The following is a 72089-nucleotide window of genomic DNA, read 5'->3' as shown; positions in this document are numbered from 1 at the left end:
GGACCCCTTTAATAATGGCCATGCCAGTTTTTCCTAGCCAAAATTTAGCCTAGGTTTAGAGCGTTACTTAACCTACTTGACTTCAAGCTATTATGACATGGTTGATACCAATTGATTCCTTGACTGAGTACATATCATTAACCAAAAATATCAAAATAAATATTACCGGTGTGAAACTGGCCTCTGCTAAATAATATCCACCAAAAAAAGGTGTAAGATGCAGATGAACCTCAGTTGAGCTGGGCAGGAAGGAAGCCAGCTCTCAGTAAATCAGTCGACAGCATCACATCATGTCTCCTGCTGCTGTTTTTTGGCCAGCGCTGTGAGCTTGAGCTTGTGCCTCTGTTTGGGGCAGATCTTTTTTCTCCAAGCCAGCTGTTTTCTACATCCAGATGGAATTCAAATACAAAACTTTTGTTCCAAAAAGTTGTGAGAAAAAAAACAAACAGCATGCCACCACCATCTGGAGTAAAGTAGAAGTCACTCCTCTTGAGCAGGATCATCCACCTTGAATTAAGCCTTTCAAAACTATTCCCACCACTGCTGCAGCTCAAGTAAACGCTGAAGGGCTCTCGTTGAGGAGCGAGGGCGGGCAGCGGACCGACTGAGTGTAGCCCTTCATTAACCACTTGAGAAGTGGATATGCAGGGACCCGAGAGGGGAAGAAGTGTGCCCTGATTCATCTTCACAATAAAAAATACAGTGATATAACACTTCTTACTTACATAAACAAAGTTGTGTGTGCGTGTGCCTGCCTCTATTCATGACATTCAAACAGAAGGTTAAGTTCCCAGGGTGATTTTTTACTTCTTGCTTTCTGTGTTGGTACTGTTTTTTATTGCCCCACCAGAGAAGGCTGGTCCATAGAGGTAGAGTACATGGCTGGACAGTGTACGGTCAGTCTGTGAATTTGTGGTGAAATTGTTACACAAATAGTCAGTGGTCATTTGTATAATGTTAAATCCAGCGGTGCATGTCCACCAGGTCCTGAGCGGTTCTGGTTTTCTGCTCGCCGTTTCAACAAAAACGAAACAACATTAAACATTCTGTTATTCCGAACTAGAACTATACTAGAACTAGATCGCTGAGAAAGACCACCGCCAGACTTTTAACCAGGAGACCCGTGTTCGAGACAGTTATTGACCGGTGTTTCGTTTTGTAAGTTACATTAGTGACGTTTGTCTCGTGTTTATGTGTTATGAGTTATGTTACGTTGTTTCTGTAGGTGTTTTAACTTAGTTTACTAACTTATTTTAAACCCAACCATGACGTTTTCCCTAACCCTAACTCAGTGGTTTTCTTGCCTAAACCTAACTGCGGATATTTGCGTGGCGTACAAATGACATGCAAAAAGGCTAAAACGTGTACTCATGACACATGGAATTTAATGTTTTGGTATATATACGCCCACCTGTTAGACTGGGTTGATGAATTTAAGGGCATCATAAAGAATGTGGTGATGGAGGTATGTGTTTAACAGCTGTTTTTTTATGTTTTCTTGTGCCAATGCCAATGCTAGCTTATGGTATTTGCAAACAGAGAGTTTAAATATCTCTGGTATTGCTCATGAGTGAGGCAAAGATGTACCTGGAGATGGAAAGACGGAATACTGCAACGTCTCAGTGGTGCAGGCAACGTACTGGACTGTTGACTGGTGAAGAGGGAGCCGAGCCTGAAGGCGAAGTTCTCAATCTAACAGCTGATCTACATTCCAACCCTCACCTATGGCTATAGCTTCGGGTGATGACCATAACAACGAGATCACAGATTCCAGCTGCAGGCATGTTTCCAGGGTGTCTGGGCTCACATTAGAGACAGGAAACATGTGGAAGCAGGTTGGAGTACCGCTCATCCGTTGCTGTGAAAGGGGTCAGTTGAGGTGGATGTTTTCCGGGCACGATCAACTGGACAGAATACACGAAAAACAACTTTTTGATCAGGACCTTGTAATGTTTGTCACTTGGTATGACCAGGAAAATAGCTCTTTCCTTTCACTTTTGACTTGGTGAAAGCAGATGGCTAACCAAAGCATAAAATCCTTGTCATCCTTGACACCAAGAACAGGAAGTAAATGGGGGAGTTGTTCATGAAAAAGTCAGGTTCATGGGCAGTAAACAAAATATCAAGTGGGCAAAGGTGAAAGAAAAGCTTTTTGAGCCTCCGTGCCAGAGGAAAGTGCCTCTTAGCTGACACAAAACCCTGCGATGCACACAAATCCCAAGCCAAAATGTTAGAGGCAATTGCTTATTTGTCTTTTCTATCTTCGAGCTAAAACAGCAGCGATCACAGATGGAGCTGTCGAAAGCCAAGCTCCGTGCATGCTCCGTGTACTGAGAAACACTCGCAAAAAGCTGTCTTTGGAAAGTGAATACAGTAAACAGGCTTTTAGAGCGAGTGAGTTGACCCAGCAAAGAGGAGTCAGAGCAGAAACCCTCTGCCTGTGTGAATCACTCTTGTCCAGAACACAGCGTGACCAAGGCCGGAGAGACCAAGACTGACGGACAATATGAAGACTCTCGCTCTCTCTCTCTCTTCTTTTGATATGCTTTTAATTGCCATGGTCACTGTTTCCCTAGCAACCATTAACAGCAGATATGCTTCTTAAGAAAGTACCCTGACCTCCTGACCTCACATGTGCAAGCTAAAGACACTGTATTCACCTCATCCTGTATAAACCTCAGGGATCAATAGAGTACCTTAATTTGACTTGATGGAATGAAAGGAGCTGAGAGAAAACAATAGTATAGACCAGTGGTTCTCAAACTACGGTACACGTACCACTGGTGGTACACATGATCTCTCTAGTGGTACGCGGAGGAATCTCTGACTATCGATTCCGCTTATTGATGCTTCTCCACAGTTACGCTTGCACAATGACGCAAACTCACGCTGTATCATGTTTCAGTTTGTTTTGGACCGGAGCCACGGTGAAGAAAAAAAAGCGCTTAACAGCATGACGTTAATAAACCTGAGGGGATGCACCCTATTTTTCCCTGATATAGCGACACTGTTAACACTAAACCTGTGTTGAAATCAGCAGGATGAGAGCTAGTAACGTTAGCTGTTAGCATCTGGTGGGCAGCACAGTCCTGACTTGCTAAATACCGGAGATACACATGTTAACAGAGGTGCCATTGAGTTATTATTATGAGGCGTTCAAAGTCGGCTCAGGAAAAATTACTATTGGGCGAAGTTAAATTACAACGTTATCATGATGTGTTTAAATGTAATCTCGTAAAATGTAGTTTTGGTGAGAAACTTAAATAAATACAGTTGTTTGTAGGAGATGTTTTCACATCAATATAAAATAGATAATAAAATTATTAAGAGAGAATTATGACCTGTTTAACTTCCTAACACTAGCTCTAAGCAGCTGGCAAAGATATTTTTAATCAAAAGCAAATATTTATATAATCATAATCATTTGAATTGTGTGTTTTTATGCAAACAACCACGATAGATGATAATAAGAAAGTACAGTACAGTACTGTGTGCAGTACCCTCCCTGCCCTGAAAAATAGGCCTGCAGTGCATGTTTTTATATGTTGGCATGCTGGGGAATTCTCTGTTTTTGCCATTACTACCCAAAACAGTCAGTCCTGTACGGTTCAAAAACTCCTGCATATAATGTAATTTTCTTAATAATCTGCTGTTTGGAGTGATTTTCAGTATAATAGATGCTGAAAAATAACTGTGCAGTATGTTTTCTATAAATTAATCTAGTGATAAAATAGAGGTTACATCTGACAGAATTTGTTTGGCTCCCGGCAACAATCTGGGTTTCTCATGTGGCCCCCAGGAAAAATAATTGGTGGTACTTGGAGAGTCAAAATTTTCTGAGGTGGTACGTGATATAAAAAGTTTGAGAACCACTTGTATAGACAAACTAATAGAGAAGTCAACTCTATAGAATAATACTGTATTGCAGTATATTGTACAATACAATAGTAACCTTCCGCTCACGCCTTCCTTTCCATGACTGCGGTTAACGTGATCAGATCAGATCGCCTTTATATAATCAGAGGAAACCAATTGAGAGCAAAGCTGTCTTTCACAACCTTGCCCTGCAGATACAGAATCAAAAAAAATCTAAGTTATACAATAAAAGGGGTGAAATTCACATCAATATAAAAACATAAATACAACACAAACACAAGAAAAAACAAGTACATTCCAGAGGGATAAAGCAGACACATTAAGTAAAACAGGAACATTCATTTCATAAAACATCGTTCAATAGAAGCTTAAACTGTTCTAGGGTTCAAAATGTGTCTGACTTAAGGGAGTCCTGAAGCTTATTCTACCTGTGAGGAGCATAAAAGGAGAAAAATGTTTTTCCCAGTTCCGTATTGTTATATGTGGTATCCAAGATAATGCATTCTTGTGAACGATTATGGTATCCAATATTTCAAAGTCTTAAAAGCGATGATAAATAAAAGGGTAACTTGTTCAGGACGGCTTCGTAAATAAAACAGATACAGCATTGTTCCCTTCGAGTGGTAAGTGATGGCCGCCCTGCCTACTCATAGAGGATACATAACTATGTTTTCATTAGTGTATAGCACCTGAACGTAGGAACCATTTTTTTGTTTTTATTTGCTCAGAATGAGCCCTTCATATCTACGTAGGGAGCGGGTCCTCTTTACGGAGTCCGTCATGTTGCACCGTCATTTTTCTACATAGCATTTTTATATTACCTGAAGGCCACCACAGTTCTCCAACACGCTTCGATCGACCTTTCAGAGGTTGTAAGAGGCTCAATTTTAAAGCTAAGTGAAGATACTGCTATCATATGAAACTAAAAAACTTAAGGAATCCATCGGTACCAACCATGTCATACTAGCTTGTCGGAGGTTATATAATGCTCAAAACTTGCGCTAAATTTCAGCAAGGAAAAACTGGCATGGCCATTTTCAAAGGGGCCCCTTGACCTTTGACCTCAAGATATGTTCTATGGGTACCCACGAGTCTCCCCTTTACAGACATGCCCACTTTATGATAATCACAGGCAGTTTGGGGGCAAGTCATAGTCAAGTCAGCACACTGACACACTGACAGCTGTTGTTGCCTGTTGGGCTGCAGTTTGCCATGTTATGATTTGAGCATATTCTTTATGCTAAATGCAGTACCTGTGAGGGTTTCTGGACAATATCTGTCATTGTTTTGTGTTGTTCATTTATTTCCAATAATAAATATGAACATACATTTGCATAAAGCAAGCCTATCTGCCCACTCCCATGTTGATAAGAGTATTAAATATTTGACAAATCTCCCTTTAAGGTACATTTTAAAAATATAAATGATGTGCGATTAAATGCAAATTAATTCAATAGTTTAATCGATTGATAGCCCGGAGCACGTAAAACTAGACGTGACACACACAGGAAGTATATCAGAATAAAACAAGAAACACTAAACGCATGAAACAAGGAATATAACAGAAAACCCCAAAACCTAGAAACCAAAACTCTCTAGACAAAATTGGAGGCTACTACAAAGATGTAATGAAAGATATAAAGACTTAAAGGTACCATATTGTAAAAAGTGAGATTTTCATGTCTTTTATATTATAAAGTAGGTTTAAATGCTTTATAAATACTGTTAAACTATCAAAACACTCAATCCATGGAGAAATACACACAGCCATTATTCAGAAACTGTGCGTTTGAATCAAGCCGTTAGGATTTCTGTCCATTTGTGATGTCACAAATCTACAATATTTAGACCATTTCACATTTTTTAACGTAAACATACTAAATGAGTCCCAGTTTATTTCCTGTTGCAGTGGATGTGAACAACATCAACTGACAGGATGTAAACATGGACCCAAGCTGTTTCCTAGCAACGCAATTCTGTTGCCATTCCGTTGAAATGCACTAATACTACTACTAGTAGTAGTACTACTAGTGTTTTTGATAGAGGGTGAATACAGGTATATTCAGGCAGACAGTATGAGGAAAATAATGTGTTTTTTGAACATTAAAGCATGTAAACATGTTCTAGTAGAAACCCAAAATACAAACATGAACCTGAAAATGAGCATGATATGTCCCCTTTAAGTCCAACGGCCTCTGGGCACAGAGCCAGACCGTGACAAACTCCAATATGTCCACACTTTATTAGGAGGGAGTGGTTGCATGCGGGCACACTTCAATGTCAGAGATTTACAGACAGAATTACTTGATTTTCTCTGAAAGAAGGCCATTACCTACTACTGCCTGGATCAATTGATGCACAATAAAGTGAACATGGCACAATAGACTGCAGATAACTAATTGGATTTAGTGTTAGTGTTAAACTCTCATTAATTACTGTTTAATTGGCTCAACAGGGTCAACACTAGTTGCTTATTAGGACAAAAACATTCTTCTTCGAAAACTACAATATCTAATTTATCATAATTATTTGATGAGAGGGCCACAGTCAATACTAGATCACTGTAATTTGCCTGCTGTGGGCACCGACGATGCATCGCAAAATGTCAAAACTCTAAGCACACCAATAAGACAATAAACACAATTTGGAGATAAACGTTAATAATCACTGCCTCACTCAGTAACATAGCTTTCTATTGATTAGTGGACCTCAGCAGTAGCTTTAGAGCAGACTCTTCACATGAGCGTTAATAGAAAGGCTGGCGATGGACTGTGGTGGCCAGGCTTTGACAGATTCTCAGATGGATCTATCGCCGCGTACTGCAGGTCGTCCTCTCTTTGCCGGGTCATCTCGGTGGATGCCATCATCGCTAACACGTCGCTGACTTTCGTCCTCGGGGGAACGGTCGGAGAACAAATTCCCCGGACTGTTCATACATCAAAAGCAGTCAATAAGTGCTACCGATGCTACGGCTTCTCCTCCGCAGCAAAATGTCACTGACCTCATGTGTTACTGTTATCTGTCTCTCTCTCTCTCCAGCCTGCCAACTATGACCTGGGTCAATTATGTACTCTACTTCAGCTACATTTGACCTATTGATGGATTGAAGTAAAAGTTATTAGCTTAAAGTTGCACCACGGGCAAGAGTTTATATGGAACGTCATCATCGCCAGAGAACGCCATCACCCCTAACTGAGACCACACACAGTATTCATCCCGTCTATTCGAAGCTGGGTAAATTGCTGAGGCTAAATTAAATAAAAAATAATGGAAGGAAGAACAGTTTCTTCAGGCGAGTGCCTTTAAAGCTGGTGTTGAAACGTGTCCATAGTTTATAGTACAGGATTAGCAATTGTTTTATGCATCCACATAAATTTCCATTTGACTGCATGTCCAACAAAATACAATACTACACTCTCAAACATTCCACTATATCTGTACCTGTGCCTACGCTGAGTTGTGCTTCGTTCCTTTTTATCTCCCGGATCCGTATTTCTACAACCTTTTCTTGTGTGTTTGCTGCCTGTGGTTACGTACTGTACTGTACTGTTCTGTATAGTATGTTCTCTCTCCCAAGGCCTCCCTCTTTCAGATTTTATTGCCTTTCACTTCTTCCTTTACTATCTCCCTTCCACTATCCTTTCCACACAGAGAATCAGTGAGAGTGAAATGATAAATAATAGGTAGAAAACGTTGGTCTCTGTGTGCGTGTAGCAGGATTTATAGCCGTGGTACCTATAGAAAGTTGATTGACATCTAGTTCTAATATATGGCAGCATCCTGGGGGGAAGGAGGTTAAGAAAAAAAAAAAAGATGGTTCAGATGATTCTCTGTAGGAGAAACATGACCACGCTCATTACTGAACCCTGAGCCCCACTCATAGAATAATACATAATATATGAACTCTGCTTTAAGGTAAGGTTTCTTTCCCCTTCTATGATGTGTTTTTAGATCTTGACAGTATACCTTGCTATCTCAAAAAAGCTAAAATATTGACTGGTTTGTGTAATATTTATTAGGATACATCATTGAAATGTAGGCTTGCTAGCATATAAATCACATTTTAGTATGTAGCAATACTTGCTTGACATATACAGTACATTAATACATGCAAATCTAAGCTAATACATTGAAGCTTAAAATGCATGACTTCGTCTTGTTCCCTTGGCTTTTTTTTTTTAGCAATTTTAGCATTTCTCATAGAAAATCAAAGGGGTAATGCTAGCCTCAAGCATCCAGATGAGTGCGAATGGAAATAGCTGTATAAATCTCAACATGCTGCATGAATTAAAAAACCCATCTGAATTTTAAAAAGTCCCTGCGTGTGTTAAAGAGGGTTATTAGCATTCAGCGTAGCAGCTCAGGGTGCCGTGCTAACCAGGCTACCGAGACACGAGTAAAAAGCAAGATGATCAGAGCTGTCAAGCTAATTAGGCAGCCAAGGGGGGTGGTGGGGAGATAAACAGGCTCCACCATCCAGTATTTCAGGGGCTCACAAAAGAGGATTTAGATAAGGCCCAAGCTCTGACAGCCAATTGGCTTGATTGACTTGCATCGGAGAGTTCTCAAAGTGCCCAAAATGTGGTATACCAAGTTACTCTGGGCCAGAATCGCCAATATCGATATCAATACTTTTTAATATTAAAAGCAGCTTGCCGACTAGCCTTAACAAAATGTATAAAAGCCTCATCTTCAAACACAGAGAAAGGTTGAAGGTCCTTTACAATCATTTCTGCAAAGTTTCTTGTAATCTCCAGAGCTCTCGGGGAAATAAAGGTGAAATACCAAAATAATTAGGTCTATAACCAAAGCAGGGGTCAGCAACCTTTACTATCAAAAGAGACATTTTGGGCAAAAAAAAAAAATAAAATCTGTGTGGAGCTGCAAAACATTTGATCATTGTGATGAAGGTAACACAGTTTATAGTCTAAGTATAAAGAATATAAGTCTAATGCAGTGAGGGCCAAAGAGACAATGTACTACAGAGTATTAGGGCCACATTGAGGAAAAAAAAAATCAGAGGTTTCGAGAATAAAGTCATAATATTACGAGAAAAAAGTCATAACATTACAAGGATAAAGTCACAACTTTACGAGAGAAAAAGTCGTAATATTACGAGAATGAAGTCACAACTTTACGAGAAAAGAAATTCGTAAAATTACGAGAATGAAGTCACAACTTAACGAGAAAAAAAGTTGTAATATTACGAGAATAAATTCATAACTTAACGAGAAAAAAAGTTGTAATATTACGAGAATAAATTCATAACTTTACGAGAAAAAAAGTTGTAACATTACGAGAATAAAGTCATAACTTCAGGAGAAAAAAATAAAATAACACGTAAAATTACTACTTTATAATATTATGACTTTATTCTCATAATACTACGACTTTTTTTCTCTTAAACGTCTGACTTTATTTTCATAATACTATGACTTTATTCCCACTGGAGAGGGGCTAAAGAGCCGCATGTGGCTCCGGCACGAAGGTTGCTGACCCCTGACCTAGACCACATGTAGCCTAAATATCGGAGTCCTATACCTGTCACAGTTACACAAAAATGTTATTATATTCAGCCATTTTCAGAAAATATATTAAAAAGCCTTTATTATTGTGGCTAAATCATTTAAAAAGCCAACATGTTTCGACCGCTGTAGGTCTTTGTCAGTGGGAGGCAATCACATGATCATCATAGTATTACAAAATGTTACACAATATCAGAAAGAAATAACACAGAAACAAGTAATTTATGTCCATCATCATTGAAACTACTCCTACTTTACAACAGAGGCTGCAAAGCAAAACATGGGAGCCTATACAGAAAAAAGAAAAATCTATAGAATATTTTTTTATTCACAGAAAGCATGTAAAGTTTATATCCTCATTAAGACCAGGAGACTGTAAGGTATCCAGCCGATGGATCCAAAAAAGTCTCCCTCTGGTAACGTTTTTTTTAATATCAATAACAGCAACAGCAATATCTTACAGTTACTTTAGGTCAAGCAAATACATATTTTCTATTTATGTTTATGTTTTATATTTTTCTCTACTCTTCTTTATTTGTACTACTGTTATATAGATGCGTATGCACCGTCTGGATTGCTATTTCATTGCGTTGTACTCTGTGCAATGACAATAAAGGAATTCTTCTTAAACAGCTTCCTCCCACAGGCCATCAGGCTGCTGAATAGCAGCAACACATCTCATTCTGATAGCTGCAGCTTAACATAATATGAGACTCTTAATTTGAATATTTGATCTTTAATGTTTTTACTATTTAACTACTGTTTTTTACTATTTGAACTTGCACTCCACACATCTTAGATATGCAGGCTCAGGGACTGTGTTGTGCTTTATAAATTTATGTTGCATCTTGATTCCAGAGAAATGCTCTCTCTTTCTGCCTCGCACAGATATGTATGGTAAAATGACAATACACTTGATTTGATTTAATCACATGCCATGTATGTGCTTCTTCACCCTACAGTACCTTCTAGTTACTCCATCCCTTTACTTGTTTTCTCCTTCTACAGCTCTTCATCATGAAACATGTTGATGAATGATTGATGGATTATGAGTGATTTATGATGATTATCCAGAGTAGCAGCATTAGCACGGAGGATTCCATCCAAACACCAACACACCATCTGCACAAATGTTCTCATCCTGGTGGAACTTGTACACACACACACATGCGGTCACATTCCCACATGCAGTCACACACACTTGCAGCCTGTGTAGGTGTGCACACTGAGTTGCACATACACGAATAAGCATTTGGGAAAATGTCAGTGTTCTTTTTTTCTCATAAGCATGTAAAATTCTTCATGTTATTCATGAAGAGAAGATTACTTAAAACGAGAGTTAATTTCCCTTAAGAGAAAGCTCTCATCTTTAGACTGGGAGACTGCAAGAGACAGAAAGCTGTCTCATTATTTCTCTATTCTCTGCATGCTGGTACTTCTTAAAGTGTCACACATAGTATGTGGTCAAAATTGTGTTGGTGCAACATGCATGTAAATGCCTTCCTATGTTCTTTTCAAGAGGTGAGGTTTCTTTGTTTTGAGTGTTGAGTGTCACAAAAAGGCGTAAAATGCCACGTTGTTTCCGTATGTGTTTGATTTTTTTCTTGTGCTATTTTTTATGAAACAGATTTTTTTCTTGTGTTATTTTTTGAGAAAAACATTTTTTCTTGTATTCTTTTTAAATTGATTTTTTTGTCTTCTATTATTTTTTTGTGAAACATTTTGTTCTTGTATTTTTTTTGTGAAACATTTTTTTTGTTGTATTTTTTGTGACAGATTTTTGTTCTTGTATTATTTTTTTGTGAATCACATTTTTTTCTTGTATTATTTTGGGAAATAGATTTTTTTTCTTGTGTTATTTTTTGTGAAACACATTTTCTTCTTGTTATTTTTTATGAAACCATTTTTTTCTTGTATTATTTTTTGTAACACATTCGTTCTTGTGTTGTTTTTTTTTCGAAACACATTTTTTTTTCTTGTATGGTTTATGTGAAATAGATTTTGTTCTTGTATTATTTGGAGTTATGTGGCCTGTGTGAAGGAATGTGAAGTGCACAACACAGTTCAAATTCATGTGTGTATGTAATAAAGACTGGCCTCAAGCTTTGACATACAGACGTAGGCAAAGTTGTTGGTAACGTTCCGTTAAAGAGAGAAAAACCCACAATGGTCACTGAAATAACTTGAAACTGACAAAAGTAATAATAAATAAAAATTTACTGAAAATTAACTAATGAAAATCAGCTGTTGCTTTTGAATTGTGGTTCAACAGAATCATTTTAAAAAACAAACTGATGAAACTGGCCTAGACAAAAATGATGGTAGCCCTAGAAAAGATTGAAAATAATTTGACCATAGGGACATATTAAACTAAGGTGTGTCCTGTAATTAGCATCACAGGTGTCTTCAAACTTGTAATCAGTCAGTCTGCCTATTTAAAGGGTGAAAAGTAGTCACTGTGCTGTTTGGTGTCATGGTGTGTACCACACTAAACATGGACCACAGAAAGCTAAGGAGAGAGTTGTCTCAGGAGATCAGAAAGAACATTATAGACCTTCATGTTAAAGGTAAAGGCTATAAGACCATCTCCAAGCAGCTTGATGTTCCTGTGACTACAGCTGCACATATTATTCAGAAGTTTAAGGTCCATGGGACTGTAGCCAACCTCCCTGGACGTGGCCACAAGAGGAAAATTGATGACATATTGAAGAGACGGATAATACGAATGGTAACCAAAGAGCCCAGAACAACTTCCAAAGAGATTAGAGGTGAACTCCAAGGTCAAGGTACATCAGTGTCAGATCGCACCATCCGTCACTGTTTGAGCCAAAGTGGACTTAATGGAAGACAACCGAGGAGGACACCAAATCATAAAAAAGCGAGACTGGAATTTTCCAAAATGCATATTGACAAGCCACAAAGCTTCTGGGAGAATGTCCTTTGGACAGATGAGACAAAACTGGAGCTTTTTGGCAAGTCACATCAGCTCTATGTTCACAGACGAAGAGATGAAGCATCCAAAGAAAAGAACACTGTACCTAATGTGAAACATGGAGGAGGCTCGGTTATGTTATGGGGCTGCTTTGTTGCATCTGGCACAGGGTGTCTTGAATCTGTGCAGGGTGCAATGAAATCTCAAGACTATCAAGGCATTCTGGAGCGAAATGTGCTGCCCAGTGTCAGAAAGCTTGGTCTCAGTTGCAGGTCATGGGTCCTCAAACAGGATAATGACCCAAAACACAGCTAAAAACACCCAAGAATGGCTAAGAACAAAACATTGGACTATTCTGAAGTGGCCTTCTATGAGCCCGGATCTAAATCCTATTGAACATCTGTGGAAGGAGCTGAAACATGCAGTCTGGAGAAGGCACCCTTCAAACCTGAGACAGCTGGAGCAGTTTGCTCACGAGGAGTGGGCCAACATACCTGTCGACAGGTGCAGAAGTCTCATTGAGAGTTACAGAAATCACTTGATTGCAGTGATTGCCTCAAAAGGTTGTGCAACAAAATATTAAGTTAATGTTACCATCATTTTTGTCTAGGCCAGTTTCATTAGTTTGTTTTTTTAAATGATTCTGCTGAACCATAATTCAAAAACAATATCTGATTTTCATTAGTTAATTTTCAGTGAATTTTTATTTATTATTACTTTTGTCAGTTTCAAGTTATTTCAGTGACCATTGTGGGTTTTTCTCTCTTTAACAGAACGTTACCAACAACTTTGCCTACGTCTGTATGTTACATATGCAAAGGCACAGATATATAAAATGTGACACATTAGCAAAAAATAACGTTCAGACTACAGATATCGTAAGTTATGTCCATAACTATGGATCTATGAGACCGAAGGATGACCGTCACCACGGTCTTCACCTTGAATGAAGCCATTCTTCTTCCTATCTGCGAGACCATAATATCAACAAAGTCATGTGACTGACCTTAAGAGGCTGGCCGTAGGTTATAAAGCAACCGGAAAACCATGCCTCTTCCTCCTGCCTGGAACGCCTCAGCCCGTTCTGAGCGACAAGAGATGGTGACGGTCATCCTTCGGTCTCATAGATCCATAGTTATGGACATAACTTACGATCTATTTCGACCTCACTCTGACCGTCACCACGGTCTTCACCTTGGATGACTAATATCAACATTGTCGCGAGGAACGGAAGATTCCACCGCCTCACCAACATGCTCGGCGGCCGACATAAGAACTGTGGAGCCAATTGCCGTAGACGTCACATTGACTCTATAAAACCTTGCAAACGTGCATGGAGTACTCCATGATGCTGCTGCACAAATGTCCCCAACAGCAACTCCCTTTAGAGCTGCCCATGAAGTGGCCACACTGCGTGTGGAGTGGGCTACCAGACCTTCTGGAACTGGGAAATCTTGGTTAGAGTAAGCCTGAGAAATTGTCTCCACCAACCAGTGGGACAGACGCTGCTTAGACAGGGGGTGACCAAACTTCTTGCCCCCATAACAAACGAACAGCTGAGTGTGTGCCTGCCTCAGCGTCCGAGTACGATCAACATAGGCCTTCAGTGCCCTTACTGGACACAATGTATGAAGATCCGCTCCCTCTTGGCAAGATGGATCAGGTTGGAATGTTTCCATTTCAATAGCCTGATTCACTGTCTGAGGGCTTACCACTTTAGGGAGGAAGAACGGGTTCGGCCACAGGGACACCCCTGTATATTCTGCTCTCCACCTCAAGCACTCGCTGCTCACAGACAGTGCGTGTAGCTCGCTCACCCTCTTGGCAGAGCAAATGGCCAAAAGGAATGCAGTCTTGTGTGACAGAAACTTAAAATCTGACTGTTCCAGTGGTTCGTATGGGGCTGTAGCTAAGGACCTCAACACCAAAGGTAGGTCCCATGATGGAGCCCGTAAACTCCTGCCTGGGCGCAGACGGTTAGCACCTTTCAGAAACTGGGACACTATGGGGTGCTTCCCTACCGAAAGACCCCCCAGTGTGTCATGGAAAGTAGAAATAGCCGCAGTGTAGCCCCTCAGGGTGCTAGCTGCCCTACCTGCATCCAGCAGCGACTGGAGGAAGTCAAGTACCAAAGCCACCGGGCAGGTGACGGGATCTGCCCCTTTATGGTGGCACCATGATGAGAACAACTTCCACCTTTGCTTGTAATTGTAGCGTGTGGAGGGTGCTCTAGCATTATCTATGGTCTCCCGAACAGCGTCACTCAGGTCATGAGAGACGGACTGAGAAGGGGCCAAGCCCACAGCTGCATAACAGCTGGCTTGGGATACCAAATTTTTCCTCCCGCCTGGGACAGAAGGTCCGCCCTGAGTGGCAAGGGCCAAGGTCGGCCGTGAACCAGGCGAAGGAGGGCCGGAAACCAATGTCTCCCCGGCCACCGTGGGGCTACCAACAGAACCTTGTAGTGCCCCCGGTTGATTCTGTCCAACACATGAGGAATCAATGGTAGTGGGGGAAAGGCGTACAGTAACCCCTTCGGCCACTCGTGAGACAGAGCATCCAGGCCCAGAGGACCGCCTGGAGGCCTCAGGGAAAACCACAGCTGGCAATGGGCTGTCTCCTTGGATGCGAACAGATCTACCTGAGCCATGCCAAATTGAGTCGACAAACTCGCCACCACCTCTGGGTGTAGTCTCCATTCCCCCGGGAGAGGCCCCGATCTGGAGAGGAGGTCTGCAGCCCGATTCAGCACCCCTGGTACATAGACAGCCTTTAGCGAGGCCAGACGTGGAAAAGCCCAAGGCAGAAGCCTCTGTGCAACCTTGAGGCAACGCAGAGACTTCGTGCCTCCTTGATGATTGACATGGTAAACTGCGGCAGAGCTGTCCGACTTCACCAGGACATGCCTGCCGCGTATAAATGGGAGAAAGGCCCTGAGAGCCAGATGCACAGCCCTCAGCTCGAGCACATTGATGTGTTCGGTGTCCCATGGAGGTTTCCAAACACCTCTCGCCATTCTGCCCTCCCAGACTGCTCCCCAGCCTGTCATGGAGGCATCTGTGGACACCAAAGTCCTCCTTGAAGGCAGATTGCCCAAGGGTACACCTTGTGTGAGCAACTTGTGGTCCCTCCATGGGCTCAGAGCTCTCTGACATGACTGAGTCACTCTGAGCTTCACATGCCTGTCCCTCCGTGGATGGAGGTTGAACGCATTCAGCCACCGCTGTAGGGGCCGAGCCCTGAGCAGGCCCAGCGGAATCACCAACACTGCTGCTGATATCAACCCCAGCAGTCTCTGAAAGTGAACCAACTGTAGGCGTTTGCCCAGTCGGAAGATACGCAAGACCGTTAGGATTCTCGCAACCCTCTGAGGGGTAAGGGACGCCTTCATCATAAGTGAGTTCAGGCAAAGTCCCAAGAATACTGTTTCCTGCCTCGGTTCGAGGTTGCTTTTCTTTAAGTTCACCCTGAAACCAAGGGATTGGACATGAGCTAAGACCCTCCCGGTATGCTGCATGACCTGTTCGCGAGATGAAGCGCAGACCAGCCAGTCGTCCAGGTATGGCAGGATCTTTAAGCCTGCCCTCTGGAGTGGTGACAGAGCGGCTGCTACCACTCGAGTGAAAACTCTCGGAGAAAGGGAGAGACCAAACGGAAGGACCTTGAACTCGTAAGCTTGCCCTTGAAATGCGAACCGTAGAAACTGCCAATGTGCCCGACAAATGGGGACGTGGAAGTACGCGTCTTTTAGATCGATAGTGGTGAACCATTCCCCTTGCTCTATCGACTCTAGAATGTGCCGTGTGTGCAGCATTCTGAACGGCAGAACCTTTATGTAAGTATTTAGGCGCCGGAGGTCCAGGATGGGACGTATCCCACCATCCTTTTTGGGAACAAGGAAATATGTTGAATAAAAGCCAGCTTGCTGTTCGCTGGGCCTTACCTTCGCAATTACTTTCTTCTGAAGGAGGATTGCAATCTCCTCGGACAGAACTTTTGCCTGGACTGGGTCCTTGACCAACGTCATCTGGACCCTGGAAAAAGGTGGGGGCCGCCGCCGAAATTGAATTCTGTAACCCCTTGCAACAGTAGCCACTACCCAGGGGTCTGAGACTTCCTTCTCCCAGCTGTCCAGGCGTAGCTGGGAGTGAACCTTGGCGGCTGCCCCACCACTCCTATGCAGAGGCCCCTTGGGTCCCTGGACCCTTGGGGGGGCGTCTCCTTTGAGGAGCCCCTCTTGCTGTAGGCCGGGGCTGAAACCCTTGATGCTGCAGTCGCAGTCTTCCTGCAGCATCACCCGAACCTTGTGCACCTGAGCCCTGGCGCCTGCCACGCATCCAGGGCTCTGGATGACCCCAGGCAGCCTGGAATTGGTGCTGCTGGCCCGTTGGTCTCTGCCTCGTCGCTGCAGGCCGACTGAATGTGCGCTGCACGCTCTCTCGAGTACGCAGAGTCTGTTCAGCTTTCTCCAAGACACTCTGGGAGTCAGAGTGAAAGACTCTACCCGGTACCACCGGCATGTTGGTAAGCTCCTTCCTGATGTTCTCGGGGAGGGTTGTCTGAGCTAGCCAGATCTGTCTGCGGGCCATCATGGCTGACGACATAGCGGAACCGATGTCACGAGTAAGCTGAGAGTGTGTGGACAGGGCCGCATCTATCAGGTTTCTGGTGTCCTGATCACCCGCACTAGCGGTCCTTCTGAGCGCTGCTAACAAGAGAGCGAGTGCATTTCCTGCACGCGCCGCGCGGGCGGCTGCATTATAGGACCTACAAACCAAGTGGTCTGTCTTCTTGCACTCCTTACGAGGACAGTGTGGATTAGTGGTCACCCTATCTGGGCCTAGAGGGGTTAAAGCTGCCATTTCCCTCTCTACAGGCGGCATATCGCCCAAACCCGACTCATGGGGGTACTGTGCCTTGGCTAGCCTCCTGCACCCCGAATTAAACTGAGGGGCGCTACCAGGATTATTCCATGACCTCCTTAACATCTGACAATAATCCTCGGCTGCAGGAATAGTCACTGAGGGACGAGACTGCGAGATGCCAGCCCAGACTCCCTCCGATGAGCTAGGGGTTTCAGTTGGACTTGAAAGGCCCATAATCTTAGCCGCACTCAAAACCTTTGAAAACACATCACTGGGAACAGAATCGCCAGTACCATCGTCTACGGACGCAGACTCACCTGTGTGAGATAGGCTAAGGCAATGTGACTCTTCAGCAATCTCTGGGTGACCCTCGTCCTCCAAGAGAGAAACCTGAGCATAAAGTGATATAGCATCAGGGTGATCTGTCTGATGTTCTTCATATGCCGGCAAGTCCCTAGGGGAGATCCCCTCCGAACAAGCCGCAGTCAGTGGAGCTGCTCTCTGAGCTTCCATTCTACTCACCCTGTCTGCCAGACCACGAATGGCGGCCAGGATTTGACACTGAGTAACCTCCTGCCCCCCTGCCCCATCTACAGGTGGGGCTGGACTCTGCAGTGGCGGAGAGTTAGTCTCTGTGGCACGTTTTTTTCCATGCCCCTGGGACTGCCCCTGTTTACGCTTGCGGGAGCGGTTTTCCGTGCGACGCTCTCGTTCCCTACTAGGGGGAGCAGCTGCCGCAGTGTGTTGGGAATGCCCCTCAAGCCTAGCCCTTCGGGCCCTTTCCTCCAGAGGCAGATCAATGGCTGCTGGACATGGGCAATCAACGTCATCCATTAAATGCGCCATGCCCAAACAAGACGGACACTCACGGTGACCGTCGCGAATGTCCATGGCTGCCCCACAGAACCGACAAGTCTGGGGAGCCATAATAGTACCAATTAACCCCTCCTGCTGCGAACAGTAGTCAATGGGGATATATGCTCACTGGCTCAAAGGTATAAACAAAAATACTGCTCATAAGAACTAAAAATCACCCCTTTCCTGTACGCGGACGTACAAGGGGGAACAAATAACCAAACCCACCTACTGCGCACAGAGGTTTAAGGGAAAAATGAAAACGCCCTTTAAAACACAAGGGGAATGCAAGACAAAATCCTTGGCTAAATAAAATATGCCAAAGAGGGATTCGAACCCCGGCCTACCGCGGTAAGAGCGGCCGCTCTACCGGGTGAGCTATAACACTCAGTGGGCCATTTATCGGCGCGCCACTATTTAAATAAAGAACACCACTCGTGTACGCACGTGTATGAAGAGTGAAACAGAAAACTTAATTTGCGAAACAGCTGAAAGCAGTAACTCTGCAACTGCTTCCAAGGGGAGAATAAGCAAAGCTACTCACCCAAACGCCAACTTACGCAAAAACGCCAAACAGGCTATGGAGTAATCAGCCGCAGGTGATATCATTTATCTTACCTGCAACAACAGAGAGTTACATACAGAACTCACGGGAAAAACCACAGAAATCCTCAGGGACACAAGGCACCTGCACACTAAAGTGACGGATTATTGGCTTCCCGACATACTTACCGGTCTCCGATGAGGCGAGAAAGGCAAAGAGGAAGAGGCATGGTTTTCCGGTTGCTTTATAACCTACGGCCAGCCTCTTAAGGTCAGTCACATGACTTTGTTGATATTATGGTCTCGCAGATAGGAAGAAGAATGGCTTCATTCAAGGTGAAGACCGTGGTGACGGTCAGAGTGAGGTCGAAATAGATCCATTCACACAGGCTCTGACAAGTTGCACATATTCAATGTGGATAGCTTAATGCACATTTCCTCCTAAATTGAGGTAGTCTACATTGATAAGGTCGGTCCAGGTAAAAGCCATTACGCTGAATCCTCTTATTACATCGAGACAAAGGAAGAGATGTACAGTACTGTGGGTAAAGAGCAGTTCTTCTGTTCTTTTTCTGTGCCCATTACTGCCATGTCAAATCTAAAGCCATTAAAATATCTCCCACAGTCAGAAGCTTCTACTGTCTGTTCTACAGCAGGTTGGCCCGGCCTCCTATTAGTCAGCCCCCTCTGCTTTCTAAAATCTATTTAATACAGCTGGCATAGTGCTGCACTGGCACTCACAATCCATCATTTTAAATCACAAATGTACAATGTTTCTTTTTCCCCTTTTCATAACTTGATAATGCCACAATCATTGTGGTGTGTGTGTGTGTGTGTGCTGTTGTTAATGGATTGTTGAAAACAACTGAAGCCTTGAATGACTTGTAGGCAAAATCAGTAGAACAGACGGAAGCTATGGAAGTAACTTTAAATGGGCACGTATTTATTGTATTTATGTATTCATTTATTCATACATCGCAGGTTGACTGAACATGCATAATCTATAAAAGCAAGACACAGTTAACCACCATCCATTCACAGAGAAACACCCTGAATAAGATCAAGGCCAACCACACCATACTCATACCCTGGGGCCTGTCAGGTTATAACCCTGATCTGCTCGTGAACTGTGGAAGGAAACCACATCACCTGTGGGAAAACCACAAGTAAACACTGGGGAACATGCATGACTTGTTACAAGCATAGTGTCCTTTCAAAATAAACTTCTGTTTCACAGGAAATTAGGTTTAGGCAACACAAACCACTTAGGTAGGGTTAGGAAATGGTCGTGGTTGACGTTAACTTCCCTGACTAGTGACTCACATGACTCACCGGACTGACGATACAGACGAGTCACGTGACTAAAGACTGACAAAATAAGTCAACATTACTTTTAGTTTCGCAAGGGACACGAAACTCCGCAAAGTCATCAACAACACTGCTTAAGAACCATTTCCTTTTTTATTGGAATATCCTGGCTTTTAGTGCCGCAGTGCGATGTGACACGCCGTTTTGAGCTGAACGTTTGTAAGACGCCCAGCTGTTTCTATTTATTCCCGTCGCTCGCCTTGAAATCGCCTCAATGGACCAGGAACGGCTGATTGGTGAAGTTGAGGAGCTGATCAAAAATGAATCAATATTATGTTACGTTAATGCCTATTTCTCTCCTCAAATGTTTTCAGAATCATCTTGTAGTGCACGGTTTAGCTGTAAAATGAGAAAGTTTGTGACGCTGCCATTGTGAAATCTGGTGAAGGAACGCCAAGTTCCGAAGCACAGCCAATAGGAACGCTCTCTCAATGAAATGACCTGTGATTGCGTCAAAGTCTCTCGTCACGGGCTAGATTTTCTAAAGCCTGAAAACAGAGTCACGATGAGGAGCAGAAGTCTAGTTTTCTCTCAGAACACTTGAATTACAATATGCTGCAAGGTTATTATGGAATTTTTCCCCAATGAAGCCCAAAATATACTGCCTACTGCAGCTTTAAGCACTCAATTGATTAATTTCAGCGGTGAAATGAAGCAGAAAAACGTGCTGCTGCAGTGATCACTTTAATTGTGGAAGTATGATGTATGTATGATTCAGGAACATCAGCATATGCACATGCGTACATATGTAAATCATGTCACTGTAGAGGGTTGAATTATTACTTGCATGAAAACATAACCGTTATCAGATACTGAATAATAATCTGCAAATAATTACATTTTCCAAAAGGACATAATATTGCAGCTAAAGAGTGCAGCTCACAGAGAGACTAAGCAACAGCTTAGCTTAACCTTGCATCCCCCTCCAGCTGGTCAACTGGCTGTTTTCATTGGAACTGAAGTGATGTTCCTGATTGCTTTGGATAAATTCATTTTAATTTCAGTTTGACTAATTTGGGGTGAAGTTTGTGGGGAGACGTAACACAGTGAGATTCTAAAGGGCAAACAAATGGAATATCAGCCATAAAAGAAAGGCAGTTTGATTTGACAAGTTAACATTTTTTTACATTGGTTGATTTTATGTTCACAGATACTAGCCCAATAGCCCAGTAGCCCAGTCCACCGACTTTTTATCTCCATCCAAAGTGGACAAACTACACCAACGGTAAGTAAACAATGTAACTTTGGAGATTAGGGCTGTCGAAGTTAATGCAATAATAACGTGTAAATGCAAATTTGTTTCAACGCCTCTAATTTCTTTAATGCAACTTGAAATGTTTAGGTTGTTTTTAGGTTGCAGGCATGGCCATTTTCAAAGAGGTCCCCTTGACCTCTGACCTCCAGATACGTGAATGTAAATGGGTTCTATGGGTACCCACGAGTCTCCCCTTTACAAACATGCCCACTTTATGATAATCACATGCAGTTTGGGGGCAAGTCATAGTCAAGTCAGCACACTGACACACTGACAGCTGTTGTTGCCTGTTGGGCTGCAGTTTGCCATGTTATGATTTGAGCATATTTTGTATGCTAAATGTAGTACCTGTGAGGGTTTCTGGACAATATCTGTCATTGTTTTGTGTTGTTAATCGATTTCCAATAATACATATATACAGTACATACATTTGCATAAAGCAGCATATTTGTCCACTCCCATGTTGATAAGAGTATTAAATACTTGACAAATCTCCCTTTAAGGTACATTTCGCACTGATAGAAAATGTGATTTATTTGCGATTAATCTTGAATAAATCGATTGACAGCCCTACTAGAGATTAAAGGGGACATATCATGCTCATTTTCAGGTTCATGTTTGTATTTAGGGTTTCTACTAGAACATGTTTACATGCTTTAATGTTCAAAAAACTCATTATTTTTTTCATATAGTCAATCTGAATATGCCTGTATTCATGATCGGTCTGAAACGCTCCGTTTTAGCGCATTTCAACAGAAGTGCATTGCTAGGAAACAGCTTGGGTCCATGTTTACATCCTGTCAGCTGATGTCATTCACATACACTGCAACAAGGCCTATGGAAAGGAGGCTGGGTCACGGGCGGACATGGGTCTTGGGGTATAGGGTATAACACATGCGCCGTGTAACTGAAGCTGCAGTTGTGCGTTGCGATTGGTTCAATTTGGGCGAGTGCAGGCCAGATGTTACTGTTGCAAGTGTTGTACTCCCGAAGATATGGCGTGTTGACGACGCATGACGCAGCCTCCTTTCCACAGGCCTTGCACTGCAACAGGAAATAAATTGGGACACATTTAGTATGTTTACGTTTAAAACTGTGAAATGGTCTAAATATTGTAGATTTGTGACATCACAAATGGACAGAAATCCTAACGGCTTGTTTCAAGAATGAAAGAATGAAAATCTCACTTTTGACAATATGGGACCTTTAAAACGCACCTATAAAGAGACAAAGAGCCCTTTACCAGTAAAGACGAGTGCTAACATGATTGAACACTACTTCAACAATTGCACATTTAATAGTGATATCCAGATAAATATTAATAATCAACCCAATCTTTAACCAGGCTTTCCACTGCGTCTGTGTGTCGCTACATCTGTGTTGCTTGGCAACCGTTCGCTGAAGAACTACATTGCTTGGCGGAAGAATACATTTGTTATCAATAAATTATTGAATTTTTTCTTGTTGTCGGTGTTTATTTTATGAAACCTTGACAGGTATATGTAGTAGCCGTTTTATGAAAAGCAATAAGGCCCTTGAGGCGGAGCGGACTGCCTAACAACGGCCCTTAGCTGTTGTAAAATCACTGTAAATCTCAGCCTCAAGTGGCTTATTGCTTAAATAGAAAATGGTTGAAAAACAGAACAGTTAAACAATCTGAAACCCTCCAGCATAGTTTGTAAAAGAAGGTCAGTCGTAATGTGCATGCTACACTACTTGAGGGAGTGTTGCCCTTATGCCCCCAAGCACACATTGGGAGGGGAGATGGTGTTATTGCCTCAGTAATTAAAAATAACCAATCAGATGGGTGATTGGAAAACAATAAGGGAGTGAATAATGTTTCTCTTTGAATGGAGGTGAGGAGGGATCACATATGGGAGGAGACGGAGGAGTGCTGGGGAGAACAAGCACCGACGAGTTGGACTATAACAGCAGTTTTTTTTTTTTTTAAATAATATGTTTATTAAGATTTTTCCACAACAACAGAAACAATACAATCAATACAAACAGTATCAGCCATCAACTCTACCCCAACAACCACCACAAAATATCTGTTATGGTAAAAGGCAGGAGAAAAAATGAATAAATTAATAAAAAAAATAAACAAATAGAAATGCAATAAAAAAAGAAAACAAAAAAGAAAATAATAAATAAAGGAAGGAGAACATATAAATAAAGAAATTACTTAAAAAAGAAAATTTAAAAGAAAACAATTAACAAAATAATAAATGAAGGAAAAATATAAATAAATTAAAAAAATATATATATATATAAATAAAATTAAAAAGAAAACAAGAAATAAATAAAGGAAGGATAAATAAATAAATTTAAAAAATAATAAATACAAATAAAATGAAAAAGAAAACAAGACATAAAATAATAAATAAATAAATAAATAAAGGAAGGATAAATAAATAAAACAAAATAATAAATAAAAAGAAAATGCAAAAGAAAACAATACATAAAATAATAAATAAATAAAGGAAGGAGAAAAAAATAAAGAAAGATAAAGAAAAGAAAAAAGAAAATGGATAAATAAATAAAACAAAATAATAAATAAAAAGAAAATGAAAAAGAAAACAATACATAAAATAATAAATAAATAAAGGAAGGAGAAAAAAATAAAGAAAGATAAAGAAAAGAAAAAAGAAAATGGGAAACAAAATAATAAATAAATAAGTAATTGTATTAATTAATTAATTAGAACAATGTAATACTACTAACAATAATAATAATAATAATAATAATAATAATAATAATACTAATATTAATAATACAAATTATTAGAAAAATTAAGTACATCAACCTGAGTCCCCCAAGCACAGTCAACAGCCCCTTGGGGCATCCAACTACCCCACAGAGCTATAACAGCAGTCTTAATAAATCTACTTATTATACGTTGAAAGAATCTCAGAGAGATCGAGACAGAGGAGAAGGGATGAGAAAAGATAAGAAAAATAAGAAAGAAGTAAAGAAAAATGAAGAAAAGTAATTTTGTCATTGGAGATAGGTGAAGAGGATGGAAAGATGATGTGAGGAGATCTACACAGAGGATCAACAGTGATAGAGAAAGACTGATAGACGGACAGGGAGGGATGTTTGGAAGCGTCCTCATTTGCTCCCCTGGTGTGAACGGCACATCTAAAAACATGACAGCGCTTATTCAACCTCATAATAGCCACTTCCATTGATAAATATGGATTCATTTAAATAAAAAGCCCATTGACTGTGATGAAGGTTGGTATCCATGAACTACATCTGTCTCATTAGAGATGAGTACAGCCTGCTATGATTAAAGTGGGCAAATGAGACTGATTTGACTTTTCATGTTCTTTAATGACAATATCTCTCAGCCATCCAGAGGAAAAATAACTTGTTAGCCTCTTTGAAAACTCATCAGCTCCAGCTGCTCCAGGGTCTGTGTCAGGGTTCCACCCTGGATCAAGATCAGTCTAAGGAGGTATGGAGTAGGGGTGGTCAGATACATTTTCAGTTTGTCGTTGTTTCCAATATTGTGGGAAAGTATACAGAGAAGAATATATAAAAAAAAATAAAAAAAAAACATAAAAAATGCAAATATAGACAAAATATCACAAAAAGATTGGAGCATGGGATATCATCATTCATCCCTGCCAGGAATACTGAATATATGAGAGTATACTGACTTCCTCTTCGGTAACAATCTACCTAGTATAACATCCACCTTATCAACGACCACTACACCACTGGAAAACTCCCATTTATTCCTCCCTCTCCCTCTGTTTTTCTTTCTTTCTCCTCTTAAAGGACCAGTGTGTAGCATTTAGGGGGATCTATTGGCAGAAATGGAAATATAATATTAATAGGTTTTCCTTAATGTATAATAGGGATGCACTGATACCAATACCAGTATCGGGTCCGATACCTCTGCTCGTACTCGCACACTGTGCTCATACCCGATAGATGGTGACGAGAGGTCACCATCTATCGGGGCCTATCACACACGCTCACGCTCCACCTCCCCGACAGTGCGGGCCGGTGGTGCGCCCGACTCCGCTGGGCCAGGATCCCACCTCAGCCGGCGTGCACATGCACTACTGGATTTAACATTATAGACATGACCACTGACTATTAGTGTAACAAATTAGTCACAAATTCACAGACTGACCAGACACGGTCCACCCATATACTCAGTTTGGACCGAGTCTCGTTAAAGCGTGAATGCAATCGCCGGAAGTAAAAAGCTAATGTTAGGCTATAAACGAACTACACCACGGTCACATAAACACGTGTATACTCGTCACTACATCACTACACAATGCTGTAAAGGCAGACGAATCGGCGTGATGGCGTTTAGTAGTCTCATTTAGCCACTTGTTAGCAACCATCTTTTTTAAGACACATAAAGACTTGACAAAATTTGCAAGTGGGGTATTTATTGACATATTACATCGTAGAACAAAACGTTAAGATTTGTGGTCAACACAAGCTGAAGACATTTTATTTCAGTAACTAAAGTAACTAAAAAGCCATTCAAAAATTCCGTTGACTTCCAGACGAGGGAACCAGAAGTACTAAAATGCTAACTCATTTCCAGGTTTTAGGACTCGTTCCTGTAGCACTCTGTATTGTTCACTATGTTCACAATTTAAATTTAGTGTGTTAGAATGTTAGAATATTTGCTAACTTGTAAACATCATACACCTGAGGCTGGTGGGAATGTCATTAGTTTTGCATGTATTTGGTCATGAATCAAAGTACTAAGAAAGTTTAAATTTTGACCTGATGATGGCCTATATGAGAAGTCAAGGGAGCACCAAATCGATTACAATTTATCCTCGGATGGCTGTAAATGAGGTCTAAAAACAGCATTTAATTTGGTCTTGCTGAGAAATACGATGGATAGAATATAAAACACTGAACAGTTAACTGAAAAAATTAAATGTGATAAATCAACACCTTTAAATTGAAAATTAATAAAACCTGTCACGCATGCTCCATGCCAGATACATTTGTTTAGTTTGATTAAATTCATGCAAAACGCACCTTTTCTATGCAATGTGTAACCTAATCAATTGGTCACTGTTGCCTGGCGTCCATTCAGGAGAGACGTCAAGGTGGAGTAACAGAGCTGCACATAATTAATGAAAGGTTGTAAATACATTTACATGAACCTGGGGGACCTGCTTGTCACCTAGCGACATTGACACTGATAGAAATGTTTTTACTCTATACCACTGACTCATTTGTCCCATTAATATTCAGAAACAAAAAAACATGTGATGGTTTGAGTGAATACAAAGTCAAACTTGGAGATATAAATATAATAAATAAAGCACTGTGATGACTGAAAAATATCCTAAAATGCTATACGTGCATATAACCACATCCATCTGACTGACCCAATCATGACCTCAGATGTTTGTGTGCATGTGTTTCAGAGCCAAAGTGTGTCCAGCCGTTGATTTATAGCTGTTCTTAGTATTAAAGCTATAGCTGAAGGGCACTGCTAATGGAGCAGGGACAGTGGCAGCCATATTTCTACAAACCAAGCTGCACTTTCCTCACATCTCCACCGCACACAAATTGTATTTCCTCCACCTCGGTAACAGCACCGGTCATATAAATTGTTTAGGGCGTAAGTGCTTAGACCTTTTTCAGGGAAGGACCCCCTAGCCTATAATTTATAATGCAGTGACTCACCCTTGGACCAGGGCTTGTTAAAATACACCAGTACCTCAGGCCCAACAAAAGCAACAAGAGGATTGCAGTTGTGCTGCTACTGCTGCTGCTGCTTCCGCCGTACGCCATGTACCAATAAGACTGATAAGCATGTAAGCTGTTCGATCCCAACAAGTGCAACAAAACCAACAGAAGCATGTAAGCTGTTCGATCCCAACAAGTGCAACAAAACCAACATAAGGTGAGCAGTTTGTACATGCACAGTACCGGCAGAGGTCTAACCAGACGTGAAAACACCTGTGTGTCTAAAGTGGTGGACACACTACCCGCGTCAAGAGCGCGTGGCGACTGCATGGCGTGTTGTTTTTTATTTCGGCGTCCATGTTAACAGGTTAGAGTGGACACACTGCCTGCATGAGCCGCTCGCATCTCAGCTGCATCTCTCAGCTGCAACAGACAGGGAAGGTGAGCTATTGACAGTATATTATCATCATACTAGCAAGATTACTACAGTTTCCATGTCTAGACATCTGTAGAATATGTCACAGACAGTGAAGGTGATCTAGTGACTGTATATTATCATCACACTAGCAAGACTTTACTACAGTTTCGATGTCTATCTGTAGAATATGTTACGGAGATGAAAAAAAGTAAAGACTTATTTTTAAATCAACACTTCCTGCTTTCATTTCAAAATAAAAGCCCTTAGGCGTTTTTTCTATAGACATAATCCCTTCATTTGTTAACACAAGGCTTTTATTCTGAAATATGAGCAGTCAGTGCTGTGGAACACGCAGTGACTTGGAGAGCTGCATGAATTGACAAAGTATGGGGTTTAAATCAACACTTCCTGCTTTCGTTTCGAAATAAAAGCCCTCAAGCGGTTTTTCTGTGGACAGAATTCCTTCATTTGTTAACAAGAGGCTTTTATTCTGAAATATGTGCCGGACAGTGTTTCTAGAACACAGAGTGACTTGGATAGTTCAATGAATGAATATAGTATGGAGTTTTAATTGTGGATTTTTACTATTATTTACTAATTACCACACGTTTCTGAACCTTTCTCTGTCTAAAATAAATATAAATTACATTTATCATGAAGTGAAATGGTCATTAAAAGGCAGAAAGAAAGGGCTGAGAGCAGCAGCAGAAACACAGCCGACACGTGTGAACACCAGACTCGTGCATCACGCAGCCACCACGCGACGCAGCTGCCACGCGCTCCTGACATTAGTAGTGTGCCCACCACTTAACTCGTTCTCGTCCCAACTCGTCACATACTGATGCTTTGTCAGACCCCTCTGTGTCTCTTTTCGGTTGCAGTAAACACATGCTTAATGTGAGTTAAACAAAAGCACTTGCCTAGGTTCAGGCAATACAACCCCTACAGTTAGTAGGGGTGGGGGAAAAAAATGATTAACCTATGTGTCTGTATTTTTTTTTAAAGAATTTGAAATTGATTTTTTAATGCCAGAATCCATATAAACTCGGAAAAAAAAGTTTGGATATGTGTGTCTGTCAACATGGTTGGAAAGCCTGTTTATTTACCTTCACAATGATGTCCAACTTGTAAGGATCATGCATTTGTGGGATGAGCAGCACAGCTGATTATGTGGGTAGCGCCTAAGAAAAATGTGCCAAAATGCTCTGCCAATGGTAAACAGTGTATTCTCCTGTTGGAATTGACTCTTGTTTTGAGTTGTTTGGTGGATTGGATGATTGAACTCTCTTTCAGTAACAAGGAACAAACAAGACATATTGGCTATTTTACACTTTATTCATTTAATACACCGTCAGGAGCCTCAGTAGCGGTGGAAGATCCATACGCAGCCACAACAGTACTCGCAAGTAGCGCTAATGCGTTAAAGAAATTTGTGGCGCTAAAATGAATTGCGTTAATGCGTTATCACGTTCACTTTGACAGCCCTAATAATAATGTTTTAACAGGTAATAAGTTAACATTTTGCTATGATGGCTTTTTCTTACAGTAGTTTATCCTCCAGTTGGTAGGCCTTGTATGTTGAATAGTAAACGCCACAATTGGGTGGCGTTAGAGAGAGAAAGAAAGAGCAAATGTGCCACTTCATGATATGAGATCTTTGAAGAGAAGGCTAAATTTATGGTTCAATATTGTGGAGCAATAACGGTCCCGTTCAAAATGAAACAGGTAGACAGAAGGAGAGAGGGAGTGTGTTGAGAATAGAGAGCTGAAGTGAGGATCTGAGTGAATGACAGGAGTGAGAAGGATGCAGAGAAAAAGCCCTCAGGTTTCCCCACAGAGAGGCAGACAACTGATAGAGATCAAAAGAGCGATAAAGAGAACGAGAGTGAAGGAGAGACAAAAGAGACTATTGTGAGTTATATCACAACACACACACACACACACACACACACACACACACACACAGCGTCAGCAGAGAGTGATGATGATAACACCTATATTTCTCCGGTGCTATTGCAGCTCTGATCTTTAATATGAACTGAATGATGGTGTGTCTTTGGAGGTGAGCCGTTTCTTCTCCAATCTTTCTCTCCTCCTGCCTTATTGTTTTCCCCCCCGACCAGTCAGCTTGAATGGAACGAATGCCGCTGAGGTCAGTTGTAGTCAAAGATAATGTTTCTCCAGCTACCTGAGAGCTTTGCGCAATTTTACCTCCCATCTGTCTCGCTATTACGTCTCTCCGTCATCTAGCTCCTTGTCTCTGACACATACACGTTATATAGCACTAGCTACGTGTAACATTAGCTTCTGATAGGTCTACAGTACAGGATCATACTGGTTTCATGCCTTCTTCAACCCAATCTCGGCTCATTAGTGCAGCCATTGTTCCACGACATTCCACACTTGGTTACATTTTGAATATGCGTGTGATATCACTGCTTCTGTTGAATGAAGCGGGCGAGTTATAAACTTTACAATTCTCAACAACAATGAACCTAACCTGCATGTCTTTGGACTATGGTAGGAAACTGGAGAACCCGAAAAACCCACGCTAACATGGGGAGAACATGCAAACTCCACACAGAAGGGCCCAAGCCGGGTTTGAACATGCAACCCACAATCGCCATAATACGCCGCTGTAAAATTCAGAATTGTGTGTGTGAAGAGTATCATATGGCATTTCCAAACCATTAATGCTTCAGGACAAGATCTTTAAAGAGGTATTGTTCTATTACACAGTATACTCAGTAACGTAAAAAACATAAAAAAATTTAAAACTCTCTGTAAACTATAAACTATCCTTTTATGATTAATTGCAGATCTGTTCTTAAAATCAAACTTCATTTTTGGCCAGTGCAACATAAAAGTACAAAGATCGTCCCCAAACCAGTCTCAGGACTAAATTGAAGTTTAGTTTAAAAGATGTATTACTCCAACTCAAGTTCAACCAACAATAAACTGAAACAATATAATTTAGGGTGAACAAAGGCCAAAACAACAAACAAAATCATCTGTCTGCTCAAACAAGCTGGCTGACCCTAAACAAAATAAACAAGCAAACAAAAAGACAGTTACTAGATCTGATTCCCTAGGATACAGCAGATAAACAGGAGAAAAGATTATAAGAGAAAAGCAGTTCACTCCTAGCACTGAAGTGTAATCTCAATAAAAAAAAAATATATAACAAGTGACACAGTTTCAAAGCCAGTTAGGGCTCTGTGTCTACGAATTCAAAGCTAGATCACAGATTTCAACACAAAGGTTTGGAGGCCGAAGACAGCACCAGACTGCTGGGCACCTGAACACACGACTCCAGCCAGTCAGAGACACGCACCTAAATTGGAGACAAAGATCCTCACAAGACAGAGACACTCTCACACTCTCACACAAACAAATTTCAATATACGGCTTGAGCCGTAGAGCTATCCAGAGAATCCCAGGAAAAGAGCCAAACATTTCCAGGAAGTTCTAATTTTAAAATGACAGGAAAACATTCAACCCTGGATTCTACTGTACTGAGAAGACTGATCTCTTGAGAAAGATCCCCTGCACTGGAAGAGATTGTGTTTGCTGAGCGCTATAGTGTTATAATTCTATAATTGTGAACACCTCTTTATCTCTCTTTCTTTCTTTTGCCGTGTTCCTCAAAAAAAGTTATTTTTTATCCACAAAAACTCAGCAGTCTGCTGTGAACCTTACCCAGTCCGATATTAGGGCTGTGGATGTGGATGTGATCATCTGAAGCTACAGGAACCATTTTTTTCTCGTCATCGTTCTGTCTCATTTTCCTTTTTCTGCCTTTTCTCAATTTCTCTCTCTCTCTCTCCCTCTCTATCTGTCTTTACCCTCCATTGCTGCATTGCATTCTTACTCTCTCTCATTGACTTGTCTGTATTGGCTCCATTGAAAGCAAGCTGATTTGATCATAGGTTATGAAATGTACAATTGCACGCAAAAAGTCATACACATCTTACGCCCGGGCCCGACTGGGCAGTTCAGAACTGCTGCGTATCTCAGGTGTGTGGTGTCCACACCAGCAGTGTTTCTGCCGCTGCTGCCAGCCCTTTCTTTCTACATAGACTTTGCCTTTCATAATGGCCATTTCACTTCTTTATACATGTGACTTATATTTATTTAAGACAGAAAAGTTTAAGATCATACAGCTCTATGTGTTTCTCTACTTCCGTGATGAGTTTTGTGTCATCCATCGTTGATGAGCGGTCCAAAAAGTGAAGAGTTTTTTTTTTTTTCATTTCTTTTTAGTTCCGATTACCCAAGTTTTGCTGTTTATCAAAAATTACAACAAAACTACTTCATGCAAAAATCCAAAACAAAAATAAGTAAATAAAAAAAAAAATAAGAATAAAAGTTTAAATATTCAGAACCAATGTGTTCTCTCTGACTGAACACAGCACATCCTGCACACCCCAAATGTTCACAAACACATCAGTCTTTTTTGTCAGTGTGTAAAACTCTATTTAGAGAGAGAGAGAGAAAGAGACAGAGAACACATCGGAAAAATACTGCACCTCACCTGATGTCCTTTTAACTTATTAACATAGTCTATTATATGTATAGCATTCTGCTATGACTACTGCATTTACAAAATTGAAAGCCAGTACTCTAAGTACTGACAGTACTAATGTATGGACACCTGCAAGTAACTGCTTTTCACAACCCTTTCCTGCAATATTTAAGAATAAAAGCATTGTCTTAACAAATTAATTGATTCTTAACTGCCAAAAAAATACAAAAACACTACAGGGCTTTTACTTTGACATGAAAACAGGAAGTGTAAAATATTTTTTGTCTGTGACATATTCTATAGACATTGAAACTTTTGCTGGTATGATGTCAATCTACTGTCAAAAGAACATTTTCACTGTCTATTTTTGCTGTGAACCGCAGGCGAGACCTCAAATCTCTAGAAGCCGCGCTGCTCACATAGGCTGAGTGTCCGCTCTAACCTGTTAACATGGACGCCGACATGAATAGCGAGAGGTTCCGTGACGCACAGGCGCTGCTCATGTGGGCGTTCTAGCCCGACTGTTAGACTACTTCCTGTATGGATTGATTTCCAACTTTGGACTATTCTCTCCTTTGGTATTTCATCGCACCACTGTGTCTGTGTGTGTGTGTGTGTGTGTGTGTTTGTTTGATCTTTGTGCAGCTTATTTATGATGGCAAAAAGAAAGTTTGGAGACACGAGAGAGACGGGGCGACTTAAGAAGGAGGAAGGGAAAAGGTCGAGTTACAGACAAGATGGATGAACAGAGGAAAGAAACAGAGGCAGAAAAACAAAAATAGAGAGAACGACAGCGTCACGGAGAGAGTCCTCTGGGGGGACGATGAGGAGATGAGATTCATATGCCACGGGGGGTCGAAATTAAAGTTTCACAGAACTTAAAGTAAAGCCTATTTATGGGAGCAATTTTCATATTCATGCAATATTTCACACCCCACTCACAAACACATAGTCACACACACACACACACACATGCCCCCACAGACACAAGTGCTTCTCCTGCTGATAAGAGGCTATACACTCACCACAGAAACACATTCAGAGAGGACAATTCAGCCAGCGCACTGCATAAGTTATCAAGCGCAATCTTAAAATAGCAAAGATAGCAATTTACAGAAAATATAAACACTCAGAGAGGACAATTTAATGGGTGAAATATACTTCATATTCATAGAGATTCTGTATTAGCAAAGGACCGTGGAAGTGTGACTCACCCCTTATGCAACCAGACTAATGAAGGCACAGTCACCCCGATGTACAACTTGCCTGAAAGTCTGACATCATAAAGGAAAGTAACACCAAAAGTTTTTCTTTTCCTCCCCGACTGCAGCGGGAGATTCAGCCCGGTCATTAGAGCTGCAGCTTGCAGCATTTTCATACTCATGAAGCTCTGGCAAAAGTTAAATGAGGAAGATCTGTTGCCTGTTGAAGCTGATCGCGGAGTTCTCCAAGGCCACTCTTTCATCTCCCGTTTACTCAAGCTTGTCTCCTCAGTGCCCAACCTTCTAGACACTACATGACGGATGCTGTTCAGGTTTAACATTTTGGTCCCAACTGGAATGCCCTTTGGAATGTAATTTTTCTATGATGATATGTCCATTCCTCTGATTTTCATCCATCGGTTTTGTGGGGGGGGGGGGGGGGATGGTGGTGACCACTAACAAAGCCAATGTGATCTCCCAGAAATGCGTAAAGTGACCACGACCTCTTAACAGCGCATTACGTGGTGGTGGCACGGAATGTGTGAAAATTCAACACATACTCATCGACGCCCCGTGGCCTCACTTTATTTCGGGTGTCAAAACCACTCTAGTTACTCCTTAGCCTCACTTCAGGATTAAGCAACAAATCCACTGTAGTTTAGGTTTAGGAAAGAACTCGACCCAGTCTCACAGGAGGGCGTATAAATACCAAAGACATTCCTCTTTTGTCATCACGTGACAAAAGGCACTAACGTAACTTATATAAAAAAAAAAAACAACGGTCAACAACGGTCTCGAACACGGGTCTCTTGGTTAAAAGTCTGGTGTTTTGTAGGCAACAACACTGTCATTAGATTAAACAATTTAATGTTAGGTTTAGGCAAAAAACTGCTTCGTCAGGTTCAGGCAGCAAAATTACATCATTAGGTTAAACAATTTAACGTTGGGTTTAGGCAACAAAACTACATTGTTAGGTTAAACAATTTAACGTTGGGTTTAGGCAACAAAACTATGCCGCTACAGGCTAAACAAATTAATGTTAGGTTTAGGCAACAAAACGACATAATAGGTTAAATAATTTAACGTTAGCTTTAGACAACAAAACTACATCATGAGGTACGTCGTTAGGTTAAACAATTTAACGTTAAGTTTAGGCAGTAAAACTACATCGTTAGGTTAAACAATTTAGAGTTAGGTTTAGGCAACAAAACTATGTCCTTAGGTTAAACAATTCAACGTTAGCTTTAGGCAACAAAACTACATTATTAGGTTAAACAATTTAGAGTTAGGTTTAGGCAGCAAAACTATATCATTAGGTTAAACAGTTAAACATTAGTTTGAGGCAACTAAACTACGTTGTTAGGTTAAACAATTTAACGTTAGGTTGAGGCAAACAAGACTACGTCATTCTGTGCGCACAAGAGGACACTGGGTCCCGTGTTCATGGTGCGGCCACATTGCAGTCAGTTACGCCGTACCAACTGGTGAGAGGTGGGATCAGAACAAACTCATTATTAGAACTCTCCCCTCATGACGGATGACAGTTTGGGAAACACGCCTGTTGATGTGCAGAAAAAACTGCAGAATAATGAAACAAAACAGGTTTGACGTAGCCTACGGCGGGGTTCTGTGGTTATTTGTATTTGTATACTGGTGGCGTAAAATGACGACAGAAACTATTAACTAAATTACACATATTACAAAACTAATTCATGTTGCAAATTCATTTCTGTCCATGCAGCTATAACAGCATGTGCCCTCTCATGAATCCATCATAAACCATCAAAGAGAATTCAGTCAGCATACAAACACTTCTGACTGAATAAAAGCAACTTTTATTGTTATGTAGTATATATAACCTTCTCCAGATGCCCATTTAGCAGGATGCTACATTCAAGGAAGAAATTCCTAAGGCTCTGAAAAGCAACTGGCCTTCTACCTCCTCTCTCACGAATACCTGATAATAATCCCATGTCTAAATCCTGGTTTATTCATAACCTCAGGGAAGTGCTTCTTAAATGTGATCTCTGCCCTCAGCAGTACTCAGGCCACTCATTTAGGATCAGCCAGGTGTTGCTACGTCTGCAGCAGCACGGGGGACTTTCTGCCTTCTCTCTGCAACAAATAGTTATCTCCAGCATACATGTTCGATCCAATTCCAATGCCGTTTGCTCCACCGAGTCCCACCTGGTGTGCATCTAGTTGGTGGTGCTGTGGTAGTTTGTTGAAATTCTCATCACATCCCGACAGCGATCAATAAATAAAAAAAACCCATCCAGTATCTGTGGCTGTCGCGGAACTGTAATAAGCCCGTCCAATAATGTCATTAGAATTAAATGATTAAACGGGCTGCCTGCCTGTCTTTTACATGCTGCTAGCTTAACAGCTTTGAGTACTAACAGTAGCCATGTTTGTTGTTTACGTTCATTATGATCATTTTGGAGTGAGGCCTGAAGGGACGGACTGTCAGTGTTGCCGACTTGGAGAATCGATTTTGGGACTTTTAGAGCTAGTGCTGCTAGCTACTTCCATTGGAAAAAAGTTGGCTACACTGGGCTGGGTTTTTTGGTTGGATATTTCTTTTTAAAATCTAGCATACTCTTTCAAGTTTCTTAACATTACCAACCCGAGCTTCATCTCTTCACATTTCTGGCCTTGCTCCATTGTAATCCTAAAGTTTATATGATTTTTTGCTTACCACTAATTGTCTTTTCTTAGTCATGTAACCCCTTATTATTGAATCACTCATTCCCAAATTGTCAAAATACAGATGCTTCGTCAAGACCATCAGCATTCAATACCGCCGCACAAGGCACCCTTTAGAACAATGCACCGTACTTTCCGTTAACTACAATGTAAACCCATCTGGGGCAACAGTAAATGCACAAGGAAAGAGTGAAAGACACACACTGGGCGGGTGGGAGGGGAGATGAATAGGTCCGACAAACACAGGGCTTTCATCCAGGAGACCGCGGTTCGTGTCCAGTAAGTTAAAGTGTCAGTAGGCAGTATATTTTTTGGCATCATTGTGCAAAAATTCCATAATAACCTCTGAGCATATTGTAATTCAAGTGTTCTGAGAGATAACTTGACTTCTGCTTCTCCTCATGGCTCTGTTTTCAGGCTTTAGAAAATCTAGTCCGTGACGGGAGACTTTGACCAATCACAGGTCATTTTAGAGAGAGGGAGAGCGATCCTATTGGCTGTGCTCTGGTCATGTGACCGGTACTTGGCATTCCTTCAAGAGATTTCCAACATGGCTGCTGGGTTACAAATTTCTCATTTTACAGCTAAACCGTGCACTACAAGATGATTCTAATAGGCATTAACGTAACATAATATTCATTAATTCACAGTTTCACTTTACAAACATAGTCATTTTAAGCCAAACCATGTTGTTTTTCCCTAAACTAAGTGTTTTTTCTTGCCAAATCCTGAACAAGTCTTTTTGTTTAATGCACAACATTAAGCATGTGTTTACTGTGAGTGGAACGTGATGCTAAGGGGTCTGACAAAGCATACGTATGCGACAAGTTGGGATGAGAAAATGTTGATCATAAGCACAAGAATTCTCTTCCACATTTTTGGGGGATTCTGCCTACCTCCTGTATTCATGGACCTGTGCTTATTGAAGATGTACTACACCAAAGCCCTTCTCTGTTGTTAATCTCAATAAATGTCGTTATTCACTTTCAATTGATCTCTCCTTATATGATTAAACAAAGTCACTATATTCTGACAGTAATGCATGAAATGGATAAAAACTAATCAGAGCCTTGCCGTCTCTGAGCAGCTGTTGATTACTCGCGAACTCCAATCAAACGGTCGAACTAGGCAGCGCTGATCAAATATGAATCAATATTCCGTTACTGTAATGCCTATTTCTCTCCTCAAATGTTTTCAGAAACATCTTGTATTGTACTGTTTAGCTGTAAAATAAAAAAGTTGGTGACTCGGCAGCCATGTTGAGAACAGTTGAGGAAATACCAAGCACTGCCCACCAGCCAGAATAAACTTTCTTTGATCAGCGCCCCCTAGTTTGACCATTTGATTAGACTTTGCGAGTGATTGACAGATGCCTTCATTCAATGAACAGCCAATAGGAACGCTCTCTCTCTTGGAAATGACCTGTGATTGGTCAAAGTCTACCGTCACGGGCTAGATGTTCTAAAGCCTTAAAACAGAGCCATGAGGAGGAGCAGAAGTCTAGTTATCTCTCAGAACACTTGAATTACAACATGCTTAAATATTATTATGGGATTTTGGCCCAATGATACCAAAAAATATACTGCCTGCTGCAGGTTTAATGCTCATGACGAGTCTGAACCTACTAATACAGGACATATAACTCCACTCTGCCTAAATCATTGTATTTCTTTGGCTCGCTTCCTGCTGTTCTTTTGTTTTGTCCCTTCACAACTACCAGAAAACACAACAGTGGGCAGTGATGGAGAAAGTGAAAGTAGCCCCATTAAAGGGACTGTTTGTAAGAATCAGAAATGCTTGTTAACAGCGACACATGTGGCGGTTAAGTCAACGAAAGTCAGCGTCGGGCTCGCGCTTGCTCGCGCTTGCTCACGCTTGCTCTTTCTAAATAGACATGAACGAGCATCGCTCAAAACAGTGAGGCGACACACGTCAGCCAAAACCACAATATCACTCTATATTTCACCTGCTTGGCAGTAATGTTAGCTTGGAGGTCTCTCCATGAATCAATGTTGATCCTAGTGTTGGCTTTTCCTGCCTCAGCCTCCCAACCGCGGCCGGAGGGAACAGGGGAGACACTGGAGTTTTGGTCGGAGACAAAGTTTTTTTCTGTGGAGCCCCGTCACTTCACAAGACACGGGAAACCTCTGTTGGTCTGGAGGAGCTGCAGCATTTATTTCTGCACAAACGTCCACTGAACATTCACTAGATATTCTCAGAGCTAAACTAACTCTTCTGCAGTGTGGAGTGTGTGCGCATGCACGTGAGAGGTGGAGCGAAAAAGCGAGAACGAGCGTGGTGTGTGAGTGAAGGCGAGCAGAGGAGCAGGGTACAGCAGAGACTCCGGCCCCGGAGACCAAAGCTACGGTCTCCCCCGCGTCCTCCGACCGCGACCAACATAAGACGGGCTTCACTAGATAGAACTTTGCGGTTTTGGTGCTTCCGTGTAGTTTATTTTGGAGTCTTGTCCGAACAGCGTAGCCACACGCGGGCGCGAATGGGACACCGACCCGGATTGATTTATACGTGTAAGAAGTTACAAACAGTCACTTTAAGACTAATTATTTGCCTCATGTTAGGGGATAATAAGAATGTACATGTTTGATATATTAATCTTTATATAATTCCCCATAGATGTCTGTATTCGACCACAAACCAATGTTTTGATTCTGAGAAGGATCTTTGTCTGGTTCGACCTGATGAAGATCTCTCTGTGGATCAAAACAGTGTTTTATGATCTAATAAAAGTGTCAGTGGAGCATTATACAGCATGCACGCACACATCCTATTTGGAGTCGCTAGGCTGTCTGTTCTTGTCAGTAGTCATGTGACACTAATAAATTATTTCCACATGTATTTTGAAATGGGTTAATTACTGTAATCACAGAGGTCCTTTGGCAAGGAGACTTGACAGCCTCGGTTGCGCTCCACAATTCATTTCTCAGCACAATACAGGAAGAGGGCGCTGTTTTTCTGCCAATGGTAGATGAGGAAATGAGAGAAATGTCCACAGAAAAAAAATCACTTTAAACATTATTGTCTTCTTTAGAGAAAGGGGAGGTGGAACAGAAATCAATGGGGTTCATCATAAATGTGGTCTTTGCATTACAATATCTCTGGTGTAAGTTGGGTGCTCAATCATCTTCACCGCCTACTCATTTGTTTGCAGTAATTACACCGTACATTTAGGACTAAATGAGGCTTCTTTCCCTTTCAAGGCATCATAAATTCATGAATCAGTGTATGCAATCTAATGCTAAAGTCATAGTTCAGTTGCTCTTTTTTGTGGAATCATCCTTCACTGAGCAGGGGAATCAGCAGGGGTGAAAGTGAATTGAAGTTCTTTTGCCGGTACTACTGGGCTACCCCAACCGTCATCGCTTGACATTGTTCTCCTCCCACCCCACAGCTTCATGCATCCCTGAACACACCATTCAATGTCTGTATGGTGGAGAAAGAAATTAGAAACACTTGACATCATGTATAGTAAATCATTTATTTAACCTCTTTTACCTGAGGAACCCGGTACCGGGTTCGACTGAGCTGTGTGTTAAAACACTGCCAATAAAAACTTCATAAAATGCTGTCGTGGTCTTTTGTTCTGAATTGTTTCTAAAAGACGAGGCCTTAACGCTGCGAAAACAGCACTCCAAGTGTATTTTGACCAAAAATGTTTTACTTGGCAATGATTTTAAAATGTTTATAATAAAATGAACACATTGTATTTTTACTTTACAATATTTTTGACCGTTTTTATATTGAATGTACATACTTGACTGTGGAATATTTTTTGTCAGTTGTAAGTTTTACTTGATCATATTTCATTATTATAATAAAACTACTCCATTTGGAGTCAAAATTATACAATTTTGTTGTTTTTTATTGATTTTATACTGTGCACAATGGTAGAATGTGATGATGCACAGGGTAAATGTCATGGCCAAAGGCTCCATTGTGTGCACATAGCCTCCTGTAGTGGATATCAGTAGTATTTTAGAGCCAGATTCCCTTTCAATAGGTAGAAAACCCATTTGGCACTCTTTGGGTATCCAAGTGGCCAAATGGAGAGTCTGCCTGGTCCTATCCTGACTAAAACCTTTGTAGAATCTGTAGAAGTGGTGCTGTGCTTGTAGAAGCGGTATAATGTACAGCTAGCCGGTCATTGTTGTGAAATAAACCCCTTCAGGGCGATGTTTCAGGGTCCACCACATCGCCTTGTCAAGGTTTATTTCACAACAATAACCTGCTAGCTGTATATTATCCCTTACTTAAAATTTAGCCACTGTAGTCTTGCTTTAGGACAGTTCAGCAGGAGGGATTTTGCCAGCATAGGGGCTTGGCCCATGTCAATCTCTGCAACCACAAGGAACCCATAACCACTTAATACTCAGTGGTGCCAATATTAACCCTTAAATTCTCCTTCAAGTACAGCAGATTCAAACTGGCACAAATGTGTTCCCATTGCACAGAGAACATTTTTTTTAGTTGTGAAAATAAAGTTGAATTCAGACCTCAAAAATGTAAATGAATTTGTGAGTCATCACACCCCTGTGACTATGCGGAAAACTAGCGATGCTGTACTGATGTGAATTATCTCCTAAAGTGCTACTGCCTTTTAGTGCCGGTGGAGTTGACACATCATCACACTTAACTGGCTTATTTCTTCTAAATAAGGAGATTCTGTTTTCGGAAGCATTTTTCCATTTAATGGGTCTTTTTTCTCGCCTATTTATTTTTTAAATAAGGCTTGATCTGCGCATTAAACTTTATGAAAACATGACATCCAAACAAGATTTAACTTGACACATTTGACTCGGGGCTTAATGTCACGGTGGTGAATCCAACAGTGCACACACACATCCAACATTAACACACAGCATAGTTATCTGGCAGTGTGAGTTAATTATGGCCTAAGTGTCAACAACTGAAGGGCTTAACTGAGTCAATCCTTTAAAGTCACAACAGTCTGCAACTTTACTTAAATTCATGCAAACGTGGAACAAATATTTTGTTTCCTAAACAGCATAACTGGCATGTGAAATCTCCGAGCCTTTGGAATCACTATAAATTGATTAGATGTCAGCTGAATGTCTCTTTCCCTCGTGTTATAAATTCAAGCGGCGAAGTAATTCTTGTTTTTCTATTTGACTTGTGAATTGGTTCCTTAACATTAAGTCAATTAGAACAAGCTTAATCCTGGAGCTTGGAATTTGCTGGAATGAGTGCGGCCATGCAGAAAATCTCTGGGTTTGAAGCTCTCTCTAAATTATACAGTCTACTTGACCCTGTTTTTTAAGATGCCTTCAAACGTCATGATACATTACCAGAGCAGCTGTGGTAGAGTTTTAGAGTTTCCACCTGATACAACCTGACTCTCGTCCAGCGCAGGGTTCTGAAACTCTTGCATACTAAACTTTTTTTCCCGCCTAAAACCAAACCTCAAGATGTACACTGAACATATGAAAGACTAGGGACAGTTTCATGTTCTTTGTGGATTGTTTTTGCCATGCTGGCAGCAGGGTTCTTGGGATGGCAATTGGATGGTTGGTCCACTACTTTGGTACAGCTAAAATATTTTGGAAAATACTATATAGATTGCCATTAAATTTGCTACAGATACTCAAAGCCCCCAAAGGATCTTTCCGAGGAGAGCTAAGGTGAATTTGGGCAACATTTTTAGCAAGGAAGAGGTCCATTGACCTCTGACCTCAAGATATGGGAATGAAAATGGGTTCTATGGGTACCCACGAGTCTCCCCTTTACAGACAGAGTTGGAGGGGTGTTTTTGGTGTGACAATAAGCAATGCCATTTTAATTGCTTTTTGAATAAGGGCATGCCTGAAAATGTCATATTGAAGGTTTTATATTTTAACTGTAGATTTTGTCATATTTTGTGGACCAGCTGTTATACTCCTGTTGGGGGATTGACTATTAATTATTATCAATGTGCCTTAGTAGGATCCAGTTTAATAAAGGAGGAGGCTGGGTAACCTGGAGGTGGTTCAGTGGAGATCGGACCTCAATGAGTGACAAGCCAGACTGGAGAGCTGCAAGGGCCCATCAATTAAAGGGGCATTGCCTATGCTGCGTCTTTATAGATTTTTTCAATTAGCTAATTCTTTTCTTAAACGCCAGGCCTGCACTGTGCACATCTCTGTATTGGATTGTCGGTTTCCATTTTTGTAAATAAATACACCTTGACTGCTTAACTGGAACACTCGGCCAACCTTACAGTCACATTGCTGACAGCCATTACACCAAGTTGTCAAACTTAATTTGACAATCAGACTAGGGATGTCACGATACCAGAAATCTAGTAGTCGATACCAATACCAGTGAATTTCCACGATTCTCGATACACAATTCAATACCACGGTAAAAAAAACAACAACAATAAATCCCATGTAAATCAACACGTACTCTTTTATTAAAAACATTTGAACATTACAAATAACAGAGGCATGTAGCCTTTAAGTAATAAATAAAAATAAATTATCCATTTTGTTAATTTTGGCGTATCAGCAGCGTGTTATCAATCGATAGTCAGACGACGGACGCTACATACTGACCATGAACGCATCTGGTCGTCAGCTCAGAGTAGTAGGAGTAGGAGGCAGATGATGTATTGTCGAAGCGAAAAGCAAACGCACCTATTTGGCAATATTTCACGTTTAAGCTCAATGCTATAAGGGAACCATAACGTTAATGAGGTAATCGCCACGAGTTGGATGGAGCTGTCACAGCCGATGTGCACAGAGCAGCGTCGCCAGGTAGACCCCCGCAGCGGAGCCCCGCAGCAAAAGCACTACTGGAGAGGCCAGACACACCGCCACCAAATGGTGGCGGTGTATCTGGCGTCAGAAGATTAGAGTCAGAGCTCTGCACATGTTGACCGTCATCTTTTCTTGTAAAATGTTTAATCGGTAACACCGGTGTTGTCACAAGTTTATTAACAGGTGGGAATATTTTCCTAACTGTCACATCACTACCAATGACCGTTACAGGCATCGTACGGTACCTTCAGTACTGTAGAAAAAGAATACCGTCACTTTTTTTAAATTTTGGCATCGACTTGGTACCGAAGTATCGGTTCTTGTGACATCCCTAAATCATACAGTGATTTTTTTTGACAGTATAGCACATGCTAAGCGTGTAATGACATACAGATTACAGTGACGACCTGTGACACAAATGTTAAACAATGTTATGCTACATATTTTTGAAAATAATCAGAATCATAAATACTTTAATACATACAGTTGCTCTTACAAAAAAGCATAAAGAAATATAAAAAAATAGAAATAAAGGAGTATGTAAAGCATGTACATAATGCTACAATACATAACAATATATGTAGAGAAATATAAATAAATAATACAAATAAGAAATATGAAACACATACAATATATAACCACAATTTACAGTAAGTATGGAAAACAAACGCTGAGAAGTGGGATCTATTACGTGTGTTAAATATAAATGCAAGAATCGTATAAATACAAATTAAATAAGAATATTTATTGAAATGTACAGTATAAATGCAGTATTCATGATATTACACTGTTGAATTATTGCATGAATTATTCTAGTTTAATCAGTGTTGCAATAATGCAAAACAACTATTAACTCATTTCCGCTGCGATGGAATGCACAAGCGTGCTCATTAGCACTGCATGCTAATCCATCCCATAATCAAAGCTCAACCTTGCCGTATACGTGTCAACGACGCAGCGTTTACTCGCCACCCCCGTCTGATCAGGCTGATTAGAGCGCGTTTTCCAATCTGAATATATTGACTGGGTCAATGTTTAAAAGGCACGAGTGATTCAGAACAGCTTCCTGAACTTTAAACATGCGCACACACACACACACACACACACACACACACGCAATGTTTACACAGTTGACAAGCAATGCCAGATAGATAGATAGATAGATAGGTTCAGGATGAGATCACCACACACACACACACTCTGTTTCCCTCTGGATAAATGAAGCTAGTTGAACTACTCAGGATGTTTTCATATGCAGATCCTGCTGAGTAAGAGCCCCAATAAAGTTCCCAGCTGCTCCCGCCTAGATGGCTTTGTTTACTACACAGTTTAAGTGTGTGTGTGTGTGTGTGTGCTGAAAGGCTTTACACCTCTGTCTCTGTTAACAGGTGTTTTGCCAACAGCACACGCTACAAAATGCCGATATGGGCTGTTGGCGGTGTCAGTAATCACTTACACACACACACACATACAGGAAATCCCACACACAGTTAGCATTAAACAGCTCGGTAATTACGCTACAAGCCTACACACGCACGCACGCACACGCACACAAACACAAAAGTGGTGTTTCCATCACTTTAGAGGACATTACATTGACTTACATTAATTTCCTGTAGACTTACCCCAAACCACAACCAGAACCGTTACTTGCCTAATCCCCTAACACTAAACCAAGTCTACACCCTAAAATGTACTGATTTATGTTATGGGTACTTATGGGAAGGTGAGTCTCCACAACATGAGTAATACACGGCCACACACACACACACACACACACACACACACACACACACACACACACACACACACACACACACACACACACACACACATCAACCTGATCTCAGGCCGAAGCGTGAGATCAGGTTGGTGACACGTATTATTATCAGGTTGGTGACACGTATTATGTAACATTAATGCCTATTTCTCTTCTCAAATGTTTTCAGAATCATCTTGTAGTGCACGGTTCAGCTGTAAAATAAGAAAGTTTGTGACCCGGTAGCCATGTTGCAAATCTCTTGAAGGAACGCCAAGTACTGGTCACATGACCAGAGCACAGCCAATAGGAACTCTCTCTCTCTGAAATGACCTGTGATTGGTCAAAGTCTCCCGTCACGGGCTAGATGTTCTAAAGCCTGAAAACAGAGTCATGAGGAGGAGCAGAAGTCTAGTTTTCTCTCAGAACACTTGAATTACAATATGCTGAAAGGTTATTATGGGATTTTTGCCCAATGATGCCAAAAATACACTGCCTACTGAAGCTTTAAATAAGTATGTAAAACAAAGTAAAACACAAAGAGAAACAACATAACATCAGTACGGAAAACACGTGACAAATGTCATCAACGTAACGTGCAAAACAAAACACCTGTCTGGAACACCAGTCTCCTGCATGGAAGTCTTGTATGTGTTGGTCCCATACACGTCCCCACCCGCCCACCATAAGTGGGATTTTTCACTTTTTAAATACTACGTAACTAGCTCTGAAGTTAGATGTCCGTCATAGTCGCAGTTTAAACTTTAAGGTTGGGGGTTCACCAAAATAAAAAATCTAGAGGGAATGTAATACTTACAACAGACGCTTTGTTTATACATAAATTAATAATCAGGCACCAGCAGGTGCATTTTCATTTCCCGACTAATATAGAATAATGCGAGAATTACCGTAGAAACCGAAGTCGCACAAACCGCAAAACCTGACAGTAAACCAGAGATGAGCCTTGCAGGCTCGGTGATAAACCTTCAGTAGGCTAACCCCGTGGCGTCTTATATGGATCTTAGCATATTAAAACACAGAGAGGTCTAACTGTGTGTACATATTACACCGTGTCCTAACTGAATGTGATGCGAGTGAGCATCAGCGACAAAATCACATTGATTGTATTGTTTTATATGGATATGTCCGAACCAGCCATTATTGACGCAGCGATGCGCGGCGCCATGTGGAGTGGAATTTCTATTTATTCCTGTCGCTCACGTTGAAAGCGCCGCAATGGACGAGGAACGGCTGATTACCTTCATACCTTCTCATTTCACTACAAAAACCTAAATAAGGTGGCAGCTTGCTGGAGGGAGATCGCCTGACAGTTTCCTACTACTGTTGGCTCAGTTGTGTGTAATTTCCACAATATAAAACGTGTATTTTCTGTTTAAAAGTAGGCTACACGTGTAGGAAGATAGGAAGTATCACACATCTTAAGTGGTTATGTCTCCAGTCTGAACTCCAGCCCACAGCACAACAGAAGTTCATATTTAACGGATTCAGAGTGGACAGAGAGCATCCTTCACTCCATCCAAGTCAATGAAAAACCACAAAAGTTATGTTGTTGCTTTCTTAAAGGGACTGTTTGTAAGAATCAGAAATGTCTTGTTAACAGCGACACCTGTCCAAACAAACGTCCACTCACTAGATATTCTCAGAGCTAAACTAACTCTTCTGCAGTGTGTAGTGTGCACGCATGCACGTGAGAGGTAGAGCGAAAGAGCGACAACGAGTGCGGTGTGTGAGTGAAGGCAAGCAGGCAAAGGAGCAGAGTACAGCAGAGACTCCGGTCCTGGAGACCAAAGCTACGGTCTCCCCCGCGTCGTCTGACTACGGCCAACACTGTTTAACAGACGGGCTTCACTAGATAGAACTTTGCGGTTTCTGTGCTTCCGTGTAGTTTGTGTTGGAGTCTTGTCTAAACAGCCTAGCCATACGCGAGCGCGCATGGGACACCGACCCGCAATGATTTATACGTGTAAGAAGTTACAAACAGTTCCTTTAACGGATTCAATGTGGACAGAGAGCATCCTTCACCCCTTCCAAGTCAATGAAAAAGCCCACCAAAGTTATCTTGTTGCTTTCTTAAGACACAACAAGGTTGATTTTATTCATCATTACAATAAATTATTAGTTGTGTTATTATAAAAGTATAGATCATATTTAAATCCCTCATGCATTTTTGGTTAAGGCCACTAGGGGGGTTCAGCAAGCCCCCTGAACCAACTTAAACTGCAACTGTGACTTCCATCACTACAAAACACTGCACCTTCATGAAGGCGTGTAATATTCATGTTTCGGCGACACAAAACGTGACACTGACACGCTTTCTTACACACTTTAGCACACAGGGGAGGTTTTGGCTTCAGAGGAATTAAATGGTTGATTGATTGAAGTTCAGATTTTGGGGTTGTACTTTATATGTTTGAGCGTGTACCGTGCCAAGCCAGATTGACGAACGTGACACATGCACATACAGTAGGTGAACAAATGAACAGAGTAAAATCGTCTCCAAGATAATGAGTCAGGAAGATTAGGTTTACGATCCTCAACTCACTTTGTTCTCACACAAACGGTTTGAACGCCTCTTAATGAGACGGGACAGAAGAGAGAGAGAAAAGAACATACAGAAGAGAGAAAGACACCAAGAGGGGTAATTAGCCACCTGCAAGTACAGAAACTCACACACACTCTCTCTCACAGAGGCACCTGTGCAATCACTGGAGTCAGGAGTCTTCCCTGAATACGTTTTCATTGTAATTACAACTTAATGACGGGTTGAATCAGTCCTCAAGCAAAACTTTACATTTACTTCATGCTGATGGAATATTGGTCGTATCAGTAAACTGAACTTTTCTTTTTAAGTTTCTTTTTCCATTCTTCTATGAAGTAACCTGACATCAATATAACAGTAATTCTGCAGAGAAACAACCTAATAGTGATTTATGTACCGGAGGTTTTAAGGTGTGATGTTAACCCCTTGAAAGGTACCTTTGTAACTTCTTAAACTCTTATAAATCATTGCGGGTCCGTGTCCAATACGCGCTTGTGTGTGGCTACGCTGTTCCAAAATAAACTACACGGAAGCACCAAAACCGCAAAGTTATATCTAGTGAAGCCCGTCTTGCTATACAGTGTCAACTAATCCTGCTCCAGCCCCCCGACCACGGTCAGAAGACACAGGGAAGACCGTAGCTTTGGTCTCCAGGGCCTCTGTTCCTCTGCCTGCTTGCCTTCACTCACACACCGCGCTCGTTCTCGCTCCACCTCTCACGTGCATGCACGCACACTCCACACTGCAGAAGAGTTAGTAGCTCTGAGAATATCTAGTGAATGTACAGTGGACGTTTGTGCAGAAATAACTGCTACAGTTCCTCTAGACCAACAGAGGTTTCCCGTGTCTTGTTAAGTGACGGGGCTCCGGATCGAGTAACGTTATCGTCTCCAACCAAAACTCCGGTGTCTCCCCTGTCTCCTTCTGAAGCAGGAAAAGCCAACACTAGGATCAGCATTGATTCATGGAGAGACCTTCGTCTGGTCAGCTAACATTACTGCCAAGCAGCTGAAATATAGAGTGATATTGTGCTTTTAGCTGACGTGTGTTGCCTCACTGTTTTTACCGATGCTCGTTCATGTCTATGTAGAGCGAGCACATTGCGTGAGCAACAGGACGCTGACTTTCGTTGACTTAACGGCCACAGGTGTCGCTGTTAACAAGACATTTCTGATTTTTACAAATAGTCCCTTTAAAACTCTACTGGCCCGCTGGAGGGCCCGGACACTATTCTGTCTTTCAGAGGTTGCAGCTGGTTCAGTTTTCAATGTAGAGGGAAGATACTGATATCCCCACACACGCACACGCACACACACACACACACACACACACACATGAACACACACACATGCACACAACACAAAAACATGCACACACACGTGCACACTACACACACATACACACATCTGCACACACACACTAAGGTCTCGTTTGGGCCCTCACTGCATTATAAAATAAAAGCACAACATAATAAAAGCACAACATCAACATAATCACTTCCTGTATTAGATTGTTTTGTCCATCTTTACACCGTCACTGTGTGTGCTCCCTCCACCTTGAGTGATGGAGATGCTTTCCAGCTCTCTCACAGTCACTTCTTGAGCTGGTAAACTCACCTGAACCTGTCTGCAGAATGTGGATAGCCGTCCTCCACATTTATAGGCTTATTGAATGAACTAATGTATGAGTTCTCTTTACACTTAAAAACACACGTCCCCTTAAAATAACCTCATTTATTGTCATTGAATAAGAGTGCATTTATGTTTTTAGTAAAACAATACACCATCATTGTGATATGTCTTGATACACCTTACAGTGAAGGTGTCAGTAAATAAATATATAAAAATAATAAATAAGGTTTAATGATCTTTAATTACAACAGTTCTGATCGGCCAGGAATAGACGTGGTTTTAAATATTAATAGTCATTTCCAGACTGTGTGAGCTAATACAGACAAGAAACCTGATTCTCCTTTACAATAATTCTCTACATGTTTACAGTCAGGCAGGTAAACTCATTAAAATTAGCAATAATTAAGATTAGTGTATATGATGGAAGAGAGAGCGCAAAACACACTTTTCTTTGTACTTTATTTTTGCACTTTATAAAAATTCACTGAATCAGCAGAACTTCAGTCTGAGTTGAATATTTACAGCAAATGATGAAAGAAATAAGAAGAAATTAATGAATATTAATTATTTCTATTATTATTTATTGTATTTGTATATTGCATAATGTTCATTATTATGCACTGATTGTGGGAGAACTGGATCACCCAGATCGAACCCGTGCGTTCCACAACAGTAGACAACACTGACTACTGTGGTGGCGCTGAGAGCTCAAGCCCTCGCATTCATTCAGAAGGAAAAAGTAAATTTTTCCTTCAAGATGAATGACACATTGAAGACGTTTTTTATCTATAGAATAAGTCCAATTATTCACTATATGTGGGATAAACCGGAGCTCCCGGAGAAAACCCATAAACCACTTTACCACATCGTCATGGCGGTGAGCATAGAAGAGAAGCACCTGCACATGCAGGACCTCTGTCTCGGTGGTGCCATCAGGTGACCTTTGACGGCGTAGGCGATACGCTCTCCGACTGCCGTTTGACCCCCTTTCAAGGACACCAGCACCCACGTCGCAGTGCCCCACGTCTTAATCAGGTCCCGGTAAATGGCCTTTTCGAGGTTTTCCAATGTTTCTGGGCTGGAATCGAAATCGAGACCCTCGACTTCGGCCCACGTTTGATCAAAAAGGCGCTGGATGATGTCCTGGACGTTTGAAAGAGTCCAGGTCACTTTTGCCTTCTTGAAGATCCGCGTGACCAACCTCTCCAAGATCACCTCGACGCAGTTTTTCTTTTGTTCGTTCCGCGCTCGCCGTGCAAAGTCATCACGACTCTTCGTCACGGATACCGGGGCAGACGGAGAAGCGATTGCCAAAGGTTTCTTGGCCCTGGGCTTAGTCCCCAGTATGGCGTGTCTCATATTGTCGACGAGGTCGTCGGACTGAAAGATCTGCCACCATCTGGCCAGACACAGGAAACCGAGCACCTTCCGCTGCAAGTCGGCGCGCATGTTGGCACGTATCACCGGCTCGGGGATGATCTCTGGCCCATGTGTGATGTGTGTGTAGAGGAGATCACTTAAGACCTTTGTGAACTCCAAGACTCGACCGGGGAGAATGTTTATGACTGGAGCGCCGAGTCCCAGAAGATCGCGGTTTTCTGGTTGTTTCATCAGATCGGTAATCTTCTTTGTAAGAGACTTTGCCGACTCCCGGCTGTGAACTTTGGAGCCCCTGTGGAATCTTTTCCTCATCTGTGCCACGATGCGATGGAGGCACGTTTTGGCAAAGCACTTTGCCAAAAGCTTCTTAATTTTGTTTCCGATGCTTTTCTTTGAGCGTTTGCTCTTCTGTGCCGACGGAGTCTGTCTTACAGCATCTTCGGCGATACTCCGAGCGATTTCTTCCGCGACGTCTTCAATCTCCCGAGAGTTTTGAGACTGCAGCAACGTGTACTCGGAGTCCGGCACGTCAACCAAGAGAGGTTCGGTGATGTCGTTCAACTGCTTTTTGATTATGATTGTGACATACGTGATGTCTTTCATCTCAATCACGACGTCCGACGAAGGCGTCGCCGCATGGCGGTCTTCGGCGTCTGAGGGTTCCGGTTCCACATCTGATTGTTCGCAGATGGTCCTCTGCTTGCGCGGTCGAGCCAAGAACACCGATTTCATCTTGCCGATGAACGCCTGGCACATTTTGCAGGCGTGCAGAATCATGTTGTTGAGTCTGCTGGGAGGAGTGAGGCGCTGGACTATGCCCTCGGGGCTGGAGAGGGCACTTCGGACGTTCTCCGAAACCTCTTCAGAGATCAATGTCGTCAAGCTTTTGGAGCTCGGACACTGAACCGAGACATCGACGCCCAGAGCTTCGGCAAAACCCTGAGAGATTGCGTTTCCCAGATTGATTTGGACGTCGTCCTCAGACGCCAGGGTCGTGCTCCCGAGAGATTTCAGGAAAGCTTTTGTCAAGGCCGCTGTCATGTCCAACAGCAGCTCTCCCATCATGGTCATAGTGGCGTCGTCGGGGCTGCCGGATTTCAAAAGTCCCCACTGATCCGCCGTCATCCCCTTAAAGAAGGAGTTGAGCAGCTTGGAAACAACGCGACGGACGTTGAACTCGGGCATGATGGCTTCTGGCTGGGAAGTTCTTGATGACTGCATGATGCTGATTTACGGTCAATTCTTGTCGATGCTTCGTGGTTTTTGGAGAGAAATTCACTGCTTCTCTCAGTAGATAGTCTGATGAGTGAAAATAATCGTTAGTTGCAGCCCTAATTATTATTAACTAACATGTAAGCTGCATTTAAATGTTGAGGCTCATTTTAACTGCTTCATATACTGTTGGGAATTTTAATCTAAAGCAATGCATTCATAAAATTCATACCTCTTTCTCTTGAGACAACTGCTTCTCTCAGTCGATGTGTTTCGTCTGATCGAGTCTTCAGATTCAACTACAGTTGTGTGATTCTGGGACTCTCTCCTTAATTTCACTCCTTTATGATGTTACTGCTCCTTTAAGATGTCACAACTGATGTCACCACTCCTTTAATCCATCAGTGTTCCATCTAGTGATGTCACGATGCAGTGATGATGTCACCACTGCTGTGATGTCACCTCTCCTTTAACCCATCACAGTGTTCCATCTAGTGATGTCACGATGCAGTGATGATGTCACCACTGCTGTGATGTCACCACTGCTGTGATGTCACCCAAACACACAAACACACACCTGCACATACACGTGCACACTGAACACACACACACACACACACACACACACACTCAAAGGCAACCCCCCCCGTCTTTGCTCATCACCAAAAACATCATCTCTTCTGGATATAAAGGGGCTGATGGACTAAAATGTGGTAATATAGTAACTGATGACAGGCACCATGAGTACAACTGTGTCCTATTTTACTAAATTGCCTTATTTCTTAAATTACCCCACACATATACAGATGAGACCGCTCCATACCAGGGGAACGGTGTTCAATACAGTGCGTGGAAATCTTTTGTTGTGATCGCTGTCTAAAGCAATCACAACCCCCCTCCCTTTTTCCATTCTCCGAGTCCCGACGGAGTTGGCATGCTTGCATTTTCAAATGGATTTTTAATTGCCTGGTTAACACAAATGTGCTCCTGTAGCAAGTTGCACTATGATGCACTTTACAGACTCGTTTTTGCCATTCTTGCCTTCTTTTTCGGTTTTGTTTTATTGATGCAGAAATTGAAATTAAAATTAAATTTGTATTATTGTATTTATTACATTAAAATATGTAATTATATTAAATTGACTGCATATAGCGGTCTGCTTGTGGTGATAGTGATAAACTGCTGGTAAGTCACATCTCACAAGTACAGCTAAGGATGTCAGATATATGAAGAGATTCTCTTGGCAACTTTCAGTCTCCTCTGAAGCTGCTGAGAACGTTAACGTTATAAATCCCCCTGTACACTACCTGATCAGCACCAAACAGCAGACAGACACAACAAGAAACTAGCTGGTGAACCAGCGTGTTCACACGAAAAGGCGTAGAAGTGCCACAGTAATGCACAAGGTGCTTAGCGTGCAATTACGCCTTTCTTGACTTGATGTCTCCTGTACTGACTGCAATATAAACGCAGCCGCGTGTTTCCTGTAGTTGTTTCCGTATGTGTTTACTTACCTTACTTACTTATCTTAAGCCCAACATTGACGTTTTCCCCTTACCCTAACAAAGTGGTTTTCTTGCCTGAACCTAACTGCGGACGTTTGCACTGCGTACAAATGACACACGAAAATGCTAAAATGTATACTCACAACACGCAAAATGTCCGCGTAATGTCGTGGTATTTATACGCCTTCCCGTGGGAAAGGATTGGGTGGACATAGTGGAGCATTTAGCAGCTAAAGAGACAGATATTTGGAGCTGGTGGAGACCAAAAGCAGATCTAAAAGAGAGTGAATATTGGACTTATGTTCATCAGATGGACAGAAACATGACACATATCTGCTGTTGCTACCTCATGTATAAATAAGCAACTGTTTGTTAAAGACAGACCTCCTGATCTAAAATAAAAACCATAATAGCTAGCGCATTAAATCATTAATTAAAGCTGCAGTGCGTAGAATCCGGAAAAGGCAAACTACTGCCCCCCTCGAGCAGCTCTCTCCTCTCCCCTCTCTGTCCGAAGCCCTTCCTACCACACAAGAACGGGCATATGCACGCGCTTCATATGTGCCCGCTACATCTGAGGAGGTTACCGCCAGCGAGCCAGACCCGGAGTAACGTTACCTTTTTAACAGCATAAACAATTGCCGTGGCCGAGTCACAGGTGAGAAAAATACTTTGTCACAGACCACAATTAGCTACCACGGACAACTTTGAACATATGAACGAACAACAAACAGTATTTATGCTTAGTGTAAAATAACGCTAGAGACCGACGACAACAAAGGCTAAAGTATTGTAAGACTTTGCTGCATTTGAAGTGTTTCGTTTATAGACCAAATAACAGCAATTGTTTATTTTCCAGACAAAATGACGAGCTAAACTTTTGAAACAACGTAGCCCAATGTTTTATTCAATCTATAGCATAGCTAGCTGGCTAACGTTAGCCAACGCCCAGTTGCTCCTTCAAGTTTCAGTAATGCTATCTTTCTAACTTTAATGTTTTTAGTCTGTGTAGATAACTTTACACATCTGAAAATAAATGAAACCATGACGATGTTTGTCATAATGCAAGTAGGTTATTTTACATTTGTTACATATATATTACTGACAGAGCACCATCGAGTCAGATCCTGACTATGTCCTGGAGCAGTCGGCTAGGAGTGGACGAGGAAGAGGACGAGCTGGTGGACGCGGACGTGGCAGAGGGTCTGGCCGGGGAAAGAGGACAGAGTAAGCTTGAAGACCCTCTGGCTGAAGATGACTTCAGCAGAGTACAACTACTACAAGCTCAACGGATATCAGATGAACAGGTATCTCAAAATATAACATGTCCATACTTTATGTCCACATCATGATCATTATTGTTTATTCATAAATAAAGTAATACTTTTTCCCTGATCTACTGTCTTTCCAGGACAGAATTCAGTGTTTGAGCCTGCAGCAGTGTCAGGAGCTTCTGGGGAGATGTCTGTTGAGGGATCCCAGCCTCATTTTTAATGTGATGGTCAGCGCTCCTCCACCAGGTCCTCCTGGCCAGGACCCCAATCAACCTGAGTGGTGTGTCTGCATGAGGTGCAGGGAAATGCCCACTGACGTGGAAAGAAAGTGCTGTGGCCAGCCACCACAGAACTGCATTTCCCTGCTACCTCATGTGGACCTCTACATCCTCCATGAGGGTGTCCTTCGCCTGGCCAGGAGGATCTGGAACGACATAAAGGCTCAACAAGACATACCCAATCCTGGAGAGGACAACAAACAGTTCCGGTATTCTGCTTACCGGCAGTTTGTTGTGTGGCAGTATGGAGCCTTGGGGCGGGGTAACAGAACTGTAATTCCAAGCTGTTGTGTGTGTAGGATTAGGGACAGATAGCCTGACCCCGAACCACCAATATGTGGGCTTTATCCCATGCAGGCTCTGAAACTACCTCCCCACCACCCCCTCACAAAATGAGCACTGTAATTTATAGGTATTTGGCATGTTTACATATTCAAATTGCAGAAAACGTGTCTTCCAAGTTTAAATAAAGGTCAATTAAAAAATAAGCACACTATCTTTCAGGTGGGCTAGGCCTTCACTTAGGTAGTCCTTGGCCCTGTGAATGAACAAAGAATGGCATGTTTGAATTTTGAATTCAGTTGTTGAGTTTGGACTACAGTATCACACATATAGGCCATAAATATATAGGCTATAATATTCTTAAAAAGGCTGCTGTTCTGCTTATAGAATAACTTATTTAGCCTGCAACTCTATCCAGGTCTTTTGTTGGTTGAGAAGTTTCTTACTCTGCCTCTCATGCTATAGTACTGTATCATTTCGATGACGTGTCAATGCGTCTCTTTTTGTGTGTCAATGCGTGATGTCTTTACATTGTCATAAATTATACCTTTCATATAACATCTCTGTAGTCAAATTTCTCAGAATTAATGAGAAACTATTTTATGAAGGCTGCAAGGGTTAGTGTGAAAATATGCAAATTGGGTTTCTGAAGAAGGGATGCTGAAAGAACTTCTATACATTGTTGCCGACTGACTTGTGTGTGCAGTAGCTCCTCTGTGGTTGGAGGTGGAATACCGCATAGCACACCGTACTGCCGCGTGTCATCAGGCCTCTGGCATCTCACACGCGGCATGCCTCTGTCTGCTGTGGTGTGGCTTCGGAGGATGGCCCTCTGGAGGTCAGGAATGTAGCCATAGTCCTTGTCGACCTTCATTGTGTACAGGCTCCACTTCCGCGACTTCTTGTTGTACTGCTTCCGGTATCTGACTAAATGAAAATTAGCATATGACCGAAACAGGAAAAGATGGTTATTGAAAAATTAATTTGTGATAAATTTGCAAAACTGCTGCCTGTGCAATCAGCATCACTGTCGACTTCCCTGGTCTCCTCCACCTCCTCCAACGATGAGACAGTCTCTGTCTCTTCAGCGTGGCACAAAGTGTCATCTGCCCAGTCAATGCTATAGAAAGGATAAAATGATTTAGTAATATTATCTTGTACCAATATACAAAGATGCTCAAAATATAAAAGAGGAAATTCACAAACAGATAAACTTACATGGAATTCTGAATGTCGTTGAACTCCTCTACATTGATGCGGTCAGCATTCAAATCAAGTGATGTCATACTTTAAGCACAATGAAATAATAAGAGAATAAGATCACATTACTGCTCATCACTAACACTGAGACCAGAATATAACCACCACGAACGCAGGATATAACTCATATGCTACCTATTTGTCACTGGAATGGAAAATATACCTTCAAGCATCAAGTTCCTGTACTGATGCATCCTCATTGTTGCTGGTATTCAGCTCTCCGACACCAGCTACAGAGAAGTCATCACCTCTAAAAAATTAGGGAATCAAGTTTAAATTGAAATGAACCAGAGGGAGGGCATCTGTCTTGACAAGTTCAGCTGGTTTCCCAATGATTCTTCATGATTACATCAATGGAAAGGGATAAGCCAATTCCTATTGCATCATAGGCCTCCGTTCGTCAGGATGTGACCATGGTTGGCGCATCCTATGGGTCTGGCTGTCTGGTACAACGTCTATTGTGACTGAAAAGCCCTATGCGAAAGTGGCAATCTCGATCACAGAGGTCGTATCTGTGTGTGGTTTCTGGTCTGCCTTCGTTGCTGCATTCTTTTCTGCGGGCCCTCTTGTCTGCCGCTGCGTCCTTCAGTTTTTGCTCCCCTGTCATGAGGTGTTGGTGCAAGGTGCTTCTCCACCTTGTGTGGTCAACCGCAAGAGCCTCCCAGGACTTGGTGTCGATGTCTAGGGCCTTCATGTCTCGCTTGCAGACATCTTTGAAGCGCAGGTGGGGGCAGCCTGTTGTTCTGCTGCCAGTTGCCAGTTCTCCATAGAAGAGGATGAAGGAGGTTGAAGCTTAGCTTGCTTATTGTTGAAAAATAAAAATAAAACGAGAAAATATGAATCACAAAATTGAATGTAATTTGTAAATCAGTACTAAATAACATATAAAAAAGTAATAGTTTAGTTCGCTAAATAATAATTGCTGCAAGCCCTGTTCAGATTGTGACTGTAAACACAAATAACTATCCAGGGGGTTGATGTTGCTGGGACGGGGGATGGGCATGGGGTAGTTTGAAGGCTATTTGTTGCACACCAAGATAACTAAAGATGCTGTAGAAACCGGTTTATAATAATAAAGAGACTAGATTATCTATGATGCAGGAGCTTTTGTGGCATTTTCAGCCAACAGGACGACACATCGTAGGCAATGACGTTGGAAACGTAATTTACACTTTGCTTTGATTTTCTGTGTATTCTTGATCAACAAAGCAGGCAGATATTTTGGCAGGTACTGGACGGGTAAAACCTGAATGAAGTATCAATTCAACACAAAGGATGCCAGCTGCCGTAAAATCCGGAAGAAGAAGATATTTTGGCGGGTAGCGAGCCGCGGTGAAATGTTGCGATCGTCATTTCCGGTAAGTGCACCGCAGAGTATTAGATTTGAGACGATCCGGTTTAAATTCACGCACTACTCAAGTAAGTACAGAGTGCACACAGCGCACTACATTGAAGTGTACTCCTGGAAGTACGTGGATTGGAACACACTGTATCAGTGTGAATGACCTGCGATTGGTCAAAGTCTCCAGTCACGGGCTAGAAAGTCTGAAAACAGAGCCATGAGGAGGTGCAGAAGTCTAGTTTTCTCTCAAAACACTTGAATTACAATATGCTGAAAGGTTATTATGGAATTTTTGCCCAATGATGCCAAAAAACTATTGCTACTTGAGGTTAGAGGTCAAGGGGACACCTTTGAAAATAGCCGTGACAGTTTTTCCTTGCCAAAATTTAGCGTAAGTTTGGAGCATTATTTAGCCGCCTTCGAGACAAGCTAGTATGACATGGTTGGTACCAATGGATTCCTTAAGTTTTCCAGTTTCATATGATAACAATATCTTAGCTTTAAAACTGAGCCTACAGCCTCTGAAAAGTCGATTGCATTAATGCGTTAAAGAAATTAGTGGCATTAAAACTAATTTGTGTTTATTATCACTAGTTTTTTCACATCTAAAAATATTCAAATAGTTGTTTTTTTTCTGTACTTCTCCATCATGGTTGATACATTATGCACTCAAGTACTTAAAAGTTTTATTCCATACTAAGAAATACAAGAGAAGAGCAGGGGAGTTGTGGAGTTTTGTTCTGTTCTAATTGTGCCATGTTTAAAATTGTCACCAGACCACAGCGGAGAGCCTCTTGCGACCTAAACAATGTTCTTGTTGTCTCTTCAGAGAAGTATTCTGTAAATAGATGTGATATGAAAATATAAAAGCCGCTGTGTGAGATTAAAAACAAACATGAGGGGGGACAGCCTCACCATAGGAGGCTGATCAAGTATTCTGACTCAACTTAAGACATCTTCCCTTTCAATTACAGAGTGGTGTATTAAATATTGAACAGCATGAGAGTCAATTTCACATCTGCAGTGAAGTTAGCTCATGTTGGGTTTCTCAGTCATTAAAAAGTGTTTCTGAGTGACAACCAGGAATATTTGACAAAATGTCAACGACAACAGAAGAACCACAAAAAATGAATTGAAAAAAAAAAAAAACACACAGACTGGGAGTTAAGAGTTTTCGAGACAAGTAGATCAGGTCTATCGTCACCGGTCCCCGAAGATCTGCTCTGTAAATAGACAACTTCCTGAAAATAAAACGAGTTAACAGTTGTACTGCGCTGTGACGTGCAGGCACGCAGTTGGAAAATGGATAAATAATTGCGGCTCTCATAAATTAAAGATGACAGAGAACAAAGGCTGTGTACTGCCATGAGAGTTTCCAGAGCAGCACTAAAAAAGAGCAAATTATGAATAAAATAAAATAAAATAAAATAAAATAAAATAAAATAATGCTACCATTGATAATTGCTGACCTCAAATTCTTTTGACTCTCACTCAGCCAAAGCCAGAGAGAGCATGTCATTTGATTATGTATTATTAAAAATCATAACAAAAAAAGTAACATAAATTTAGTATTTTGGGTGGACAAAGCATTTTTATTTGATATTTGTATCACATATAGACTTTTTAAAAAAAAGGCTCTTGGGGGGCCATGCTCACAGGAAGTCGGCCATTTTGAATTTGTGTGTGCATTTTTTGTGTATTTTTGGCCATTTCCATGCTCTGTATACCTTAACAAACTCCTCCTAGAGATTTAACCCGATCGACTTCAAATTTAGTCAGTACAGTCTGAATACCTTTGTGATAAAAAGTTGTTAAAAGTTTGCACTTTCATATAACGGCGTTGCCGTGGCGTGGTGGAGAACTTACATGATTCGTCATTAAACAACAAACTCAACGAACAACAAACTGTTGTAACTTGACGGTACTTGTTCAAATCTTCCCCAAACTTGACCTACTTCATAGCAGTCCAGGCCTGAGGACATCTACATGGCAATATCGACTCAGTCATAGCGTCACCTACTGGCAACAGGAAGTCAGCGTTATGTGACAAAAATCATCCAATTCACGTGAAAATTATAATGTATAATCTACACTTGATATAGAACAACATAAGGCATGTTTAGCAAGCATGTTATCTAGCGCCACATAGTGGACACAGGAAGTGTTGCAAAATTTGCAATCTGTCATTTCCTGTGCCACTCAATCCACACAGGAAATAACGTCTAACTTGTGCGTGCAGTGTCCAATGGTCACAGAAATGCACATTTGCTTCAAACAATGTCCCGCCATTGTCCCTGACGTGCGCAAAGGTGCGAGGGCTGGATCATCGCTGCTTGCGGCTTTATTCCATTTTCAGATCTTATTTTGCCATTGGAATCATGTTTGAGTTTGTCTCCTTGAAGACGTTCACATGAAAACACATGACATATGAGGTTAATTAACTGCTACTATCAAAGGGCAACATGATTTCAATATGCCTGGCAGAACTAGGGTAGAAATATATTATATTAGGCTCCATAAATAAGAGGCAAATGAAAGTTTGATTTACTGTAGACAATGGTTGGATATAACCCGGTCTCAAACGGTGTGAATACTTGTGAAACATGTTCTGGTACACTTTATTTTTTCCTTTTTTAGCTACCTTTACAACATTTTAGACTGTAGAAATCAAACAGTCAATAGCCCTCCTGCCCTGCCCTCTTATTAAAAGCTGACCCAGTGGTTGTACCTTCAGAGCATCCCTAAAACTATTCTAATGAGGAGGCTGACACGGCCCGCACTCAGGTTAGAAGGCCTGGAAGAAGGGGTCAGGTAAGGCTAAAGAACATACAGCATTAGTACGCAAGCTACCTCTGCTTCAGCCGTTGTCTTCTTTCCTCTTTATGTTTCTGAATTGCTCTGTCTTCGCTTTTCTCCTTCTCATCTCCCCTTCTTTCCCGCTGACCATCGCCTCTCTCTCTATTCTCTCCCTCTCCCCTCATCCCTCCTCTCTGTCTGACAGTCAGTGAGGTGTGCAAAGTAATTTTCGGAGGCCATTTCCCCATCCCAGTAGAGGCTCCGAATTGTAGAATTTGCATTCATCGCGGAACAATGGAGGGCGACGGCTGAGAAAATCTAACTTTCTTGAAGAGATGATGAGAACAGAAGAAGATAGCCAAGTGTATTGTGGAAGATAGTGAAGTGATTTGAGAGTGGGAGATGTAAACATGTTTTTCTGCAGTTGAATAGAAAATAGTTTTTTTTCCTGATTAAATAAACATGGTTTAATGACAAATTTGATCATCTCCGCAATACTTTCATCCCCTCCTCCATAGCCTTAGATACAATGCAGCCTTGTTCTGTCCAGTTTCAAAGTTTCCTCAGTAGGTGTGCAGTGATGACTTAAGGTAAACCACAAGGGTGTGCATTAAACCCCTGTCATGTTTTTGCTATAGACAAAGAAATCAAATACAATGGCACTGTATTAAACTAATTATATTTAGCAGTTTTGGGAGTATGCAGATTATTTGGCATTGGCATTATTTGGCACATCTGGCGTGGGGAGGAAGTCGTGTTGCTCTGGCTCTATCTATCTGGCGTGGAGAGGAGGTTGTGTTGCTCTGGATCTATCTGTTTGGCGTGGAAAGGAGGTCGTGTTGCTCAGGCTCTATCTGGTTGGCGTGGAGAGGAGGTCGTGTTGCTCTGGCTCTATCTGTTTGGCGACGCCGGGAAGCTGCTTGACATCCTCCTGGATCCACCTTCTCACATATGTTCATATTATACGTATAATTCTTTGTCATATGGATTGTCTAGTTGTATTTTCATTATATTGTTACTCCGTACACACAACATCTATTGCATGTCTGTCCATCCTAGAAGGGGGATCCCTCCTCTGTTGCTCTTCCTGAGGTTTCTTCAATTTTTTTTCCTTGTTAAAAGTTTTTTTTTTGGTTAAGTTTTTCCTTATCCGATGAGAGGGTCGTACTGTAAAGGACAAAGGGTATCCTGTACAGATTGTAAAACCCCCTGAGGCAGATTTGTGATTTGTGATTTTGGGCTATACAAATAAAATTGACTTGACATTGGTTTCCTATCCAGTCCAGTATAAATACATCCAAAACCTTGTCTCCTGGTTTAATGACACATCCTGAGTCTCCCCGTCACTGAGACCGGAAAGCTGTTCTATGGAGGCAAAAAAGAACATAGGTAAAGCTTGATTTATGGTCATATGTTACGGCATAGCAACCAAATCTCATGGGAAGGTGTATAAATAGCGTGAAGAAACGGCTTTGTGCTTCTCATTGAACATCACCCCGTTACCGTGAAACGGCCTTGGTTATGTTTAGGCAACAAAACCACTTGCCGTAAATCTCTAAACAACTAAAACAATTAAAAGCCGAGCCCCAATTAGACACCAAATCCCTTTTACTCGCCGGGTGTGGCTACTCGTTTTGACAAATAAATTCTGCACAATTGAAGTGTCCAGTTTATTTTAAGGAAACCATGAGCGCCACAGTATAATTCATTCAGATTTATGGTGCTGTTGATTTCTGCTAGACATTCCAGTTAGGTGCGTGCCTCCCTTTGTGTTTTTGATCGCAAATGTTGTTTTTGAAAGGCTAAACACCAACAAATATGGATTAAAGCAGAGTGTTTTCGTTGGATGGAAGCATGTTGTGAATTTTGGAAATGATTACATCCATATTTTTTCAATAAATGTTGACTTTGTTGGACTGAAGACTGAGAACAATTACAGTCAGAGTGAAAGAGAGAGATACAAATAAAGGTTAGTTCTGAAAGCACCCTAAATTGTCTTTCTCCTCCAGTAACACCCATCTAGCAATGTCATCTTGACTACAAACCTTCTGCTCGCTTCTGCTATTCATAGATAAGCAAAACAACATGCGTTATAACAATTTTGATGTTGAACTATAAATCAAAACCTAGGTATCTACAGTGGGACTTCTGTTATGTCTGTTATGTCAAATAGGGAAGCAGTCAGGGAAGAGCCGGAGGAACCTGATTGTTTTTCACTGATTATCAATCTCATTTACTACTGTCAGAATATAGTGACAGTTTCAGCAAATATATAAAAGTTACCTACTGAAGCTTGAAGTCAGGTGTGAAACAAGGTAGGCTATACAGTATAATTAGAAAAGTAGAAAGAGAAGGAGGAAGAGGGAAGTCCATGTGAGACAGATGGTGCTATGTCTTCAGTGTTCTGTGTAGCATCTGAGGCCTAACCGTCCCACCTTGGCTGATCAGAGGGCTTGGCAAGGAGATAATGTATCATAGTTGAAGGCCGGAAATATGCTTGTAGAGGATCTCTCATAATTTCATCTCATCAGAACAGATGGACGGGCAGATGGAGGGGGATGGAGCAGACAGTATTAACAAGGAGGAAGAATATTCAGAATGAAAATGACTTGGATTGGTCTGGTAGCACCATTACACAAGACTTTTGATCTGGTACTTCTGTACAGGCTACATATAAATACACTGAAAACAAGGGATGTCCTGAAAGTTTGTAAAAGTGGTACTTTTGTATTGTATCCATACAGTAAAAATAGGTGTGACAACACTTTTGTACCAATAATGTTATGCTGCATGATCTAAAAAGTTGTGATTTGATGGACGTGAACAAACATATCACACAATAGCAGTGTAAAATTAATGTCAAATTTAACTCGGAAAAAAAGATTTGGAAATTTATGTTGGGTGGATTATTTCTCTGTTGTTACAATGCTAATTGGCATTGTATTTTACATCGTTGGAAAGCCTGTTTATTTACCTTCACAATGATATCCAACTTGTAAAGATCATGCATTTGTGGGATGATCAGCCCAGCTGATTATGTGGGTAGCGCCCAAGTGAAGTTTGCCAAAATTTGCCAAAGCTTAACAGTATATTCTCCTGTTGGTATTGACTAACTTGAGATCTAGATCTTCAGGAGCCGGCAGCCAAATTGTCCACGGAGGTCTCCTCCTCTCCAAAAAAAAATGGACCCACTGATTAAAACCACATAGACCGTAAATAAGAAATGGATGTAGTCACCGGGACGTCACCCATTGGTTGGTGGAATGCTGTTTTGAAGCCTCAAGTGCGACATTTTGGCCCTCGCCTTCTTGGTTTTCGGCCGTTGCCATTTTGGTTTTTTGGAACTACAAGTGGAGAGAGGGTGGAGCTGAGTACAACTGAATGCTGAATAAGACTTTTTAGGTGACCAATTAACTTTTATGAAATGAAAACACACTGTGAAAGGGTTAAAAATTGTAAGACGAAAAAAAACGGCAACTCCCAGACCAACCAACAAGTGTGCCCCGGCTGGTGGGCGATGCTTGGTATTTCCTCAACTCATCTCAACATGGCTGCCGGGTCACAAACTTTCTGACATTTGAGGCGAGAAATAGGCATTACAGTAACAGAATATTGATTCATATTTGATCAGCGCTGCCTAGTTTGACCAATTGATCGGAGTTTGTGAGAGATTGACAGCTGCTCAAGGCTCCAGCTCGGCTCTGATTGGTTGTTTTCCTCCGGTCTGTGTAATCTTGCAGATGCCATTGAGAGTACAGGAGGACACAGAGGTACATGATTTTTTCCAGATTATGCACTACTGTCAGGATATAGTGACTGTTTTATAAGAATCACTTTTTTTAATCATTTTTGCTCCATTTCTACCCAATGCTGCTTTAAGCCGGTCCTAAACTCAAACCAAACACAAGACACGGACTGGTGGTGGAGGTGAAAAAGTTTTTATTTTGCAGATAATAGAGACAGGACTGACAGGAGCATGGAATGGGGGAAGAGCGTGGCGAGCAGAGCTAACTTGGAATCTAGCTGGTTACTGGCAGTCGAGCAGGGAGATGTAAGGTATTCAGGTGAGCGATGATCCTAAAGCACAGGAGAGACAGGGAGAATAATTCCAAGTGTTGGCTTGAATTGTATCTACCACAGAGGTTGAGACAGTAGTCTGGCGAGGTGTGGTTGAGGAGCTGGGGTAGATATATATTGCAGGTTGATGAGCTGATGAAGGGCAGGTGAGCTTGATGAGCTGATTATGGACAGGTGAGTATGATGAGCAGAGCTGGGAGCCAGGAGCATGTGTTTGGTATCTTGTGATCCAATGTGGGATGGGCCAAATGTTTGGTATTACAAAAAAAATAAAAACTAACTTACTACGTGGATGGAAAACAGTAGCATAAACTGAATATACGACATATACCTGTATACTTTAGATGTTAGCACTGTGGAGAAATACACACTGTAGATTCACTCTCCAGGTGGCATTAAAGGGGACATATCATGCTCAATTTCCAGGTTCATACTTGTATGTTGGGTTTCTACTAGAACCTGTTTACATGCTTTAATATAAAACAAAAAACCTTTATATTTCTCATACTGTGTGTCTCAATATACCTGTATTCACCCTCTGTCTGAAACGCTCCGTTTTAGTGCCTCTCTCTTTAAGAGACCCCCGTGAAAAAGCCCAGTCTGCTGTGATTGGCTTGTGAGAAAAATCTGGAGCACCTTTGCGAAGGTAGTACTCAAGATGTGGGCGGTATATTCTAATGAGCCTGCATGTGACACAAGAAGGGGAGCCAAATCTGAACGTCTTGTTGAATCCAACACAGTCTCACAGCAGTTCAGGAAATAGTCACGGAATTTAATCTATTTGATTCGTGTATATAGACAAATTTCCCTTTTCGTCGTGACGCTCAGCACGACTTTCAAAAATATTTTTCGTAAGTTTTCCTAGGAATGTCCAACAACACGTGACACACATGTCGATTTCCGCTCCAGTTCTTTCAAAATGAGATGAATTAGTAAGGTTTAGAAATAGATCGACTTAGCTAGGCTTAAGAAAAGATCTACTTAGGCAACAAAATTACTTAGTTAAGCTTAGAAAAAGATCGACTTGGTTAGGCTTGGTCAACATAACTACTTAGTTAGGTTTAGTAAAGGTTGACCTAGTTAGGCCTAGACAGCAAACTACTTAGTTAGGCTTAGGAAAAGATCAACTTGGTCAGGCTTAGGCAACAAAACTACTTAGGTTTGGGAAAAGATCTACTTGGTTACGCTTAGGCAACAAACTACTTAGGCTTAGGGAAATATTGACTTGGTTAGGCTTAGGCAACAAAACTACTTAGTTAGGTTTAGTAAAGGTCGACTTAGTTAGGCTTAGGCAACAAAACTATTTAGGTTTAAGATCTACTTGGTTAGGCTTAGGCAACAAACTACTTAGGCTTAGGAAAATATCTACTTGGTTAGGCTTAGGCAACAATCTGCTCAGGCTTAGGAAAATATTGACTTGGTTAGGTTTAGGTAACAAAACTACTTAGTTAGGTTTAGTAAAGGTCGACTTAGTTAGGCTTAGACAACAAACTACTCAGTTAGGCTTAGGAAAAGATCTACTAGGTTAGGCTTTGAAAACGATCAACTTGGTTAGGCTTGGTCAACAAAACTACTTAGTTACATTTAGGAAAAGATTGACTTGGTTAGGCTTAGGCAACAAAACTACTTAGTTCGGTTTACTAAAGGTCGACTTAGTTAGGCTTAGGCAACAAACTACTTAGTTAGGCTTAGGAAAATATCTACTGTGTTAAGCTTAGAAAACAATCAACTTGGTTAGGCTTGGTCAACAAAAAAATATCTACTAGGTTAGGCTTAGAAAAAGATCAACTTGGTCAGGCTTAGGCAACAAAACTACTTAGTTAGGCTTAGGAAAAGATTGTGGTTTGGGTTAAAATAACTCAGAAAGTTCTGTAACTTATGTACGGAAGTCACGTGACAAATAACTCAACATTTACTTTTACGTTGTACACAGGACACAAACATCGGTCTCCTGGGCAACAGTCCTGTGTTTTTTGACCCGCACATCCACCCCGACCTCATCCGTACACAGCGTTCGTGTTTGTTGATATCCACTCCAGATACCCACATGTATGTTCAGAAGCACTAAAAACATGAGTTTTTCATGATATGTCCCCTTTAATGCTTGCACAGACTTTTAAGTCACACACACACACACACACACACACACACACACACACACGCAGACAGTGTAAGGGTGATTTATCACAGGTGAAGGCAGGAAATAGACCCTCACAGATCAATCATAGACTTATCAAAAAGTGTCAGGCTTACAGATTGGCCTTGTCACAAAGTGATAGAACATGTCAGAGTGTGTGTGTCTGAAAATATGTGAGTGCACGTATGTGTACAGCTATTGTGTGTTTGCCGCTGTGTGTGTTTCACACTTTATATGGGAGGTGAGGACCAATTTACTCTCTGTTTGTGCGCGTATGTGTGTTGAGTTCACGTGAAACAGGAAATGCATAAATCTTTATGATCGCACTGTTGACAATCTACAGAAATAGTTCCCTTGAATAAAGCCTCTTATGGTTCTAAATACTATGTACGGGCGCGCGCGCACGCACACACAAACACAGCCATACGTAAATGTAGAAACCTATTCTATGCTGATTCCATCTCTTTATATGCTAATGGCGAAGGCTCCATGTGCGATAATAAAAGAAACAATTTGATTGATAAAGCTTTTCTCATAAAGAATATAATTTAATCATATTCTTATCTTACTTTCTTTGTGTTACTCAAGCATAAATCCCATTCTTTGCTAAACCTGAATAAAGCAGACTGTTTACCTTCATAACTGCTCGGAGATCTTGAGCTAGGGTTAGGGTTCAAGGCAGAAAACTGCTGCATTTTTTTTATATATTGTATGTTGAAGCTTACTAAAGCTTAATTTTGAGGCAGTTTATTACAAGTTAAAGGGATAGAGACAACATTCTCTGACAATTAGCCTATTAGAGTTTGGATAATTGTGTTGGGGGATCTATTGGCAGAAATGGAATATAACATCCATAACTATGTTTTCAATAGTGTATAATCGGTGGTGCAGTGGTTAGCACTGGCGCCTCACAGGTAGCAGGTTCGAATCCGGCTTGGGACCCGTCTGTGTGGAGTTTTGCATGTTCTCCCCGTGTTAGCGTGGGTTTTCTCCGGGTACTCCGGTTTCCTCCCACAGTCTAAAGACATGCAGGTTAGGTTAATTGTGGACTCTAAATTGCCCGCAGGTGTGAATGTGAGCGTGAATGGTTGTCTGTCTATATGTGTCAGCCCTGCGATGGACTGGCGACCTGTCCAGGGTGTTACCCTGCCTTCGCCCAATGTCGGCGGGGATCGGCTCCAGCCCCCCCGCGACCCCTAACGGGATAAGCGGTTGCAGATGGATGGAGTTTGGATAATTGTGTTGGGGGATCTATGGCAGAAATGGAATATAACATATTCATATCCTATGTTTTTCAATAGTGTATAATCATCTGAAACTAAGAATCATTGTGTTTTTATTAACTTAGAATGATCCGTTTATTACATAGGGAACGGGTCTTCTTTGAATCTGCTGTGTTGCACCGCCATGTTACTACAGTAGCCCAGAATGGACAAACCAAACACTGCTCTAGCTAGGGCTGTTCACGTTTTTACCAGTGGGTAACCTCCCAGTCTGAAAAGTGAAGCCAATGCAGAAGTGTCTTAGGCCCTGTTCAGACCTGGTATTAAGATGCGTCCTCAGTGATCGGATCACAAGTGGACAGCTTTAAATAGATCTGTTCACACCTGGCATTAGAATGCGTCTCCACATGCGTCTTCAGTGACCACTTGTGATCAGATCTCACTTCCCCGCTCTATATATAAATAAAACAGATAGTAAACACACGGCTAATACAGCAGCCGTTGTGACGTAATACATTAATGTCAGTAGTAATATCCTACATATTCGTGAATTCTGGTACATTTTACTGACATCAAAATAAAAGGTTATTGTACCGGCGGTCCACGGGGACCTCCGCTCCGCCGGTACCGCTGCTTTTGCCAGACAACAGCGGGGTACAGCGCCCCAGAGAACCGGGGAGGACGGAGAACAGGCAGGCGGGTCGGGTGTCAGCTCCGCGCAAAGCAGCGGAAGAAAAACACAGACACATCTCCGACAGTATGATAATAATGCACTTCCTGTTCCAAGTCTGATAGTCTGTATATATGTAGCCTATAAACAAAATATATTTTAATAAAATACAGTTGTACCGACAGGATCCAGTAGAGCACAGAGGCCGTTTCCATGCTGACAAGCGCCCGTGTCTGCCTGTTTATTCCCATGAGGAGCGCAGTGATCCCGCGGATCCAAGTTGGACATCAGATGAGTAGGCGGTCTTTAATGTGGCCAGGACGCATTCACGTACACACTGCTAAAATAATGTGGTCATATGTGGCCCAGACCACCTCTGAATGTGGTCTGAAAGATCCGATCTCAGTGCGTCCTCAATGCGTCTTGAGTGTGTTCACACCTGTACTTTGAGCTGTCCACTTGTGATCCGATCACTGAGGACGCATGTTAATACCAGGGTCTGAACAAGGCCTTATACTTGCATTCTTTCTAACAGCCAGCAGTGGGCAACTTCTCTGGTAGCAAAAAGAAATCTGATTGTATAGAAGTCTATGAGAAAATGAGTCTACTTCTCACTTGATTTATTACCTCAGTAAACATTGTAAACATGAGTTTATGGTCTCAATCGTGAGTTTCAAGTATTTTTTCAATACAGCATGATGTTCATTTAGTAAATTATGGTCCCATTTAGAGTCAAATAGACCATAAATCAGGGGATGCTTTAGGTCGTGGCTACCTTGTGATTGACAGGTCACCACCACGGCATTGTCCTGTCTGGGAGTTGTCTGTGTTTTCATCCGTGAGTTTTAACCCTTTCACAGTGTGTTTCCAGTTCATGACAGTTAATTGTAACACTTTGGTCACCTGAACATGTGTTATTCAGCATTCAGTTGTACTTAGCTCCACCGCCAAATATCAAGATGGCGACGGCCAAAATCCAACATGGCGACGGCCAAATACCAAGATGGCGACAGCCATAAACCAACATGGCAACGGCTAAATACCATCATGGCAACGGCCAAAGACCAACATGGCGACAGCTTAATACCAACATGGCGACGGCCAAAAACCAACATGGCAACGGCCAAATACCAAGATGGCGACAGCCAAAAACCAACATGGCGACAGCCAAAAACCAACATGGCGATGGCCAAATACCAAGATGGTGACAGCCAAAAACCAAGATGGCGACGGCCAAATACCAAGATGGCGACAGCCAAAAACCAACATCACGATGGCCAAATACCAAGATGGCCACGGCCAAAAACCAGCATGGCTATGGTCTATGGTTTTACGTTACCTGAAGGCCACCATAGGCTCTCTACACACTTTGAAAGGGAAGGGCGAGGGGAGGGGTAATCAGTTGGTTGCAATCTGCAACTACATCACTAGATGCCACTAAATCCTACACACTGCTCCTTTAAGCAGTGTTGATTTCCAGAAGACATTTCCTTGTATAGGACTGCCTCATTTAACTTCAAGTAAGTATAAATGAATAAATCCTATCAGAGTCTTCTTCTTCATATATGTTGAATTGTATGCTTAGACACATTTCATATTTTTGCGTGTTGAGCCGACCTGCTGTGCACTGACAAAAAGAAACTGTAGGTTATGCTAGCAATTAATTGGAATAATGAAAGGTGCCCCATGGAGTTGTCTTGTAAACAAACACAGTTATGTTTGCATTTAGTGTTTCTTCACCAAGATGCATTGTGTGTATATTTGGTAACAAGTTGAATGCATTTCCTTCCTGTGTGATATGACTGTGATATTTCATTTTTTCTTTTCCTCTTTTTAATAAATTTAATTCTGAAATCTGTTTTTTTCCACTTCAGCATAACGCTGAAACAAGAAAATGTGAAAATAGTGAAGGGGTCTGAATACTGTGTATGAATTCACTTCACATCGGATTTTCCTTGTTGTAAAGTTCAAGTGAAGTCTCTCTGCTTTCAGAGCTTTTAATCTCACCGAGTGATTAAAGGTCTTGTGGCTATAATGAGTCTTGCCATCACTTGGCCTGTGCTTTGCATCATCAGATAGGATTTGGGGCGGTGAACAAACCCCTTTCTAGGAGGCACGGGAGAGAACTGACAAGTGAAATTGTGTAATACAAGCATGCCGCATGTCAAACTCTTGGAATTAAAGTTGATGATGGCCCAGGTGTTCAACTGAAAGCAAGAGTTCATCTCGGATAAAACCTGTTAAGTATCTGCAAAGTTTGAAACTCCGGTCAAGTGTGCACAACCGGTAAAAACACTCCGAGATAGATCTAGTTTCACCCCAGCACGGGGACTTTTTGTGTTTACATTCCGAAACAGAAAAAACTCCTGCAGCATGTAGCCAAAAACAAGTCCCCTTCCTTTCTTGTTGGCCCTGTTTGTACCTTGCTTTGTTTGAATATAGAAGTCACAGTGTACGTATCTACACCCAGAACAAACAACACCTTCCTTAAATAACAATACACAGCACTGTAGGGGGCACACCGTTTTGGACAGTGTTTTTCTAAGTTTATATAGAGAAATATATAAGTATCAGTGCTTCACTTTTCTCACAGTCTACCATCAGACCAATCTGATTTTAAAGTTGAACTTAAAGCTTCAGTAGGCAGAATATTTTTGGCATCTTTGGGCAAAAGTTCCATAATAACATTTCAGCATATTGTAATTCAAATGTTCTGAAAGAAAACTAGACTACTGCACCTCCTCTTGACAAATCTAGCCCGTGAGGGGAGATTTTGTCCAATCACAGGTCATTTCAGAGAGAGAGAGAGCGTTCCTATTGGCTGTTCATTCAACGGAGGCAGCTGTCAATCACTCGCAAACTCTGATAAAACGGTCAAACTAGGCAGCGCTGATCAAATATGAATCAATATTATGTTACTGTAATGCCTATTTCTCTCCTTCAAATTTTTCAGAATCATCTTGTAGTGTAGTGTTTAGCTGTAAAATGAGAAAGTTTGTGACCCGGCAGCCATGTTGAGATCTCTTGAGGGAATACCAAGCACCGCCCACATGACCGGAGCACAGCCAATAGGAATGCTCTCTCTCTCTGAAATGACCTGTGATTGGGTCAAAGTCTTCCGTCATGGGCTAGAAAGCCTGTAAACAGAGCCATGAGGAGGAGCAGAAGTCTAGTTTCTCTCAGAACACTTTAATTACAATATGCTGAAAGGTTATTATGGAATTTTGCCCTAGTGATGCCAAAACTGTTTTGCCTATGAAGCTTTAAAGAGGAACACCACCTAAATTAGGAATTCAAACATGTTATTTCCATGGCCTAGTATAGTTCAATATTTGTGAACAGGAGCTCCTCTCTCTCTCAAAGCCAGAAACCAGAGAAGTAAGTCTAAAAAGTAGTAATGTCATAGGGTATAAAGTCTGGAGCTGCTCCATAGGACAATGAATGGGAGACTGATTTTGTTTTTAAAGGGACTCTATGTAAGAATCAGAAATTGTTTGTTAAAAGTGACATCTGTGGCCGTTAAGTCAACGAAAGTCAGCGTCCTGTTGTTCGCGCTTGCTCTAAATAGACATGAACGAGCATCGCTCCAAAACAGTGAGGCGACACAGTCAGCTAAAACCACAATATCACTCTATATTTCAGCCTGCTTGGCAGTAATGTTAGCTCACCAGACGAAGGTCTCTCCATGAATCAGTGCTGATCCTAGTGTTGGCTTTTCCTGCCTCAGCCTCCCGACCGCGGTCGGAGGGACAGTGGAGACACCGGAGTTTTGGTCGGAGACGATAACGTTTCTCTCTGCAGTAGCCCCGTCACTTCACAAGACACGGGAAAACGTCTGTTGGTCTGGAGGAGCTGTAGCAGTTATTTCTGCACAAATGTCCACTGTACATTCACTAGATATTCTCAAAGCTAAACTAACTCTTCTGCCCAAAATCTTTCATCATTATGCATCTTGCCCGTGGTGTTTTTGGTGGTCATACAAAATTCAATGCTGATACAATGAAACAACTAACATTACATTGCATACACATTCATTTTCATTCTTATTATGCATGCCTTTGGGGCGGTTATAGTATTGGGGCCTTTCCAATTCATCACCTGAAAACGCTCAACAGAACACACAGGTAACAACACACACACACACACACACACACACACACATACACACACACACA

General features: G+C 41.6%; 2 protein-coding genes and 1 long non-coding RNA gene across 3 annotated transcripts; 1 reads left to right on the top strand and 2 right to left on the bottom strand.

The window, feature by feature from the left end:
* Positions 1-14278: 14278 nt before the first annotated feature.
* LOC119494940 lies at positions 14279-18125 on the bottom strand. The gene is made up of 2 exons (XM_037781181.1): positions 16838-18125; positions 14279-16659 (listed from the first exon to the last, which is right to left on the bottom strand). The coding sequence occupies exons 1-2, from the start codon at positions 18123-18125 to the stop codon at positions 14597-14599; spliced, it is 3351 nt and encodes a 1116-aa protein (XP_037637109.1). The 3' UTR covers positions 14279-14596.
* Positions 18126-33979: 15854 nt separating this feature from the next.
* Positions 33980-34331, top strand: LOC119494343. Its single transcript, XR_005208178.1, has 3 exons — positions 33980-34023; positions 34178-34197; positions 34245-34331. It is a non-coding gene; the product is annotated as an uncharacterized LOC119494343 (long non-coding RNA).
* Positions 34332-49038: 14707 nt separating this feature from the next.
* LOC119494340 lies at positions 49039-51482 on the bottom strand. Its single transcript, XM_037780153.1, has 2 exons — positions 51303-51482; positions 49039-51157 (listed from the first exon to the last, which is right to left on the bottom strand). Exon 2 carries the CDS (start codon positions 51077-51079, stop codon positions 49337-49339), a length of 1743 nt encoding a protein of 580 aa, XP_037636081.1. The 5' UTR covers positions 51080-51157; positions 51303-51482; the 3' UTR covers positions 49039-49336.
* Positions 51483-72089: the final 20607 nt, after the last annotated feature.

Source organism: Sebastes umbrosus, chromosome 9 (genome assembly GCF_015220745.1).
Source record: "Sebastes umbrosus isolate fSebUmb1 chromosome 9, fSebUmb1.pri, whole genome shotgun sequence".
Taxonomy (NCBI): Eukaryota; Metazoa; Chordata; class Actinopteri; order Perciformes; family Sebastidae; genus Sebastes; species Sebastes umbrosus.
Note: the sequence above shows the minus strand (reverse complement) of the source record. Positions and strands in the feature narration are given on the sequence as shown.

Excerpts from the sequence above, each read along its gene's own strand:
- LOC119494940 (XM_037781181.1), bottom strand. The coding sequence starts at position 18,125 with ATGGCTCCCCAGACTTGTCGGTTCTGTGGGGCAGCCATGGACATTCGC. Across the intron at positions 16,660-16,837 it reads CAACATGCCGGTGGTACCGG|GCGCCAGGGCTCAGGTGCAC; the intron begins GTAGAGTCTTTC and ends GATGCGTGGCAG.
- LOC119494340 (XM_037780153.1), bottom strand. The coding sequence starts at position 51,079 with ATGCAGTCATCAAGAACTTCCCAGCCAGAAGCCATCATGCCCGAGTTC.